Source organism: Vigna unguiculata, chromosome 4 (genome assembly GCF_037176805.1).
Source record: "Vigna unguiculata cultivar grain cowpea cultivar isolate G323 ecotype 2 chromosome 4, ASM3717680v1, whole genome shotgun sequence".
In the NCBI taxonomy this organism is placed as follows: domain Eukaryota; kingdom Viridiplantae; phylum Streptophyta; class Magnoliopsida; order Fabales; family Fabaceae; genus Vigna; species Vigna unguiculata.
Genome location: NC_140795.1, coordinates 42,365,058 through 42,437,146, shown reverse-complemented (window position 1 = coordinate 42,437,146; position 72,089 = coordinate 42,365,058). Strand labels below are relative to the sequence as shown.

At 30.0% G+C, this 72,089-nt stretch overlaps 5 protein-coding genes and 2 long non-coding RNA genes across 15 annotated transcripts in view; 4 read left to right on the top strand and 3 right to left on the bottom strand.

The window, feature by feature from the left end:
• LOC114181749 (SPX domain-containing membrane protein At4g22990-like) overlaps positions 1 to 499 on the top strand; it is a 7,498-nt gene extending 6,999 nt beyond the window's left edge. For both annotated transcript variants that reach the window (XM_028068294.2, XM_028068293.2), the window contains exon 12: positions 1 to 499. This exon is cut by the window's left edge and continues 49 nt beyond it. In XM_028068294.2, coding sequence (XP_027924095.2) covers positions 1 to 190 — 190 coding nt within the window. In that variant the 3' untranslated portion in view covers positions 191 to 499.
• A 16,475-nt stretch (positions 500 to 16,974) lies between these two features.
• Positions 16,975 to 19,653, bottom strand: LOC146887234 (uncharacterized). Its single transcript, XM_085672069.1, has one exon. It carries the CDS (start codon positions 19,651 to 19,653, stop codon positions 16,975 to 16,977), a length of 2,679 nt encoding a protein of 892 aa, XP_085528195.1.
• Positions 19,654 to 37,268: 17,615 nt separating this feature from the next.
• On the top strand, positions 37,269 to 38,830 carry LOC114181452 (UDP-glycosyltransferase 2-like). The gene has a single exon (XM_028067916.2). It carries the CDS (start codon positions 37,324 to 37,326, stop codon positions 38,734 to 38,736), a length of 1,413 nt encoding a protein of 470 aa, XP_027923717.2. The 5' UTR covers positions 37,269 to 37,323; the 3' UTR covers positions 38,737 to 38,830.
• A 3,038-nt stretch (positions 38,831 to 41,868) lies between these two features.
• Positions 41,869 to 44,527, bottom strand: LOC146887233 (uncharacterized). Of its 2 annotated transcripts, none has more exons than XR_014994242.1 (5): positions 43,982 to 44,527; positions 43,804 to 43,878; positions 43,337 to 43,506; positions 42,752 to 42,802; positions 41,869 to 42,045 (listed from the first exon to the last, which is right to left on the bottom strand). It is a non-coding gene; the product is annotated as an uncharacterized LOC146887233 (long non-coding RNA). The 2 variants fall into 2 exon arrangements; XR_014994241.1 differs by having other exon boundaries at positions 43,804 to 43,859.
• Positions 44,528 to 53,907: 9,380 nt separating this feature from the next.
• Positions 53,908 to 55,455, top strand: LOC114181375 (isoflavone 7-O-glucosyltransferase 1-like). The gene has a single exon (XM_028067813.2). The coding sequence runs from the start codon at positions 53,956 to 53,958 to the stop codon at positions 55,363 to 55,365; it is 1,410 nt and encodes a 469-aa protein (XP_027923614.2). The 5' UTR covers positions 53,908 to 53,955; the 3' UTR covers positions 55,366 to 55,455.
• Positions 55,456 to 61,236: 5,781 nt separating this feature from the next.
• LOC114181342 (uncharacterized) lies at positions 61,237 to 63,925 on the top strand. Of its 7 annotated transcripts, none has more exons than XR_003603799.2 (7): positions 61,237 to 61,441; positions 61,548 to 61,805; positions 62,517 to 62,575; positions 62,698 to 62,772; positions 62,922 to 62,984; positions 63,078 to 63,187; positions 63,362 to 63,925. It is a non-coding gene; the product is annotated as an uncharacterized LOC114181342 (long non-coding RNA). The 7 variants fall into 7 exon arrangements; XR_014994374.1 differs by adding an exon at positions 62,325 to 62,435 and having other exon boundaries at positions 63,078 to 63,430; XR_014994375.1 differs by adding an exon at positions 62,325 to 62,435 and having other exon boundaries at positions 61,548 to 61,833; positions 63,078 to 63,430.
• A 7,113-nt stretch (positions 63,926 to 71,038) lies between these two features.
• The window catches only part of LOC114182105 (UDP-glycosyltransferase 1), a 1,699-nt gene continuing 648 nt past the window's right edge, over positions 71,039 to 72,089 (bottom strand). Inside the window, exon 1 of the mRNA XM_028068862.2 lies at positions 71,039 to 72,089. This exon is cut by the window's right edge and continues 648 nt beyond it. Within this exon, the coding sequence (XP_027924663.2) occupies positions 71,234 to 72,089 (856 nt within the window). The 3' untranslated portion in view covers positions 71,039 to 71,233.

Genomic DNA, 72,089 nt, shown 5'->3' with positions numbered 1-72,089 from the left:
TGGAACCTATAATGGTGGACTTTTGTCTACAGAGGCTGGAACACTTGCTAGGGTGGTTGCTGATGCAACTATTACCTTAGCAGGGTATGTGCGTCAGAGTTTGCTCCTTAATGTGACCCTCATTCCTTCACTCTTCATCTGCATAACTTCCATCCTTGCAACCTGCTTTACCTACAATTCTTTATATTGAGTTCTGTCTCTGATGCTGATATTGAGATGAAAAGAGGAGAATGTTCTTCAGCAAAACCTCAGCCTCCTCACCAATTGGCCCTGCATTCTTTCCCACATTCAATATTTTTTATCAATAAAGTCTTCAGTGGCTCCATAAAGTTGGAAAAGTAGCTAAGGCTCATTTTCTGTAGATTGTTCAGATGTGTATTCTTCTTAGTATGGATTTCTGTGTTGTCATCTTATCATTTTGCTGTAGAGATGAATTGCTTTGTTGTCTTTTGATAATAGATCTCTGAATGGTAGAAATGAAATGAAATGCTTGTTATTATCTCTTGGCATGCCTTTTGTTTTCACTTGGTATATGATGAGTAGTAACATGAATGATTTGAGTTATTTATATTAATTACTGGATCAAGTTAGATTTATTTATAAATATTGGTTAAGATAATATTTTTATTTGATTATACAAAAGGATTATGCTTAGAACCCTTCTTTACGAGAAATTCTAGAAGATAAATATAGAAAGGCATCATTATTCTCTCTATTAATTTGTTTTGTCGATTATTAGTTCCAATAAAAGAATACTCTTTCTTAGTCATTTTAATGGAAATTATCGTTCTGATAAATTTTATCTATTCACAAAATGAACTTAAGATTTTACCTAATAAATTATAATTTTACTCGAACTAATTAATCATCGATTATTCTTTATCGCTTATGCTTGTGCAAGTGGTAAAGTAGTGCAGGAAATTGCTTTGAGCTCAACTTTTAGTCTACCGTGTAAAATTTTTATTGTATAAAACTTAACAAGTGTTGTTGAGCAATTTTTGTATACAAAATGAACCTTTTCAGAAGGTAATTTTAATGTGATTGATTTTTCCTCTTTTTTATTTAGTTTTCTTTCTAGTTAATTGTCTACCTTTTCGAGTGTGATTTTATGTTATGTATGATCGTGCACCTGTTCTAACTAGTGTACCTGCTCTACTTAATTATCCATCCTTTTCAAGTATGATTTTATGTTATGTATAACCGTATTTAAGGACATGGTTGAAGTAAATTCTTTTTTTTGACTAAAGAAAACTTCTTTTCAAATTGTACAAACTTTTTATAAAACATGCGGCTGCATGTAAATAATGATATTTATATACAGAGATCTTATTTATATGGCACGAGTGGATATATAAAAATCTCGATCTGTCGTTCATGTTGATTTTTTACATCCTTGACTTTCTCGTTCTTTTATCTGAACTTATGTTATTCATGTAACATTCAAATTGAATAATTCTATGAACACTGCAAAAAAACAAATGTTTATAAACGTTTGAATGTTTAATAAGTTAGATTACAATATTTTAATATTAAATATTTCAATTTATTTTAAACTATTGGTCTTAACAAAGAAATTAATATTTTAATAGAAATATTAATTTATAAAAACAATAAATTAATTATTCAAAATATTATATATATATATATATATATAATAAATACTTCTACCATTTATGTTTTCTTTATGGTGCTAAAGAATCATAAAGAATAAATGGTAGATTCCTTTGTCACCAATAGTGTTAACTTAAGAAATATATCTATTGGTATCCTAATATAATATCATTTTTTTAAAATTGACATTGATTGGGTAAAGTAACTTAAGTAAAAAATAAAATAAAATTCATGGTACTAGAGATGACAATAGTCGGATCGAATAATCCACAATAAAAAAAATTATTTGTTATTTTTTCTTTTATTCGTTGGATACTCGTTTAAAAGTAATTATAGATTTTAAAAATTTTGCAAATATATGTGAATATTCATAAATATTTAAAAAAAATATATTTTATAAATTTTTAAAATAAAATATATATTAAATTAGATACAAATTAAAATTAAAATTTTAATTAAGTTTAACTTAATAACATAAATTAAATTTTAATTTTAATTAAATTTAACTTAATAAAATATAAATTAAATTTTAATTTTAATTTTTTGCAAGTAATAATTACTCGCATGCATACAAGTAATGTAATACTACACCTGATCTATTTATAAACAAGTATTAAAATATCCGTTATCCACATATACCAATTATCTGCCATTAATTTTATCTATGGATATTCTCAAGTATGGGTAATAAGATGTGTAATAAGATGTCTTGGGGTACCTTTACTATCATAAAAAATATTATATCTTATTAACTATTTTTTTCACCTTTTTTCTTTATCCCTTTCACATTACTATTCTATTTATGATGAAAAAAAATTCTTAAAAACTCTTTCATGAATACATTCGCAATCGTAATTAACACTACAAACACGATTACACTTATGGATACGACCCCAACGATGAATATATGAATCACACATTTATCTTAAGCAATGGATTATACTAATTGGGGTTGGGGGTCATGATTTTTATCAGGCCATTACTTATTGCACCCCTGTATATATGAAAGTTCATATTTTGTTCTTAAAAAAAAAAAAAAATTTAGATTGTGTAATCTATTACATAAAAAAACTTTAAAATTGTACAATTTAAAATTCATTTTTTATTATTAGGTAATCTGAGTGTTTTTCAACTTTCAGATTATATAATCTGAAAAAAATAATAATAAAAGAAATTCTAAATTCTACAATCCAAAGCGATATTTTTATTTCTAAATTATGTAATCTATTGTGATCCATAAGTTGTTTCCGGATCACACATTAAAAAACAAAATTGTGAAATGCGAAACTTATAGCATTTTCTTCCTTCATTCTATTCTATCCATCACTAACAATGGTGACACCAGGACAAGGTGATGAAAATCATAATGGATGATGAGGTAAGAGGGTAGTTTGGTCTTTTGACCACCCACATGGGTGCACATGAAAATTATGGGAATGTAGAAACAAATAACCTTTTTATAAACTTTCAACCATTATTGGATCTTAGGCCTATGTGCCCAATCGTGCCAATCTCATATCAAGTTTGTAGGGCTTCTTCTTCCATCTCCAACCATTTTTTTACCACCCCAAAATTTTAAAAATATCCAATGCTCTAAACAGAATTTCAAATCTGGTCAATCTCACTTTTCAATTTTTATTTATTTATGTATTATATATATATATTTATTTATTTTTTTAATTATATTCTTATATAAGATATTAAAAAACTAAAATTAAATAAAATTAAAACATCACAATTCTATTTATTTTATTAATACTTTAAATAAAAACAAAATTAATATATATATATATATATATATATATATATATATATATATTTCCAAATTCTATTCTATCCATAAATTGTTAATTAAAAAATAACCGTTAATTAATAAAAAAATGTTAGAATAGTTTTATAGAAAATAAATAAATAATTATATTATAAAGTATAAATTAAGAATAACTAATGTTTGGCACAAAGAGGAAATCTCTTTATATATAGTTATAGATTATTATTATTATTATTTTTAATAATATTATTATTATTTTCATTATTATTACTGTATTATTTTCATTAGTATTGTTATTCTTATTCTTATTTTATTATTATTATTATTATTTTTATTTTTATTTTTATTAAGAAAATGCAACAAGGAAGAATGATTTGGGTTAATGACTCACAATCACCATAAATCTTTTCATTTTAGAGAGATGACAGGGAGTCTTTTTTTAAAGACATCATTGGAAATTTACTAAAATTTCTAAAAGCAAAAACACATGTCATTCTCTCATTCATCCTTACTAGGAAACACACTCTTAAAGTGTATTTGGATTAAAGAAACGAATTGAGGAAGAGTGAATAAATGAATTTGAGGGAGAATAAGCATATGAGGTTGAGAGGATGAAGATATGATTATGGTGTTGTTTGAATCACGGGAGAGATTATGTGATTTGAGATAACAATTTGTGTATAATGTGTATGCATGATAAAGTAAAAAAATATTTTAATACATAAAATTAGATGATTACCATTTTACCCTTGATAACAAATTTGACATAAATTTAAAACTAATTAGTGAAAATGATATTAAAATTAACTTGAATTGGTTATTTATTATTTAAATCCAATTAAATCATAATAAAACATGACAATGATAATATTATTATAAATATTTTTTATTATTATTGTTATTATTATGGTTATATTTATAATGAATGATTAATTTTTTTTTTTGGATTTTGATTTATTAATGTTAATTATAATAATAATTATAAATATTTAGATCTTATATCAATCTAAACAACTACCAACACCAACCAAAGACCAACGACCACCACACCCAATTTCCAATGATCTCACATACCTTATATCATCTAGAAGCACGTTTCAAGGTTTATAAAACATATAAGATAGTTTATCCAATAATCAAACAAAAAGCAATGGGTAATTTTCACTTTAAATCTCCTCAATTTGCAAGGATGTTGAAGACATGAGCGATTGAAAGTAAAAAAGAAGTTGAAGATGAATACATGGGTGGTTCTGGAAATGAATTTTAGTAGGGAAGATAAAGAAGAAACGGAGAAGGGGAAGGGAACCGATTCTATAATCAGTACTAGTGGGAAAATGTTTTAAGATTTTTTACTTTTACTTTTGTTTTTATTGTTATATCGTGTTATTGTTATATTGTCATATAGTTATATCATCTTATTGTTATATGTCATATTGTCATATCGTTATATCGTCATATTGTTATATCGTTATATCATATATTATCTTATCGTGTTATTGTTCGTCATATTGTTATATTATTTTATCGTCATATCGTCATATTATTATATCTTTATATCGTTATAACATAATATCGTTATATATCATTATATCGTTATATATCATTATATCGTCATATTGTTATATCTTCATATCGTTATATCGTTATTTCATCTTATCGTTATATCATTATATTGTCATATTGTTATATTATCATATCGTCACATCGCCATATTTATAGAATTTTAAAATTATTAAATTCAAAAAATTCAAAATTATTAAATTATTAAATTATAAAATCATAAATTTTAAATTTTAAATTTTAAAAAAATAAAAAATAATAAAATTATGTGTGGTGACAATCGAGTAAGGTGACATGATAAGATAATAACCACATCAACCACTCAACAATCACATCACTAAGTTAGTAAAAGAAGTTAATGGCGGGGATTCAATTGAAAAATATAAATTTATTGAATACTCAATAGACTATAAAAATTTTAGGGACTCAATTAAAAGTTTCTAAATTTATTAGAGATTTAAAACATAATTAATAAAGTATTTTGTCAAGAAAAATTAATAAAATTGGTTACGGAAGTTGAATTTCTCTTTGCATTTGCAGTGTTTTGTTTTTAGGAGGTATTCAAGTATCTTGGTGCAAAATATTGAAATACTGTGAAATGAAAAAAAAAATGTTTATTTGGAGGAGTTTCTTTCTCATCAGAGTTTATCTTACTACTAATACATAAACTTCGTCTCAAAATCAAGGATATATGTATTTGGAAGTCATTAATAATGATTGAAATTTGCATAAAAAGATTTTAAATTTTCATTTAATATAAGCCACACAAAAGAGTTAGACTATTTTCTCTTAAATAGTGTGCTTACTTATGACCACAACTTAATTTCTGAGTTGTTATGATTTACCACTGATTTTTTATTATAAGAAGTAAATAAATTTCTTCGATATATTTTTTTATTTGTGGCGTTGAATACCGGACATGAAAATGGAGACTTTTTTTTTTTTAATCTTTATAAGGATATTGAAACTTGTGGAGAGTATACAAATATCTCAGTAAAGTGGAAAATGATGTAGTCTTCCACTCCTCAAAATGCATGTCACAAGAAAATGATCATTATGTCTTCATATTTAAATGGTACTAGTTTTTTCTTGGTGAATATTATGTAAATATTTAGATGTCTTCAACTTTTTTTTCTTGGTAGATATTACATGGACAAGGTTCTATCTTTTTCTTGATAAATGAGTCCAAATTTAATTAAAATGTTATTGATTGGTATATCTTGTGTGTTAAAAATTTATATAATATAATATCTTTAATTTTTGGTATTATTCAATTATAATATTATTATTTTTTTAATATTTTATATATTATTTAAATTTTTTTGTATTAGATAAAATAGTTACTTTGTTTCTTGAAACTATGGACTTAAATTAAATTTGTATTTATAAAAAAACTAATTCTCTTAGAAAATATGGATTTGGAAATCCAATTCAAATTACTTTTATATAGAGAAAAAATGAATTCAAATTTAAAATCCTATCTAAAAATTTGAATTTGGATTTATAAAAATCCAAATATTATTAGATTTACATTTTTAAAAATTCAAATTATTTCCATAAAAGATATGGATTTGAATTTAAAACTAAATTTAAAAGTTTGGATTTGAATTAAATTTTCTAAAATTGAATTCATGATCAATGACTGTCCTTGTCCACTTAATATTAGGTTCCGCGCTGTGCCAACTTAAGAGCTTCTGTCCATGGATGATTACATCCATGACTAAAACATGTTGGGTCTCTTTTTTCCAATTGCATTTTTAGCCTCGTCTTCTCTTGTGTACCTGCACCATTGCTTTTGCTTTTTAGCAACACTATTAGTATATATATTGTTCCAACAAGATTAGGGATTGTAAAAATATATCTGAGAGATTAAATTTGTGATGGATAGTTGATATATGTGGGTGTCTATTACATGTGGATAGCGAATAACAGGTAATTTGATACCGATTTATAAACGGGTCAGGTATGAGTATCATACCACCCGTTTCGCGAGTATTTGTTACTTACAAAAAATTAAAATTAAAATTTAATATATATTGTATTAAGTTAAATTTAATTTAAATTTTAATCGGTTAAATTTAATTAAAATTAAATTTTATTTTATATTTTTTGTAATTTTATTTTAAAAATTTGTAAAATATCTTTTCATAAACATCCATGGTTATCCACAGATAAATTCGAATTTTAAAAAAATTGCGGGTATTTTTTAAATGGATATTTAGTCGATAATGGGGTTGGTAACATGTTGGATTTTTTTATAGTGAGTTGGGTATCAGATAGACATTATTTGTGTCCGATCCGACCTGTTGTCATCCCTCCCTATACAAGATCGAAAATACCTTACCAAGACTCCACCAGAAGCTCTTCAGAACACTTGTCAACCTTCAAACCGAGATGTTCCTAGATCTAGGTATTAGTCCAAACCGAGAGGGAGTGTGCTTGCAGAAAAAACACTTTGATATTTAAGTGAGGAGTGTGTGTCAACGAGTAATAAATGTTGTAATAATAAACATAATTAATTTACATCATGAACAACATTATTTATGTTATGTTTATAGACTTTTACCTTATTGAGCCTAATATACATGGATAATCACCTTGATTAATTTGTTTAATTTTATACCCAATATGCTTTTAACTATTAGCTTTAGTTAATCATAATTTACCTCCACTTTCGTAATGTCTTGGCCCATACAGTAAATTGTTGAAAATATAAGCTGAGATGGTTTCGGGTTGAGTATAAGCTGAGATGGTTTCGGGTTGAGTACTCAAAATGATCTCTGATATGTATAATATATATAATAGTTTTTTTAAATTTGACTAAATTTTATATATTTAGTCATCAAATTTTATACATCTATGGAAAAAATAACTTGAACATTTCAAAGTACGTTAAAAATGTATCATACGAGAATATATATATATATATATATATATATATATATATATATATATATATATATATATATATATATAAAATAAATATAACATCAATTTTATTTAGAAGTACTATTACGATATGTAATGTTTTTTCCTTTCGTACTAATTACAGTAAATATTTATTTAAGTTCATATTTTGATCTTGAGAATTTAATACAGACTTAATTGGGATGTGGACTTATACAGTAGAAACTTGTTATTTTATTTTACTCATATACTTTCACTCTCTCTCTACATCTATCTCTCTCTCTCTCTATATATATATATATATATATGTATATATGTATGTATAAAAAAAAAGTAACAGAATATAAAAGCCAAAAAATTATTGATCCAAAAATTATTCATTTTCAAATAAGAATTTAAACGGAATGCAGATTTAAATGAGTACGAACTTGACTGAATGTTTACTGTAGTCACAACTTATCACATGAAAAAATAAGTTAACTTCAAAGAATTTATTACAACAACATCTCTCATTATAATTATCACATAAAACTTATTTCATTCATGATCAAATCAAACCAAATCTATTTTATACATTTCAAAGCATTTTGGTCTACACACAAATCTCATATCCAATCAATAAAAAATAACAACTAAGTTCTATCTTGGAAGAATTGTAAGTATGTGTCGTACCAAAAATTAACATGTAGCCCTTTTCTAAGAATTTTAATGTATAAAAAAACCTCAATTCCATAAGTTAAGAACGTTCGTTAAACAAAAAATTGTACAACACTTTCAATTATGAGGTTCACGTTACGAATTTATTGTATTGCCTTACTCTTCTAGACCATTAGACGATTTGATACACAATGTTTATCTTTAATAAGTTGTTATTAAATGGTTGTTACATTAGGTAGTTTAAGATTTTATGGTATTTTTCTATAGAGTTAAGTTGCTACCAACCTATATAGTGTAGTCTTTCTAACATTTTGAGAGATCAAGAAATTAGATTTTGAAATCTATAATTTGTTCTTTTTTGTTTGAGCATGTCATACTCAAACTCTCTTTGGATCAATGCATTTTGTATATGTCAACAAAAAGTTATATATATATATATATATATATATATATATATATATATATATATATATATATATATATATATATATATATATATATGGTTAATCATACGAAAGGTCTCCGTTTTCATTACAAACTTTCAATTGGGTCTTCAACTTCTAAGTTATCCCAATTGGGTTCTATTTTTTAAAAATTTGTTCCAATTTGGTCATTTCCGTTAGAGCATCATTGACGACGTTAATTGTATGTCACGTGTCAGCTAGTTTTTTTTTTTTTTTTAAATACCTTTTTTTCACTTTTTTTTCTTGAAAAGTTAGTTGACACGTGTCAAATTTGGGTTTTTCCACGTGTCAGCTTGTGATTTTTTTAATTTTTTTAAAATTTTTTAATTTTTAAATTTAAAAAGAAAACCTGTCATGTGTCAAATATGGTTCTGCCACGTGTCAATTAGTTATGGAAAAAATATCGATTTGGTCCCTGTATTTGTTATTTTGTCTCAATTTAGTCCTAATATCTTTATAAATTGAAGTAATTTTATCCCTTTCAAATTGAGACCAAATTTAACTTTTATATCAATATTATAATGATATTTTTATTATAATATATATTTTTAACTAAATTAATTTTATTTAAATTTAAATTTTGCATTGAACTTTATTTAAAAAATTTGTTTTAATAATTTCTAAACAACTTTATAAATTCAAATGTAAAATTTTAAAATAGTTTTATAAGTTACAAAATTCAATGCAAAATTTAAATTTAAATAAACTTAATTTAGTTAAAAAATATCTATTATAATAAAAAATGTAATTATAATATTAATATAAAAGATAAACTTGGTCTCAATTTGGAAGGGATGAAATTATTCTCTCCACTTTAAAAAGAAATTAGGACTAAATTAAGACAAAATAATAAATATAGAAACCAATTAAGATTTTTCACATAAATAATTAACACGTGACAGAACCATATTTTGACACATGACAGTTTTTTGTTTAAATTTAAAAATTTTATAAAATTTTATAAAATTAAAAAATCACAAGCTGACACGTGGAAAAATCCTAATTTGACACATGTCAGCTGTTTTTTCAAGAAAAAAATAAAAAAAAAATAAAAAAAAAATCACGAGCTGACACGTGACACACAATTAATGTCGTCGAAAGGACCAAACTGAAACAAATTTTCAAAAAATAGGACCCAATTGGGATAACTTAGAAGTTGAGAACCCAATTGAGATTTTGTAATGAAAACAGAGACCTTTCGTATAATTAAACCTCTCTATATATATATATATATATAATAAAAATGACTCATTGCTCCGTGAATAAGATTTGCTAAGTGAAAATCTCATCCTTTAAGGAGATGATGCAAAATCATAAACTACAATATTCAATATTTTACTAAGAAAAAAAAGCCAAAATCACAACAAATGATATAAGTCTATTACTTTTTAAATTATATTCTATATATTTTACATAGTTTCCGATACATTCTAATATTAATTTATACACCAACATTACTAAACTAGTAACTTAGTCTCACTTTGAACTTTCAAACCAAAAATTTCAAGTTAAAAACACAACAACTACATTAATAGCAATCACAACATCCATTTAGACAATTAAATTATTTAATATATTTTGTATCACAATATCAAATTTTATATTCACAAATAGCTTTCAGAGATATTGTATTTTTCAAAGAAATTCATCAAAATTCTAAAACGTTAGTTTTAACTTATTACCAACAAATATAATTCATAAATAAAACACATCACCACATCATATTCAAAGATACATTCATTTGAATAATATGTTAAATGTATCCCAAAATTTATTTTGAATTATGTTTAACCACGTGTTTTAACTATTTTTTATGAGAATTTGAGATGAGCTTTCAAAAGGGTGACAAAATTTGGATGACTTTAATAGACTTTGATGAGATGCTTTCAAGAGTTGAAACACACGAGAATATCTATCTGTCAAAGACTCTCTGACATTTAAAGTCAATAAAAGGGTTAAGATCTTTTGTAAAAAAAATGAGTATGTGAAAGTGTGTATTCTTTAAGAAATACTAGATGTATTTATAGAACCTTTTGAGTCTTTACTTATAGTCTTATTAGACCACATTAATGGTAGGTGCATTTACTTATAGAGATCCACATACATAACAAAATCATATATTAAATCTTTAATGTTAATAAACTCATAATCTAATTCAAGAAAAGAATGTGGAAGCCTAACAGACAATGAGATTAACCTTGGGTACATGATTTTTCAGATGTAGAAGATCGTAAACACCGCTTTTGTTATCTTCCCTAATGTGGGTTAAAAATAAAACAAAATCATGATACAGTACATAATGTTATCTACTTTACAATATGAACCAGAATCCATTTTATATTTAATGTGAGTCATATTACATATTTTAATAATTCTAATTTGACCTTTCATTAAAATAAAATATTACTTTTGGATAACAAAATATGACAATTATGTTCTTAATTATAAATTTAATATTAACTTACCATTTTGTAATTTAAATTAATCAGAAAATGACACATCATAACACCTTTAAATAACATATATGATCCAGAAATTTTATTATATACCTAAAAAGCCATTAAAAGAAAATAAAATTCAAGGATTTGGGTGGAAAGAAAAAAATCTTTACTAAAAACAAATTTTATGATTTATATCACTTTATTCTTTGTTGTTTGTCCAAAATTCTGATTTGCTCATGAGAAGGATAAGATACTCTTCCGAAAAGAAAAAAAAAGAAGAAGAAAAAAAAACGCTATAGTTATGATTAAAAACTACAAAAAAACATATAAAAGTTTACCTGTCTGACATGATACTTGTGCTTCTGGTTTGTCAATTTTTTATGTTAATTTTAAATACTTATCTCCATTGTCTTTTTCCTTTAATTGTCTTTTATGTATTTTTTAATTTATTAATTCAAATAATTTAATTTACTTTTGCATTTCCAATGCTCAATGTTCAGGATGTTAATTTGTTCCATGTCCTGCCATTACCAAGTTTCATATTATTTATAAATATGATAGTGGCATTCATTTCCTTTGTCCTTTGCAACTGGCTCACATGATGTACCTATTTTTTTCATATATATATATATATATATATATATATATATATATATATATATATATATATATATATATCCTATTAATATATAAATAAAATTAATATAAAGAAACAAAAATATAAATTTATATATATATAGTCACTAATATCCACCCCTTAGATTATTTCAGACGATGTGAGACTTTTCAAGATGTGTTACTTTTATTGAACCAACATTCTCCATCTTGATTAAAATAAACACATCTTCATTGTCTATACCAATAATCATACTCCACCATATAAAAAGTATCACTTGAAATTAGATCATCCTAAGAATTTCCACTTGGAATCAAACTATCCCGAGAATTTCAATTTCCACTTAGAATCAAACTATCCCAAGAATTTCAATTTCATCTTGGAATCAAACTATTCCAAGAATTTTCACTCGGAATCAAACTATCCCAAGAATTTCCACTCGGAAACAAACCAACCCAAGAATTTTCACTCGGAAATAAACCATCCGAAGAATTTCCACTTCAAATTAAGTCATCCCAATAATTTTCATGGACACTGCATCAATGCTAACCAATGTCCGTGTATAATCACCACACACCTTGCATAAATATTAGCCAATGCCTCCGCATAAATACCATACACCCTTCATCGGAACCATGTTGCAACCCATAACACAAAATCACGAACCTTGTGAAAAGCCACAAATCAAATGTCCTCACTTCGCAACCACCATGTCATCTAACTCCCTTGCCGGACACGCAACACCTGTCGACGTAGCACCACCATGGCACCACGACATCATGCCGCCAACAAAGCACCGACCATGATCCTTCCATCAAATTTCTAAATTTTTTATTGCAACTTCAACAACCAGAGATGATTCTCCAACAATAAGGAATTAATATTTTCTCATGTGGAAGATTAGACTGAGCTGCAACCACAAAACATATTAAAGTACACCCACACCTTCCAGAACAAGAGAAATACCAAAGGATCACCAATAAAGAATATTATCGTCTTTACACCAAAGGATCACGCTATTAACAGAGAAATAAGATTAACACAAGAATAATCATTATGGGTAAATTTGTACGGCACACAAACAACACTCTCAACCCTTTGACCTCAAGTACACCCACATCTTCCAGAACAAGAATTTAACTACACCTCAAAACATTTTATTACAAAAAAATAAAAAAAATCAAACAATAACTCAAAGTATCTTTAATTTAAAACAAAAAATATCATTAACCTATAACCAATTATTTAGTCAGTGACACTCACCCTAAATTTTATATTATTATTTATAAATATGAAATGGCATTCATTTCTTTTGTCTTTTGCAACCGGTTCACATGTTGTAGTAGCCTATTTTTTCTCGCGCGCGCGCGCACACACATATATATATATATATATATATATATATATATATATATATATATATATATATATATATATATATATATATATATATATATATATATATATATATAATTATTTTTCTTTCTTTTAATGTGACAATCTTATCTATCGTGAAAATAATTTGCTTATTTGATAAGATACGTAACGGCACAATATAGTATTATAGTATTTAGAAATGGCTAAATCATTTTTAAAATTAAAATTAAGTATCACAAACGTCTTTTATAAATTTTCTTATAAATTAAAATCACGTTTTTTCAAATTAAATTATTCTAATGTAATAAAAAATCATATACGCAGAAACATAACTATATGTGTTTTTACCAGTAATGTATAATCATTTTAATATATTTAACAGGATTATATCATCCTTTTAATATTTTTAGTAACCTTAATTATTATTATTATTATTATGTGACTATAAAATAATAAAAATAATGGAGATAAATTACTTATCCACTTAAAATAACTACAAAAAACGTTATTTCATAATATAATTATATTTTTCCTTTTTTTCCTTCTTGCAAATCTGCTATCCATATTATTTTTTAACATTATTTTCATTTAAATTATATAAAATATAAAAACTAAAATGCATACATTTTATTCAAATAAACATATAAAACAAAAATAATATATATTAAATTTTAATTTATTAAAATAATATAGTATAATAAAAAATACAAACACATACTGTTATGCGTGATTCCACTACTAGTTGATAATAAAAAAATTAAATTAAATTAAAAGCTGTTTCTATGAAGTCTCGTACATTGACACCACTGTGTATTTTTACTTGTAAATGCATGTATAGGAAATCAAATTATTTATAGCCTGGGCTTTAATAAAATCGATATAATAATAGTAACATAAAATATAATAAAAATAACCTTAACTTTTTTTCTCATATCATTTTCTGATTCTAACTTTTTGTTCTTATTTCATATTCATGATTTTTTTTTTTTTTATCAAAGTACCCTATATTTTTAATTCTTATTTTGTTATAACTATAGTTTGCACACTTTATGTAACATTTTAATTTTTAATTCTTATATATATATATATATATATATATATATATATATATATATATATATATATAAATGTAAGATTTGAATCAGAAAAACCTCATTTGTCCTAATTTTTTTAATATCGTTTGATAAGTAGAACTACATCCATTTATAAATAAATTTGAAGATAAAAATATTCAAAATTTAGATTAAAAATACAATACAAGTTCACATAAAAAGGTTGAAAACATATACATATTTAATATTATAAGGAAGTTAAAAATGTTTTACTTTTTAATATATATATATATATATATATATATATATATATATATATATATATATATATATATATATATATATATATATATAATAAGAAGTAACATATCTTATTATTTTTAAAATGATAAAATGATTATATCTCAATTGAAATAATTAAGTTTAAATATTTAATGTAATTTTTAAAATAATTATATATAAATTGTTCCAATTAACTTAATTTAAGTTTAAATATTTCAAATACAATTAAAATTCAAATAAAATGATATATATATATATATATATATATATATATATATATATATATATATATATATATATATATATATATATTAACAGATGAGTTTGCATCTGTTAATTTTATAAAATAAAGTATTAATATATATATGTTTATGTTAAATAATTATAGAATAACATTTAATATTAATATTATAAATATAATTAACTTTCTTGAATAAATATTCTTGCGTACAGCAATTTAAAATTAATTTTCCCCTCAAAATATTTTAAAGGTGTAATTATGTAAAACCACTTCTTTAATTTTTAACTTGCATATAAATTGCACCGGCGTGTTCGTGGCTAAAATCTTGTCCACGCGTTTATAAAGCTCTTGTGAGGTAATATTGATAAGTCGTTTTTAAAAGCTATATTTCTAGAAGCTCATTCTAGAAGCTAATTATTAAAGATTCTCCTCAATGATGCATTATATATTTGGGATTATCCCCACATCAATGATTGTTTCCAGCTATGGTGCAGTATTAGACGTCGGGAGACTAGTGGTGGAAATTGAAGTATCGTATACGTATTTTACACATATTTGAAGAAAATATTTGGATATGGTTCTGATAGGGTTTAGAATACGTAAATTTTTTATATAAATTTAATATTGATCGATCATATCGTAAGTAATTTATTTTGACTTATAATTAATGAGTTATTAAAAAAAGAAAAATAAAAAATTCATGAATTTTGATAATTTTACGATAATTTTTTGAAGAACTAAAAATGATGTAATTGAGTCTCAAAATATATGATTGAACTCTAGTAAGACAGTCAAGAAAGAATCTAGAATATGACTTTTGGAGCTGAACCACAACAAAATGGTGCTCAATACTTAAGGAAGTCCATGACTGAGCCACAAAAGGATGTGCTCAACATTTAAGATGATGCATGACCGAGCCACGAGATATGTGCTCAACACTTAAGGTGGTGCATGACTAAGCCACAAGAGAATATGATCAACGCTTAAGGCGGTACATGGCTGAGCCACAAGAGGATGTGTTCAACGAGTGGCGGATCTTGACCTATATCTTTGGGGAAACCAAAATAATACATTCAAAAATTGTATTATTAATACAATAAAAACATTAGTATAATTATAACTATAAAAGAATTCACACACATACATAAAATATATAAGTATATAAATGATTGTCCTTAGTTCTTCAAAATCCTTAACCAATAATGAAGTTTCTTAAGATCTTTCATAAATAATTAAAACAAAATTAAAAGTAATTGAATTAGAGCTAAATTTGTCTATAAAAAATTCATCTTTCATTTTATTTTACAATATATATATATATATATATATATATATATATATATATATATATATATATATATAGGTTTAATTAATCGGAAGGTACCCAGTTTGGTACTAGAGTGTCAAATTGGTACCCGCTTTTAAAAAAGTGTCAATTGCATACCCAAATACGTTTAAGTGCATCAATTGGGTCCAATAATTTAGACGCCGTTACTGTGGTTAACGTTGACTGATTTAAGTTGGTCTGAGAAGCAAGAAAATAATACGTGGCCATCAGAGAATTAGTGACGTGGATATTGTTGGTGGGAGAAGTAATTTAACGTTATGGTGAAAATTAAGTGTAGAAGGCAAATAATTAAAAACGAATTTTGGTAAAGTTACTGGTGTAGTTCGAAGATGCTAAACTCAATTCAAAGGCTAAACTCAATTCAAAATGCAACAACAAGCACATGCTATCCCATCCTATAATTAACTATGCATGACAACACTCCAAGTTAAGCTACCACAAGTTCACAAATGCATGCAACAAAATTAGCACAAAGTTCAAACATTAAATCAAACACAACAATCTATGCTAACACACTTCACACATGCATAAAAACACAAAGCTATATAAAAAAAAAAACGAAAATTAAAAGCTAGAATGAGTTTAGAGCACTGGGTTGCCTCCCAGGAAGCGCTTGTTTAACGTCACGAGCTTGACGGGTAAGACGCTTAAGCTTGGTTGGTGCTTTTGGTGTGCTCCTTCCCAACCTCACACCTATACAACTTCAATTGAGGACTAGTCACCAATTTAGTCCTTCTAGAATAAGGAGCTTCAATTTCAATTCTTCCATCAACTTTGATGTCTCTAATAACCCATAGCCTTGCCCAATTTGACTTGAATCTTCTAGGAGAAATCTTCAAACTTTCCTTTCTTATCACAATTGGTTGGCCGGGTCTAAGCGCATTAGTCCCCATCAAAGAGTGGTGGTGAACTAGAGCATCTTTCTCTTCCCTCTCTTCATTCACCTTCGTAGAGAAGCAATTGGAGCAGTTTTCAAGCAACTTTGAAGCTTGCCAAGGTCTACTAGTCACAGATAAGACCTCATTGATACCCTTAAGACTAGTTTGTTCATCAGTCGGTTCTTGCACAGCTTCAAGAACATTGAACGTCACCTCCTCATCTTGGTCTTTCAATTTTAGCGTTCCATCATCCACATTGATAACAACCTTGGCTGTCTTCATGAATGGCCTCCCAAGAATGAGTGGTACTCCTTCATCTTTCTCCATCTCCATCACCACAAAATCAACTGGGAATTTAAGATTATCAATTTGCACCACCACATCTTCCACCACACCATAGGGGTATTTGACGGAGCTGTCTGCTAGCTGCAAGGTCATCCTTGTTGGCTTGGCTTCGAGACCACCAATCTTTTTAAGCATAGATAGGGGCATCAGATTAATGCTAGCCCCTAAGTCAACAAGAGCTTTCCCCATATCTTGATTTCCAATGGTGCAGGGGATGGTGAAGCTACCCGGATCCTTGAATTTTGGAGGAAGATTTTTCTGAATAATGGCACTACAATTCCCTTGCACTTCAATGGTTTCCTCTTCTATGTATTTCTTCTTTTTGCCAAGGAATTCCTTCATGAACTTTGCATAAGAGGGTATTTGTTGCAGTGCTTCAGAAAAGGGAATCTTGATCTCAAGCTGCTTGAATATGTCTTTGAACCGAGCTAACTGTCTCTCTTTCTCTTTTCTTGAAGGATTTTGAGGATAGGGAAGGGGTTTCACAACAACTTTCTCTTTTTTCTTTTTCTCTTTTTCATTTTCCTCTCTTTTATTAACTTCCTCCTCTGCTACAATTTCTTCATCAACTTCTTCCTCTTGAATCGCTTCTTCATTCTTTTTCTTTTCTCTAGCCTCCACCTTTTCTTTAGAACCTAGCCCAACCTCCTTTCCACTTCGAGTGAAGATGGCCTTACATTGCTCTTTGGGGTTGGCTTCGGTGTTGGCGGAAAAAGAACTTCCTCGTTGATCAGCCAATTGCTTGGCTAATTGCCCCACTTGCACCTCCAAGTTTTTTATTGATGCATCAGTGTTCTTTTGATTTTGAATTGACATTTGCAAGAACTGTTGCATCATGTCCTCAAGCTTTGAGGTTCTGTCAGTTAAAGAGGGATGTTGGTAAGTTTGATGATGTGGGGGCCTATGGGAAGGTCCTGCTTGGCCCATGTTTTGGTGAGGTCTCCATCCTTGGTTATAATTCCCTGGTCGGCCTTGATTGCCCATATAACTGACTTCCTCTTGAGATGTGCTTGGCATAGCACATTGCCCATTGGTATGGTTCCCTCCACATAACTCACAACTTTGTACTTGTTGGAGTTGAGCTACAGAGGCATTTTGAAGCTCTTGAGGAAGTTGTGACAATTTTTTCATCAGGGTCTCCAGTTGCTGAGTCATAATCTTGTTTTGAGCCAATAGAGCATCTTGAGATTGAAGCTCTAGAATACCCTTCTTTTGAGAATGAGCTCTCTCAGTATAGGCTTCATTATCATTAGCTGCCATATTCTCTATTAACTCATATGCTTCCTCTGGCATCTTCCACTTGATACTCCCACCGGCAGAGGCATCTAACATCAGCTTTGACTGGGATTTAAGTCCTGCCAAGAAAAGAGTGAGCTGTGTAGGTTGATCAAACCCATGAATGGGCGTCTTCCTCAGCAGTCCCTTGAATCTATCCCATGCTTGGCCCAAGGACTCATCCATATCTTGTTGAAATGCCGAGATTTCCTGTTTTCCCTTATTAACCTTGGACTGGGGGAAATATTTGCTCAAGAACTTTGCAACCACATCATCCCAGTTAGTGAGGCTATTTTCAGGAAAGGAATTCAACCAGGCTTTTGCAGGTCCTGCTAGTGAGAACGGGAAGAGACTCAGGCGTATGGCTTCATCAGGAACTTGATGGATCTTCACAGTATTGCATATCTCCAAGAATGTGGCCAGATGAGTGTAGGGATTCTCATGAGACAGGCCATTGAACTGATTACTCTGCACCAAATGAATAAGAGCTGGCTTCATCTCCATGTTGGTGGCATTGACGGTTGACCTAGCAATACTGTTGAAGTTGATATGGCCTGTGAACGCTGCATAATCTTCCAAAGTGCGTCTTTCACGACCCCTACCATCACCATGAGGATTTTCAGCCATTTCTTCTTCTGGTAAATAATCAAGATTCTGAGAAGTAGACGGAAGAGTGTCTGAATCAAAAGAGTGATGGGCAACTTGTTGTGCTTGAGCTCTTCTTCTCCTTGTGGCACTATTGTTTCTACGGGCAGTTTTCTCTATCTCGGGATCAACAAGGAGTGGTTCTGAAGATGCAGTCCTCCTTGTACGGATCCTACCCTGCATAAACTATAGAGCAACAACAAAAGCAAGCTCGAACTACAAGTTAGCCCAAAATTAATGTGCGTATAAAAGTAAACAAAAACAGTAAATATGCACAAAAGAATTTAAGTCTAAATAAGTCAGAAATCACACAAAAGTCTAGTATTAGACACGGGTCCCCGGCAACGGCGCCAAAAACTTGTTAAGACTTTGGCAAGTGTACCAAGTCGCGCAAGTAGTAACCGGTAAGACCGGGATATCGTTTCCCAAGAGACTCGTGTATACTAAATATTTGCGTAATTAGTGACTAATTTAAACTAATGAATAAATTCATAATTTGGGGTTTTTGTATGAAATTAAATTTTGCCTAAATAATTAAAATTGAACTTGGATATTTGAAGACTCTAGGAAATGGTAAAGACTAGAAATGCAGTGGATTGATATTGTTGGAGTTAGACTTCACCTACTTCACTCTCATGTATATTAAGCAATAAAACTCTTCTCCATTAATTACTAATGTCAACCCACAAGTTTACTCAAACTCTAATCCCTTAGTTGAATGAGCCTAGGTTTCCTTATTTAGAGTCAATTCCTTGAATCTCTAAATAAACAAACCCGCTTTACAAATTAGGGTTTAAGACAACTAATGGGTCAAGTTCCATTCCTAGATACAAGTTCCATTAGGTATCTTATTCCAATTCAAGGTTTCAAGAGATATTTTCCATTACCTAATGACCCAAATATCATGCAATGAATGGGTAAAACAAAGCAAGCTTTAAATGCATAAACAAAGATACTAGAAATCAATGGAAGAAGCATATATATATTCAAACCATTCGAAAATACATGAAAGTTCAGTGGCTACATCTAACCCCAACAAAATGGGTTTAGCTCTCCATTGTCATGGAGAGCTCAAGCTTACAAAATGGAAAATGGAAGAGAAAGAGATACAAAGAGGAAGATGGAGCTGTTCCCACAAGCCCTAGCACTCCTCCTAGCTCTCCAAATCGCGTTGCTCGAGCTCCAAAATGTCCAAGATAGGTTTCCCTTCGCGAAAACAGAAGAAAAAGAGCCAACTTGCCACATCAGCGAAAACGGGCGCCTGGCGGAAGGGTCTCACCGCCAGGCGCTAGCCATCAAACAGTGGGCAAATTCCTCATCTACCGCCCGGCGGTGGCCAGGTGCCGCCAGGCGGAGACCAGCAGTGGCGCCTGGCTGGCGCTTGTCTGGCGCCTGGCGCTGGCGGCCTGTTGCGCCTGGCGCTGTATTTCTGTCGCCGGGCGCTTCCTGTTGATATTTTTGCTCTTCTCCTTGCTATTCCGGGTCACTCATTTATCTGGACTTTTGGAGCAAAGCTTCCAATCTACAAAAAGGATACAAAAAATGGGGATTAGTGGTATATTTGGATCAATGCAACTCACAATGTATTTATTTACAAAAGTAAGGTAAAATTGAGGATTAAGTAGGTTAAAAGCTTTGGAAGAGATGATTTTGCTAATGAAATATAGCTTGGATAATGGTAAAAATTAACATTATCAATTTACAACAAGACCTGCGTCTGACACTGTTGTGAACAACATGTCTGAGGGTTTCAATAGCACTATAGTAGATTCCAGGAGTAAACCCATCATAACCATGATGGAAGAAATTCGAATGTATCTGATGCAGAGATGGGCTTCCAATAGAAAGAAGGTAAATGCATTTCATGGTTCTATTTGCCCAAAAATTCAAGACAGATTGGACAAGGAAGCACAAAAGACCAAATATTGGTTACCAAGGTAAATGTATTTGATGCACCTAATTGTAATAATGTTTCATTAAATATGAATGTCTTCTGGCTGTTTTTTAATTATATCTTGTATTCAATGCAGCTGGTCTGGACAACAACTATTTGAGGTCAGCCATACTGCTATGATTGGGGAGAAATATGTGGTGGATTTAGATAAACAGGACTGTAGCTGCAGGAAGTGGGCAATAACATCAATTCCCTGCTGTCACGCAATCACTGCCATCTGATTTCTCAATTTCAATGCAGAGGATTACCTCCCACACTGGTTTTTGAAGTCAACATACGAGGAGACCTATTTGTCCCTCATATATCCTGTTAATGGACCTCATCTGTGGGAGATGACATCTTATGCTGATGTGTTACCTCCTGCTAAAAGAGTGCTGCCTGGAAGACCAAAAAAGAAACGAAGGCTGGAGTCCTGGGAGCTGAGGAAGGATGACACCCAAGTCAGGCAAGGTGGAACCCGTAAAAGATGTGCCATTTGCAGAGCACTTGGACACAAAAGAAATACTTGTCCGCAGGCACCTCCACCACAGCAGGAACCAACTCCAACTGCTGAAGAAACACAAGCAAATCAGCCAACTCAGGCAACTGATATCAGTGGTGGTCAACAAATTCAGATTACTGCATCTGAACCAGTTATGCCAGCAGCAACAAATCAACCAACCCAAAATCCTTCATGCCAACAGAGTGAAGTGCCTCAAGCAACCCAAAATTCTGCATGCGAACAGACTCAAGTGCCTCAACCAACAACAACAACCACATTCAGAGAAAAACTATCATTTAGGAGGGGACCAATCACGGAGCCATGAAGAAATTATGGAACACCTGTTTTATTTTGGAAAATCAATATGTAGTGGCTTTTTTTTGACAAATTCAGTGCTGTTATCTTACAATGTAGTACTGTTATTTTGGAAACAGCTTGCTTTTGTGCTGTTATTTGCATATTCAGGTCTTTTGAAGAACAGTATTATGTACTGAAATGGCATTATGAACCACTTTAATATTATTTGCTTTCTCATCTCCAGATTATCTTCATTATCAAATGATGTTAAATGCAAATAAATAGAACACAGTCAGTTCACTCAAACTTGTAATTGGTTCATTAAGAATTCATTACAACATTACACCACTGATACTAACAACAGTTCAGCAACTCTTTTCAACTAACTTACAAACTAAAATTACATTAACGAAAAGCAAAAACACTATTATTACACTTAAAATTTTAATCCATCTATCAGAAATCGCAATTGCTTTTTCCAGAGTGTAAATCTTTCTCCTTTGTCTCCCAATGGTAGCATCTTTTTCATCTCCATTATCTTCATTCAGCCATTTGAAGTAATTGCACCCTTTAAATACCTCATTCCCACCACTCCGCTGTTTGCAAGAACAAAGAATCAAACATTAATCAAAAACAGAGAACATCAAAAACATTAATAAAGATTCAATCAAAATTAAATTAAAATCAAACATCTACTCCGACCTTATATTTAGGACACCCCCAAAATTGTTTGCCGGCATTCCTGACTGTTTTAGCGACTCTCAACACAGCGTTCTCCCCACAAAAGCAAAGAGGACATTCACCCAACACCCTATACGAACCACCAGTGGAGGACACACTTTGCTTCTGCGAACCCCACGAAGAGCACGAACAGCCTTCACTGCGAGACATTGCAGATTCACCAAAAATTACGTCTTCCAATCAAGAACGAAGACCAAAATCATTGAAGAAAGAAGAGAAGAGGAAGAACTGCAGAGGAAGAACTGCAGACGAAGAACCCCACCACAATGATAGCGAAAACCCAATTCTACAATTAGGGCACAACACAATCTGATTTTTAAATATACCACCACGTCACTGTACAATTATTTTTTCAGCCACAACTGCTCTTTAAATTGACACGTATCCGTTCACAAATGCCACATCATCTCATTTTTAACGCCGTTTCTCACAATTTAACGGTATGGACCCAATTGATACACTTAAACGTATTTGGGTACGCAATTGATACTTTTTTAAAAGCGGGTACCAATTTGACACTCTGGTACCAAACTGGGTACCTTGCGATTAATTAAACCTATATATATATATATATATATATATATATATATATATATATATATATATATATTGTGACGACAATTTTTTTTATTTAATTATTATTATTATTTCCTATAATATACTTATAAAATTTAAAGGCAAAATTATACTTAAAATATTCATATATATATATATATATATATATATATATATATATATTTACAATACTGTATGCATCTTATATCTACACCGTTTATTACATCTTATATTTCCTACACTATAAGAGGGAAAAAATTATTTATTTAAAGTTTTCCCCTCATATACTGGCTTTCAAACAGGTGGAGGGAAAAGGTTATGGATAGGGTTCACTTGGTGTGTTGGGGGTAAATAAAAAGGTAACTCCGATTTGTCCTTCGATGATAATTGGCGCATTCGGGGCAGAGAATAAAGTAATTGTAGAGTTTTCCGTTCCCTAAAATGTTACAGAATTATTCACTGCATTGGTTTGCCATGCATTCCCCGGAAAAACAACCCCAATGTCGGCGAAGAAGGGATCAGGCATGTTGGGAGCAACCATCTATGATATGGTTACAAAATTTTGTTTGTCACACACAATCATAAAATATAAAATAGGGAAGTGAGACAAATATCACATAAAAAAATACATCATATCATAATAAAATAAAATGAAATGAAATGAAAATTCTCCCAAATCCATAAAACTAGATTTTTATTATACTTTTGTAAAGATATTGATTAATTTTGTACTGACTAGTCAGAATAAATGAGCTCATGGCCAACAAAGTAACTCAAGAACATCTCATCTTGAGTAATACTAACTCGTTTAAATCCCCAAGGTCATACCTACAACTACAATAATCAAATCTTTATTTATCATAAATTTTATTTTAATATTAACCATATAATTATATAAATAAATAAATAAATAGGATCAAACATAATTAAAATAAATATAAATAAATAAAAAGGACTAGTATGTAACTGGAGATAAATGTAAATAAGAGTAAATATAAATTAAATAAATAAGATCACTGCAAAACTGGAGATGAATTATAAATAAATAAATAGGAACGAGAACTAAATAGAAATTAGAATGAGGTTAGGGACACCTCACTAACCTCACTTAAGGTAAATATAGAGATAAAAATAATTATGAACAGATAAAAAAAATAATCAAAGTAAAAAGATAAAATGATAGATGTCTTTTCCTCTTACCTTAATTATTGTGAAAGATATATCCCAAAGCTTTGTGAAGGTTTCAACTTTCTTCTTTTATTTTCTTCACTGCCAATTTATACTCACAAACTCCTCTTCTCCCTTTTTTTTTTCTTTGATCTTACTGTCTCATTTTCGTTTCACAATCACCACTCCTATTTATACTACATACATAATCATTACATTTAGTTCATTTGGTTTGAAACACTATTCAATTCTGTTTTCTTCTTTCAAATTCTCGTTACTGTGGTTTGTCATGTATTAAGCTCTCATTTTTTTAACTTGTACTTTTACATGCATTTATTAGCATCTTATCTCACTCCATTACGTGGAGCAATGAGCAGATAATTGTGAAGGGTTTCTTTTTCTCTTCTCCTCTCTCTCTTTTTTTTTATTACCTAACAATATGTCTAGTTTACCTATACATGTAGGTAAGTTTATCCTTTATATATATATATATATATATATATATATATATATATATATATATATATATATATATATATATATATATATATATATATAAACGTAACTTAACTTATTTATTTTACGTTTCTTCTTTTATTATAGTAAAAATATTCTTTCTTATTAACATTCTAAAATATTTAATATATTTCTTATAAAATCATCAATTATTTGTATATTTTGGATATTTATAATCTTTACATTCATATGTTCATAATTTATTATAATAATAATATGTATATTATATATATATATATATATATATATATATATATATATATATATATTCATATATATATATATATATATATATATATATATATTTGTAATAATAATAATATATAATAAAATGTTTATAAATAAAGTAATACATTATTTGTTGATTTATGGATGTTACAATTCTTCCCTCTAAAAGAGATTTCGTTCTCGAAATTATTTATTTATTTATTTTTGGAATAAATAAGGGTAAATGTTTGTTATTTTCTCTTCTAATTCCCATGTAATATCTCCATTAGCTTCATTCCACATGACCTTCACTAGAGGGATCTGTCTGCCTCTCAATTCTTTGACCTTATTGTCCATAATCTGTACAGGTATTGCGTCAAATGTAAGGTTATTCTTTAATTGTACTGTATTAGGTCTTATCACATGAGTTGGATCAAAAATATATTTTCTTAATTGAGACACATGAAAGACATTATGAAGGTTGGAAAGGAACGGAGGTAAGCAAATTTGATAAGCAACATGACCTATTTTTCTAAGAATTTGGTAAGGGCCAATAAATCGATGAGTGAGTTTCTTTGATTTCATCACTTTACCAATTCCAGTGGTTGGAGTTACTTTCAAGAATACATGATCACCTTCTTGAAATTCAAGAGGTCGTCTTTTCTTGTCAGCATAACTTTTTTGTCTACTTTGAGTTGCTCTCAAGTTGTCCCTGATCATTTTGATTTTCTCTGTTGTTTGTTGAATCATGTCAGGATCTAATACTAAATTCTCACTTGTCTCAAACCAGCACAAAGGTGTTCTACATTTCCTTCCATATAATGCCTCATAGGGTGCCATACCTATGTTGGAATGGAAACTATTGTTATAGGTGAACTCAATCAAAGGCAGGCATCGATCCCAACTATCAGAATTTTCTAACACACAAGCTCTCAGCAAATCTTCCAAAGATTGAATGGTTCTTTCAAATTGTCCATCAGTTTGGGGATGATAAGCTGAGCTAAGGTGAAGCTTGGTACCTAAAGCTTGAAGTAAATCTAGGGTCCCTATCAGATATAATACTTATTGGAACTCCATCTAACATGACAATTTCTCTTATGTATAATTCAGTCAAATTTTCCAATTAATACCTAATGTTAATGGGTAAGAAATGAGCAGACTTTGCATTGTAATATTCTATGAGTAGTTGAACTCCTTTGTGCCCAGGTTTGATGTAATCAATTTTATTCATTTCTACTTCTTGGGTATTTATCTTTGCTTTCATTCAATTGTTTGTGGTTTGATTTATGCTTAATGACTTGATCACTCTTCTTATTTCATGGGTTTGATTTGAGTTGGAAGATTGGTCTCAACTTATGTGGATGAATTGACGACTTATCCTATTTCACTGATTGGGATTGAGTTGAAAGACTCATATCAAACTAAGGTCCAATCAAATCATCACACATGTACTGGATGCTCCATGGCATACCAGAATGGATGTTGGAGGAGAGAGTCTTGCACATTAAAGCAAGGACTCATTCTACCAAGAGTTGAGAAATCACACTGGGTTTGGAGTCCTTAGGTTCTAGTGTATCAAGGATGAACCTAGATCTACATAAAAAGAGTACTCCCAAGACATTGAATGATTTGAAAAGTAAGTAAACTAGATGGTAGTGGTGTGGTAGAAGAAGATAAGATGAAATCAATTCATAGCCCCTACTCCACTCAATCTATCTAATAACTACTATTTATTTTTACTTGCACTCTTTCTAACAAACATAAAATCGAAAAATCAAAGTACTAATATGTTTGCTAAATCCTTATGGATACGATACTTGTTCATACTACATATGAGTACACTTGATGGGAAATGGTTGTTGGGAAAATAATCATGAGGTACTCTTTAAAAATAGGAAAATTATCTTTTGACAAAATTTTTTAACAAACTTTTGACAAAGTTTCTATAAATAGAATTAAATAGATTAATTTTTTATTTTTTAATCCAAATAAAGTAATAATTGTAATATTTTTTTTACTTAAAAAGGTAATTTGTCAAAAATTTGTCAAATTTTTTTGTTAAACTATCATCTTCCAAATTTTTTACTTAAGGATCTTTCTTACGACACTAGTTAAGGATAATTAATATGTTTTGAATTTTACAAAAGTGTATAGTTAATTATAATATTAAATGAATTTTGACCTACGTACTATAAATGCCTGCTTATGACACTGTTAAAGATAATAAATAACTTTTGAATTTTACAAAAATATATAGTTAATTATAATATTAAGTGAATTTTGACCTATTTATTACAAATACAATTTTATTTTATTTAAAAAATAAATATGTCTATAAATAAATATAACTCTAATTAATAATTTATTTAATACACATATATAAAAAATATAAAATAATAAAATAATTATATTTTAATATTGTTAAAAATTAAAATATAATTATAATAATTAGGTCAAGATTTATTTAATATTATCGTTAATTATGCCGTTCTATAAAATTTAAGACAAATTAATTATCCTTAAAGTCACCTAAAAATGAAATAAACTTTTTACTTTGATAATAGCGATTGTGCTTTAATTATTAATGTCTACGTTTAATTATTTATTTTATTGCTCTAATATACTCAAAGAGATGCAAAGATTAAACAGATACACATAAATTAAGATTTTCCGATCAAATTAATAAACGTATGTTCTTCAAAAATGAAATTAAGATTATGGAAAAAGTTTTATATATAGTTAAAATTAGTTAAAATTGAAATTATGATTAGAATTTTGAAAGATACACAAAATCATAAATTATAAATATTAAAAAGAAGGAAGGTATAAGCGCTATAGTTGAAAAGTACAGCGACCTATAATGCATAATAGATAACCGTAGCCTCAAACCATTAAAAATATATTTAAAAAGAATAAATAGATAGGCAACTATTGTAGGAAATAACCGTAACATCCAAAAGTTTTACAATGTAATCCTTTTAATATACAATATATTAAAGTTATTGTTATTTTTATTTTAAGAAATAAATAAATATATATTTGGTAATCAATTAAAAAAATTTTCTTTTATAAATAATAGAAATAATAATTTATGGTATAAATTATAAATCTATATATATATATATATATATATATATATATTAAATATTTAAATTTTACTAATAATAAATATATATTTTTTATAATATTAATAATAATAGAATGATAGAATTACATATAAATATATTATTAAAACAATAAAATAGTTACGTCTGAACTTTTCATTATATATATATATATATATATATATATATATATATATATATATATATATAAACAAATATTATAATTTTTGTAAATATAAATATTAGATATGATAAATATATGAAATATAAAAGTAATGCTATAAAACAAAAATTACATATAAGAGATAAGTTCCTGCTTAATTTTGCAGGATAAGATGCATTGAATGAGAAAATTTGTTGCATAAGTCTTTGGCTCAAATCTTAATATGCATTAAATGAGAAGAATATTTACTCCACATGGGCTATTAAAAGGGGCTTGTGTTGTGATGCAGTGATAAAAGAAAAAACAAAACAAGAATAAAGGAAAAAGATAAGGAACAACTCGACAGAGAGGAAAAAAAACAAAGAGAAGGAAACAAGAAAAAGAGCAAGAAACAGAGTCAGAAAGAAGAATACACCATACTATGATAAGAAGGAGAAGACATTACCATTTTTATTATATTTGTCTTATTTATTTATTTATTCTATACTATTTTATTGTGTGAGATATTCTTAACCCATCTTTTTATACTATCGTATATTGTTTCCAAATTTATTATTTTTAAAGTTATATACATACATATATATATATATATATATATATATATATATATATATATATATATATATATATATATATATATATATATTAATATCAATTTAAACATAGCAAAATTATAATATTATTTAAATATTATTATTTGTAAATTACATATATTTATGAATTTAAGTATGTTAATAATATAATATTATACTACTTATACGTACATATAATATATGGTTTCATTATACTTTGTATGCATATAAAATATATATATATATATATATATATATATATATATATATATATTATTGTACTAATATAATATAAATTAATCCCTGTTATACACATAAATAAGTAACATATAAATTTACGTAACCTCAATAAGTATTTATATTTATTATCAATTTATATATAAATATATAACATATAAATTCTGTACAAATTTATTATTATATGATGTGTAATTTTATATGTTTTCACTTATTCATTTAACATGTGTTTTACCGCATATTTTAGAAGTAGAATGTAATATTATTGGTACATGTATTTGAAGAAGATGGAACACTGAATGTTGATTTCTTTTTATTTATTTATTTTTAAATGAAACAAATGTAGATAATAATAATAATTATTATTATAATATTAATAATAATTAATAATAGAGTTATTCAAATTTAAATTAAATTATAGTTGGAATTTCTATCGTGAGAATTTAAATAAGTAAATTTTATTCAAGGTAAGATATTGAATTATTGTTATTAGTCATATTGAACAACCAAAAACAGTGATTGTGATTCTTAGTTTTCTAGGTTTGGTAGGATATTATAGAAAGTTCTTGGCGTTTTTCAAAATAGTCATGTCTTTAAATGAACTCACAAAAAAGGGTCAAGTTTTTGTGTGGATAGAAAAAATGTGAAAATAGTTTTCAAGAGCTCAAGAAAATATTAACCACTTCTCCTGTTTAGTATTGTCTGATCCTACCAGACACTTTGTGATATTTTGTGATATTTTATGATGCTTTCAACATGGGATTAAGATGTATTCTTATGTAAGATAGAAGAGCACTGACATATGCTTCTAGGCAAGCTAAGAGCACACGAGAAAAATTACCCAAACCATAATCTAGAACTCTAGCTGCCATTATTTTTGCACTTAAAATATGGAGACATTATGTCTATGGTGGTAAGTTCGACGCTTTTAGTGATTATAAGAGTCTCAAATACTTGTTTGATAAAAAAGAGTTAAATAAGGGACAAAGGAGATAGATGAAATTTTTTAAAAATTATGATTTTGAATTACATTACCAAGGGAAAATGTAGTGGCACACTTTAAGCAAGAAATCTTTACATGTCTCCTCACCGATGATTCAAGAAATGAGTTTGTTAGAAAAAAAAAATACAAACATGATTTTTTTTCGTCACACTAAGTGTTACAAGATTGGCAAGTGTATCAAATCATACAAGTAATAAAGTGGAACGTCCAAGTATCGTTTCCTAAAAGACTTGTGAAAACACTTGACAACTCTTGCAATTCACAACTCAATTAGACAACAAATTTCACAAAAACAAGAATAAAACTCTGTTTGTATTTTTATCAAACATATGGTGTGCATCAATATATGATAAAGGATTCACTACGATTGGGCTTCATGATCCAATTCAAAGAAAAAACACCAAAACGATATTCTTCTAATTCCTACTCTAGCATTCACATCTTATGTAAGAAGCCCTAATGTCTTAGGATAAGTCTAAACTTGGATAATAAAACCCTAGATGTCTTAGAAATTCTTATTATAAGTTCGCATTAATGATCAAAATTCTCATGTTATGAATGATCAATTATGTACTCTATGTCTAGATGCACAATCAATTATTTTTTTACTCTAGTGTTGATTTTGACTTCTGCTAAGCCCTTATTTATATATTTTTCAGAACTAGATTGAGCTTGAAATTTGTACTTGAATAACCAACTCTATTGATAATTAATTTTCTTGATAATTGAATTATCCATCTTTGTTGATAATCTTCTTAAATCTCTGAGATCTCCACTTGAATAATAATCTTGAAAATATTCTTTAATCTTCAAAGATTTCTCTTTATCTAATAATATTGACATATTCTTCAAATCTTTAGGGATTTTCTCCTAATTTGCAAAATATAAACTAAATACTTATCTTTTCCAATTTTATTAAATAAAACCAAAAATATCTAAAAAGATAATAATAGAATAATAATAAAAGATAAAAATAAACAAAAAAAATAAAATATGATAATGCCAATTATCACTAAGCCATGATAGAATGAAATTAAACTCCATTCAAATCAATAACAACTTACACAAGCAAATCCTTAAGACTCATGTAAGTGATGAATTCATTCAAATGTAAAAGAAGTTGATAGGACAAAATAATGGAGAACATTTTGGCATAAATACGACATGCATTTGGAAATTTAATAATAGGATGTGTATGCCTAATAATGGAAAATTAAAATGAAGATTTTAGAAAAAGAACATAAAAGCAAATTAAGCATAAATTCGGACACGAAAAAAATGTATCAAGATGTTAAGAAAATGTTTTGGTGGCCCAAGATGAAGAAGAAAGTAGCACAACATGTAACAACATGTTTAATTTGTTAAAAGGCTAAGATAGAACACCAAAAACCAGCAGGGATGGTATAATTCTTAAATATACCTGAATGGAAATGGGACATTATAGAAATGGATTTTGTAGTTGGCTTTACACAATTTGTTCAAAAATTTAATTCCATATGGATTATCATGGATAGGTTAATGAAGTTTGCTCACTTCTTACCCATTAACATTAGGTATTCATTGGAAAAATTGATTGAATTGTACATAAGAGAAATTGTGAGGTTGTATGGAGTTCCAACAAATATTGTATCTTATGGGGACCCTAGATTTACTTCTAAGTTATGGGGAGTTTACATAAGGCCTTAGGGACTAAACTCCATCTTAGCTTAACTTATCATCTCAAAATTGATGGACAATCAACAAGAACAATCCAATCTTTGAAGATTCACTAAGAGCTTGCGTGCTAGAGGATTGTGATAGTTGGGATCGATGTCTACCTCTGATAAAATTCACATATAACAATAGTTTTCATTCTAGCATAGGCATGGCACTCTATGATGCATTGTATGAGAGAATATGTAGAACACCCTTGTGTTGGTTTGGGATAGGAGAAAACTTAGTCTTAGGTCCTGATATGATTCAACAAACAACTGAGAAAATCAAAATGATTAGGGACCAATCGAGAGCAACTCAAAGTAGACAGAAAAGTTATGCTGACAAGAGAAGACAACCTCTTGAATTTCGAGAAGGTGATAATGTATTCTTGAAAGTCACACCAAAAACTGGAATTGGAAGAGCGATGAAATCAAAGAAACTCACTCCCTAGTTCATTGGTCCTTATCAAATTCTCATAATAGTTGGTTTTGTTGCTTATCAAATTTCTTTACCTGCTTTTCTTTCTAACTTTCACAATTTCTTTAATGCGTTTCAATTAAGAAAATATATTTCTGACTTATCTCATATAATAAGACCTGATACAGTACAATTAAAGGGTCACCTTACATTTGACATAATGTTTGTACACATTATAGACAAGAAAATCAAGGATTAGCCTTCAACCATTGTCACTATCACAAAAATCCTTTAATGTGTTTTTCAGTTTAAAACTTTCACTTTCATAAACTTTGATTGTATAGTATATTGTAAAAAAACAAAAAAAGTTTGATGACCCAACGCATAGATGACCTCTGTAATTTATAGAGCTGCACATCACAAACTAATTGTTATAATAATTTGTTCAAAATTTATGAGATCACAGTATCAAAATCCATGCAACAATTCTAAAAATTGATTTATAAATGGACTATATTTATGAAAATAATTTATTCAATTTGAATATATCATATCATCCCACATATTTGAGAAATTATCAACAAAATGGGAGAGACTAGTCACACAAGTTAAAATATTAACTTTTAGACAATTTTTTTTTTAATTTTAGTAAGTATTATATATATATATAAATATATATATATATATATATATATATATATATATTATAAATATTTTTTAAATTTTAATTAATTAAATAATATCTCTAACCGGTAAATTTAAATGATTATTATATTTATTTATTAAGTTAATTTATCATATAATCAATCATTAAAATTTAATTTGTAACGATTAATGATTTAAATAATAATATTATTATATATAATACAAAAGATTAATATTTTAAATTATTTTTTATTTTAATTTAAAATAACGAGTCAGGAAAGTGGATCAATTTGATATGTGATATGAGAACAAATTATACTCTTTAATAAATATTAACACTCAATTTAACAATAAAAAAATTATAAATTTAAATATAAGAATTAAATTACTAATTACATTTAAATTTAATTAAAAACATAATTCAATATAACATATTAAAATTTGATGAACGTTTGGCAAGTGAACCAATCATTAATGTAGTAATAAAATATCGTTAGTTGGGATTGACTCGTTAAATACTAGATTTATAATTTACGTAATTTTGAGGAGATGAGATTCAATAGAATTACAAGCATAAAATTTATAACAAAAGCTTCAATCAATATAAGAACGGTTAGAGGATTGATTTTGTACCCTTTCCTCTAGAATTATACTCATTTTCAATTGATGCAAGCTATGTAATCATCCACCTGAGTTTATTACTCAGAGTTGTTTTACCCCTAATCCCTTAGTAGGTAAAATCTATTCATTGAATTCGAATCTCCCAATCCCTTAAGCCAGTTTACAAAAATTCAATAGAATCATGAAAAATCAATAATCATCTCTATTCCAAACTAATTAGGTATGCCCAATTTTCCAATTGTGACATGACATACCATGTCTTCTTTATAATCACAAGCAATCTCCAATTTTCCAATTGTGAAATTGCTCATAGAATAAATTATAAAACCATACACGGAGCACTGAGATGAATAACAATAACAAAACATCAATTGTAAAGAGTTGAACCTATAATCCAAGTCTTACATCAATCCTCCAACAAAAATAAAATTAATTTTGTATAATGAAAAGAAAAACTAAAACTGACGAAAGAAGAAAATGATGAAGATCAAGAAGAATAAACTTTTCATGAACGATCCCCTCCTCTTATCTTTACCACATTCTCTCCCTTTGCTAAGGCAAGTTTCTCTCTCCTCTAACCGTTTCCCCTCTTTCTCTTTCTTTTATTTTCTTTTTTCTTTAAATCATTATCAGTCCACATCATATGTAGATTTCTTGCTGAAAAATCAACAGGTTGTGGAAAAATCCACAGGCCACCTGTGGAACTTGCTCTGTTTTGCACTTGATATTCTAAAGCAAAATCTACAGGTCGTGAAAAAATCCACCAGGCAGGCACATGTGGGATACACTGTTTTGAATCCTGCAATTTGAAGTCAAATCCACAGGTCGTGGAAAAAATTCACCAGGCACTTGTAGAACACACTGTTTTGAATCTAACTAACTCCCTCCAAACTTATTTACACAAACAATGCATAAACTCAAATGTATGATCCAAAATAAGATAATGCATGATGAAATTGGTCCAAGAATGCCCAAATAAATAAAAATGGCCTAAACTAATGCATGAATACACATATATTTTATTAGCTCATCAAATTCTCTGAAGCTTAGACTTTTCCTTGTCCTTAAGCAAAGAAAATGTAATGAAAGAGAATAGTAAATGCAAACAGAATGATGAGTTAGCATCTAATCTCAATTCCAAATTCACCCAATGATATTTTAGAAGCACACATTCCACATTTGTTAGGTCCTAAGTGCAATTGAGTAAATGACGTAAGACACGAGACATTAAGAAAGATAATCTTTGAACTTTAATTTCTCTTAATAAAAGATTTCTTCTTATATTTCTAGCCTAAAAGACATTTACCTACCAACTAACATGGATCTTTCACTCCAATGCTTTTCACTTGCCACACCCAATCTCAAAAGAGTGCCTCTTTTCTTAGTAACACAACCTCAAAACATGTCCATTTCACTTATTGTCATTATTATTATTATTATTCCATTTTTTTTTCTTTTTTATATGAAATTGACATACATTTCATGCGAACATGCCGTAAGGGATGAATCAATGAATACTATTCATAATTATATTTGTAAACATTATCTATCCTAAAAAGTTTAGAACACTCATTATATTTATTATACTTTCTTTAGTGTTAAAAGAAAGTAAACAACATCATATCTTTAGATACAATAATTGATGCTAATTACTTTCTGCACGCAAATGTTGCACTCTGGGTCATGTTACAATAAAATAACCACATAAACCGAGACCCTCTTACGGAGAATCTACAAAATAGTTCATGTACCCCACCGTGATTTTGATTTAATATAAGATAAATTATACTTTTACATTCATAAATTTTTTTTCTTGCTTTCTTTTTACAATCCTTTTAATAAAAAAGTATGATTTATAACAAATAAAATAAACATAAATAAAATTTTAAAATAAAATAATAACATTTATAGTTTGTTAAAACAAATGATGATAATGTAAAACTATGATCTTCCTTAAAATAACATAATTCTGATTGATGCTTACTCTCAAACTATAGGACCACAAAGAGAGACTCGAGTAATTCTAATAGAATTTACATATAAATCTAAATTAAAAGGATAAAGAAGTTAAAAATAAGTTAAAAGGAAAGAAATCACCGAGTGGTATAGTATTAATATATTTTTTTCTGATAAAAAAATCACCAATTATTAAATAAAAGAACGTCATGTTTATTTTTTATATTTGCTTGAGTAACTTAATTTCTTTTTTCTTTTTTATATTTTTAGCCGAATTCCAACTTATGTAAACTATGTACCTAAGATGTTTGTTGGATAATCAAGATATGCTGCCTGTCATGAATTCTATTAATGGAAATCTTTGTACTAAGTTTCTTTGTAAACTACTTATACTTTTTATTGTGTTGTTTAACTAAATGCAAGCTTAGACTGTTGTGTAATGCAAAAATATCTATTTTCTTTCATCAATCCAACTTTTGTTGAAAAATTAGCCACTAGAAGGAAAAAAACCATTTATAAAAAATTAAAAAGAATCAAATATATGTACATTTAATGATAAAAGTGGTATTTTATTTTAATAAATTATAATATCCTTATTCCTTACCTCAATCTACTTATATCTATACTACTAAAAAATCAAATTTTAATAATTTATAATTTATTTAAAAACCATTATAAGTCATTGTTTTGAAAATAGTATGTACAATTTTTTGTCAAAATTAATTAGATTAATTGCCAACTTTTATAAGATTATTAGTACAAATCAAACATATAAAATATTATAGTTTGTTGAATAACTTATCTAGTACACTTTCTAATAAATTATACTTTATATTTATTAACATTTAAAAAGTGATAAAAATAAAATAATTAACTAAATTATTTATTATTTATTAGTTAAAATCGGGATTGTGCTTCCAAAGTCATATCATTAAGCATACACGTTGTTTTTTTTAGATATTTTAATATAAATGAATAAATTAAAATACATTTTTAATTAAAAGTCTTAAAATTATAAATGCTAACTTTGGAGAGCAGAATTAGTGATAATCTATCATTTATCGAATAAACAATAATATATATATATATATATATATATATATATATATATATACCTTACTCATTTTATATTTATGTTTTCTTTCTATCATTTTTTTATAATATCATATAATTTATACATCTATTACTTTTATTCTTTCTCTGAATAAATATTAATCATTGGATGTTTGGTGTACATCAATTATTTTTCTTTACTAAAAGGGGAAAGAGTCACGGGTGTGTACAATAATTTTTGTGAAGGACACTTCTCTTACAGGAAAAGTATTATAACTATATAGTTCTTGATTGGTAAAAGAAAATGATAGATGAGCAATGACAGTAAAATTATTAACCCATGATTATTGAAGTGAAAAAAATGGGACAAAACAAACGAAGGCATGTCTCATTGTCCATAAATAGAACCATAAGAATCTCCCTTAGAACTCCATAACAGAAAAAACTGAACTCACCCTTCTTCTCCAATATGAAAGACACCATTGTTCTGTACCCTAACATTGGTAGGGGTCACCTAGTATCCATGGTGGAGCTAGGCAAGCTCATTCTATCCCACCACCCTTCTCTTTCCATCACCATCCTCGTCCTCACTCCATCACCCAACGCAACTTTCACCCTAGCCTGCAACTCCAACGCCCAATACATCGCCGCCGTCTCCGCCACCATCCCCGCCATCACCTTCCACAGCGTTCCCATGGCCCAACTCCCCCCCGACACCCCTTCCGTCCCCCCTCACCTCATCTCCCTTGAACTCTCCCGACACAGCACCCAAAATGTTGCCTTTGCACTCCAAAGCCTCGCCAAAGCCTCCAACATCAAAGCCCTAGTCATGGACTTCTTAAACTTCAGCAACCCCAAAACTCTCACTCAAAATCTCACCACAAACTTCCCCACTTTCTTCTACTATACTTCCGCAGCCTCGAGCCTCGTTGTGCTTTTTCATTTGCCCACCACTCTCCCAAAGCAAATCCAAGACCAACAATTTCAACTTCACTTCCCAGGGTTACCTGCAATATCCATGGACATCTTTCCAAACGAAAGCCTCGACCCTTTGAGCTACATTAACCAGATTTTCGGTCGGATTGCGGAAGCCATGAAGGGTAGTTCTGGGATTATAATAAACACGTATGAAGCGATGGAAGAGAAAGCCATTGCAGTGTTGAACGACGATGGGATCCTGCCACCGCTGTTTTGCGTGGGCCCTGTTATTTCTGCACCATACGGGGAAGAAGACAAAGGTTGTCTGAGTTGGCTCGAGTCGCAACCGAGTCAGAGCGTGGTGTTGCTGTGTTTCGGAAGCATGGGGTGGTTCTCGAGGAGGCAGTTGATGGAGATGGCTATTGGGTTAGAGAAGAGCGAGCAAAGGTTCTTGTGGGTGGTGAGGACTGAGTTGGAGGATGGTAACTCGGTGGAAGAGAAACCCAATCTGGACGAGTTGTTGCCGGAAGGGTTTCTGGATCGGACGAAGGAGAAGGGGTTGGTGGTGCGGGACTGGGCCCCACAGAGGGAGATTCTGAGTCATGACTCAGTGGGGGGCTTTGTGACTCACTGCGGGTGGAACTCGGTGCTGGAAGCGGTGTGCGAAGGGGTGCCAATGGTGGCGTGGCCATTGTACGCGGAGCAGAAGCTGAATAGGGTGTTAATGGTTGAGGAAATGAAGGTGGCTTTGGCGTTGAAGGAGGAGAAAGATGGGTTGGTGAGTGGGAGTGAGTTGGGGGAGCGAGTGAGGGAACTCATGGAATCGGACACGGGGAAAGAGATTCGTCAGAGGGTTTTCAAGATGAAACTCAGTGCTGCAGAAGCATTGGTTGAAGGTGGAACCTCACGTGTTGCCTTGGATAGGTTGGCTGCATTTTGTAAAACGAGTTCTTTCACTATTTAACTTGACGTGTTCACTATTTCACTCTTCTTCAGTTTATGTTGTTCTTCTTCCTTCATAATTGTTATAAAATTATATTATAATTTTACTTAAACAAGTTTTTTCTTTTCCAATGAAAAATTCTTTAGAAAAACTTATTAAAATTTTCACGTAGATGTCTCAACGTGTTTGATGACAACGTACATGTGAAAACTATAGAATAACATTGCTGACAACCAAGGGTAGTATCTTTATCTTTAGCACACTGTTATTGGATTTTTCAAGATATGATTTAAATTCAATAAAGTAGAGCAAATTTTAATTCGGTTTGACGTAAACCCAGGCTAAATCATATCAATTTGAGCTTAGTTCCCTTCGTTTGATTTGGGTTTGGGTCGCCTTCCTTCAACACCGGTTAGAGCTAACTTGAGTGAATTTAGGTCTAGATTAGTGGTGTAATTTGGATGTGGACAAAAATTTTAGGATAGTCAAAGTTTTTTTTTATATATATAAATTATATTTTTTAATTAAAAAAAAAAAGTTTTCATTTCATAATATTATTTTTTTTATTCAAAATAAGCACACATGATAATATAATCCAAAATATATGACAAATATATATATATATATATATATATATATATATATATATATATATATATATATATATATATATATATATATAACATAAAGTTTATCATCAACAATAATATTAAAAAAAACAAAAGTTGTCTTTAGTTATGTTTCTCTACACTCTTTCAATAACTTAAAATCTTCAATAATTTAATAAGAACTAAAACTTGTTGCAATATCCTTTTCAATATAGATGATCATAGTGCTTGCTAAAAATTCAGCCTCTTATATAGGAAAAGATAAAATTATGAATACCCTATATTAAATCTCAAAACCAAAACTCGATATTTTAAGAAAATTAACATTTTCTAAATGATTAACTTCCTTTACCTTAAAATATATTCTTAATATTGTTCTTCTCTTACCCAACTTCAAAGCCTAGAATAGTTCTATTTACACGAAAAGAGTTTGATAAACAATTAGAGCATGATTTTATAATCTCTAACAAATAGAGATATGCCTAGAGCATAGAAAAGCCACATACAATAGTAAAACATATTGCTTCGGAAAAAAAGGGTAAAAAATGAACTTACTCAAAAGAAAAACTTATTTAGTCCAAAATGTTTCTTAACTCCTCAATCTTGTCGTTGTGCAATTTGCTTTTGAAAATAATAAGAGATTGATGATGAAAATTAAGGTAGAAAGAGGAGGAGAGTAGGAGATGGAGGTACGAAAGAGAGAGATATCAAATAAAGAAGTAAAAAAACTTACAACAAAGAGACAAAATTTGATTTTTAAATTTTTAATTTTTTTAAACTAAATTTATATAAATAATATAAAAATAATTTTTTAAAATATATATAAAAAAAACTTTGGGGGAGTCATGGCTCTCCCCTGTCATAACAAAGGTCCGCCTTTGGTCCAGACTAACTTAACTTGGCTTTGTGTTGACTCAGATCGACTTGGGTTTGGGCTTACTCAACTAGACTTGAGCTTTGTTCAACTTAGATCGACCTAGGGCCATGCTAACTCAATTCGATTTGGGACCGTGTCGACTTGGCTCAACATGGGTTTGTGGCGACTAGGCTTGACCTTAGGTTGGGGATGACTCAACTAGACATTGGCCTAGGATGACTAAGCTCAATATTGACTAGAATCGACTTGGCTCGTCCTTCAGCTCGGACCAACTCGACTTGAAGTTTGATTTGGGATGACTCGTCCCAATTCTTCGGCCTGGTTCGAGTTATCTTAACCCTCATATTAGACTAAGTTGACTCGATTCGTCTACATGGACTGACTTAGTTTGAGCTTCAACCCATTTCAACTGGGCTTGACTTTGATCCGAGTTCGACTCAACACATACCAATAACGCTACAATCACCCAAACTCAACCCAACATCCAATAGGCCAATACCATAGCAACTTCATCTAATCTACCCATTTCTCGTTCAAACCAATTAAGCTAAACCTTCCAACTAAACCTTTGGGACAAGCTTCCTTCCCCACCCCGTGGTATTGATAACACTCTTCAACCCAAGTCCATGAAAATCATCTCTAAGTCCAAAATGTTCAAGGACTATATTTTATAGGTTTAACTGATCTAATCTACAACTATATCATCTTTGTCCTAAGAAATAATTGTGTTAGAATTGAGAGGCCAAGTATCACGCTACAACATATATTTGTTGTATACAATATCTTTATGAAAAGAAATTGTGTAATAAAATAGGCAGAAAAATAGTTTTTTTTTTCTTGATTTGTTCTCTCTTTCAGGTTTTCTGAAAATAAGAATGAAGTTTCAACTTATGTTTTTGTGAATGGGAATAATGATAAATTTTTCAAAAAAACCATTAGCAATTGAAATGAACATTATTAGTGTGTTTGTACGTGCACATGTTACAAATCCTATTAGTGTGCTTGTATGTGAACCTCTTAAACATGTTAGTATGTCTACAATTGGAAATATAGATGAGGCGATGAATGGATTCTTTAATGATGAAGTATATGCAGGTAATGAAGATACATTAACACATCGAAGACCTTTTATGTCTGTTATTTTAGGTGTTTTACATTTGTTTTAGGTCTCACTACTAAAAAATGTGTAAGTAGCGACAATTATTTTTGTATTTTACGTCATTTTTAACTGTCGTTATTTACTTGAACGACGTTTTCCAGAAACGTCGTAATTCTTGCCGTCACAAAGTATAATGTGACAGTTTAAGATGAACCGCCGTAACAACCGTCATTTTATACCATGTATACAATGACAATTTAAAGAAGTAAATAACGTCAATTAAAACTGACATAATATTTTTAATAGAAAACAAAATTCAATGAAAAATGACATTTAAAATTAATATTATTATCATTATATCATGATATTTTTAATTGTCACTATTATAATTAATTTTTAGAAAAATTACGTCATTATGAAGTGTCATGATTTTAATATTTGATTATTTATTATTTTCCACCTGCATTGATACTTTCATAATTTAATAAAATTTATTTTTGCTTATAATTTAAAATATATAAAAAATTATAATACTATAAAAATAGAAATTAATAGACCAAATTATTTTATTATCAACATAACATAATTACATCAAATTACCAAAAATATTTCATCATCCAAAAAAAATATTAAAATTTCATAAGACAATTATAAAACTTGCGGTGCTAATTCTAAGTTGTTTTGCTCCCACCACTTGATCTTCATATATCGTGTGGAGATGACACACCACTTCCAACATTTGGTACCTACAATGAAAAAAGAATACAATTACATATGAATAAGTGAAATTCAAATAAATTAGAATATCCATACAATTAAATGCCAAAATAATTAAATTAAGATGTTCTATCTTCAAACAAGGGAAAATGTGTTCTATCCTCAAAACAATTAAATGAAATAGTTAACTAAAACAATTAGTTAACCAAAATATTCATTCGCAAATATAGAATAACAGTTCATATATTTTGCACATATATAAAATAAATGTCAAAAATGTATTTTATAAGTTTTAAGCATTTTATCTTCTTAAACATCATACTTGACTAAAAAAACAGAACTAACATTCAACATATTAAATCCTTTAAAATATAACTTTTGATAAGAGTATAAAACAAATTATAAGAATGGTGTGTGCATAGAAAGAATATATTCACTTTCCCACCATCAAAGTTATCGTTATTTAACTAAGAGTATCAGGTCTTCCAAATATTAAAACTAAACCCAACTCAAAAAACTGCATTTTTAGACATTCCTATTTTTTATCTTTCCTATATCAATTTGCTTAACTTCTTTTTATATAATTTAATTGTTTATAACAGTTTGGATAAGACCTTGAAATGATATAGTTCTATTAATCTTTCTGATAAAGTATCATCAACCACACTCAAACATTAGGAAATGAATACAACAATTGTTTATGTTTAATACACATTCTGAACATGATGAACTAACCTTGGAAATAAATGAACATGCTTCTGGATTTTTTTCCTCCTTGTCCCTTACCTGTTTTGAGAAGACAAATGAATCAACCAGATTTTCAAATCAAAACATATTAGATTAATGATAAGGGACACTTGAAAGTAAACCATCTAATGTGATTGGTCCAATCCAATGAACCAAGTAATAACAATACCACACTATGATCAGATCCATATTCTAAATATTCTAAAGGGGTTATGAATTTTAGGTTTGGCTCTGTTAGATTAATGGGTCAAGTGTCATTTGACATGCTTTAAGAAAATAATATAAGTTAACCCATAAAAGACATTTGACATGTTATAGATTATAATTATTCTAAATAGACATATTAAGTCTTTGTCAAAGACATTTCATAATATTAGTAAGCAATCGTACTGATGTTATTGTTAATAATAATTTAGAAGAAATCCAATAAATAAAGGTCCAAAATGTTTCACTTCTAATCAAACCTTGGTTTGGGGTTCTATACAAATGGAAACATAATCATATTTATTGTAAATACAATGTTAATAAGAATGATAAATACTGCAACATTTGATAGAATTACAAAATTCTCACCTCCAGGATATTTAGAGCAAAGTCCCTCTACGTGTTTTCAACAGTCTCATTAAATACCCATTCTCTTAAAGCATGATCCCTTGTGACTTCAACCCATGAAATTTTATAAAGGAGACCGGTGCAAAGAATTTCTCTTTCATTCTTCATTTCTACTGTTGATATAACACATTCTGCAGAACGAGGGTCAATAATATTAGCCATTTTAAAATTTAAGAAAGAAACATTTTGTCTTAAACTAAGAATTCCTTTGCCAAGCTAAAATCACAGCAATGCAAAACCCAAAACTAGTCTCAAATGCTTCTCATTCTAACGAGCCAAAGCCAAAAATCGGTCTCAATTTCTTCTCATTCTAATGTACCAAATCACTGGTAAGTAAACACAATTGAGTCAACATTTCTGTCATGAGAGCATAGCCAGGGCCAATTAACGAACAAAGCTAACACAATTATTCAACCCTCTGTTATTACCTCTGCTGTCATGAGAGCACAACCAAAGCCAATGAAAATGAAGAACTTTTCCCTAGCTGCACAAGAAAAACAAAACTGAAACGATTATCCAGAAGGCTTGATTATAAATTGGTATCATCATTGCTTCACAAATGCTTCCTAATTCATATATTCATAAGTGATGGAGAGGGAAGCTCACCAGAAAAAGCAGTGTCGATGTGTACTAACAACCCACCACGATCCCCTTCATGAAAAATTGTGAATCCAAGCCCTCCTTCCTTTTCGCCATCTCATTTAGCTTATCAACCTCGCTATCGCTGCTATCACCGTGGCGAGGCGTTCGGGACTATAGGGAGAACAATCTGACGATGATGATGACCGCTCCCTCTTCGGCTCCATCCACAAACCCCCTGCCAACGCCACCCTTCTCATCTTCTTACCCTTAACCAACCTCCACCTTCTCTGATCTCTTCATCTCCTCATTGATGATGACGAGGTTAGGGTTTGTCAATTCATCTGCTCATAAGAACCAAATAATATTCCTTAGAAACTAATATAGATAAGTCAATGTTTAGGGTTTCGACGTGAGTGAGATGGAGAAAGGGGTAGTATCAGTGGTGGCGGTGGAGGAGTGGTCCTAGGAAAGTGAGAGTAAACTGAATGTGAAAGTTAGTGACTAAGTCTCCAAAATGGGAATTTGGAAATCCAAGGTTTTGGAGAGAAGCGTCCTGGAGGGTTGGGTGAGAAGGAGTGTTTGAAAACGAGAAGGGGGAAAAATGTGGAGGCAATGTTAAAAGTTGAAAAAATTCCAAGCATGACAAGTGAGATGGAAGTAAAAAGAAAACTATTGACATTTATCAAAAAAATGACAAATAAAAACGTCATGTTTTACCGATAAAATATGACAGTTTAAAAAATGACAGTTAAAGACGTCGTATTTTATATATAAAATGTGACCGTTTTATTATTATCGTATTATATTGCAAAAAACGACGGTTTTAAATGACTGTCATATTAAAATTGTCACAATATACATGATTTTTTGTAGTGTCTTACATTTAAATTTATGACATGTTAAAAACATCCAACTCAAATTTATGTCAAACTATCCCTCGTTTGACATAGAAGTGATAATTTAGGTTGGACTATACTAGGTCCGGCGTAAAAAGGTATGCTACCAATAAAAAAAAAAAAAACTACAATGAAATGATATTTATGAGCTTGTTTCAATTGTGTGTTCCGTATCAAATGAAGGATTTTGATAAAGTTGAATATTAGTTGATAAACAAATAAGCCAAACTTAAGACAAAGATTGGACCACACAAGAAGAAGATTGAGTTGTATAGGCATTAAAGTCGAACAAAGGCTAAAATCTCTACTATAGCCAATATCTAATGATAAAAGTCATATTTTGTTCAATAATATTATAATATATTTATTCATTACCCAATCTACTATTATATATATATATATATATATATATATATATATATATATATATATATATATATATATATATATATATATATATATATATATATATATATATATATATATATATATATATATATATATCAGCTAAGAGGGTGGCAAAGATGTGGGTCCAGTTATTCAAATGAATAACTTACCAAAACATGAGAAGCCCCCAAATATGTTAATACCCTAAATGATACATCTGTAGGTAGAAATCCCATTTTTTTTCAAAGTAGAAACCCTAAATTAAATTTGTTGAAGAAATGAACCAAAACCGTAAAAGATAAACACAAAAGATCATAATGCCATGTTTTTTATATATCCGTAGGAAAGCTCATAATTTTTTTCTGCAAAGAAACATATTAGTAGTAAACTTGAAATCAAAGCACTTGTTATCGAAAGAAATCAAGATCTAGTAAGGCAAAAAAAGTAGTAGGTTTTCATAACGATATGAAAGAAAATAAAAAACACAAAAGTCAAAAACAATAAAAGCAACTCTTGAGTAGAAGAGAGATATAAGAGAATGAGAGATGAGATCATCAAGATAAAAAAAAAAAATGAGAGATAAAAGATGACTTGATGAACAAATAAGAGATGAGAGCTTAAGAGAATAATGATGAAAGAATGACAGAAGAGGAAGCCAAAGTAGAGGAGGAATTCACTTGTCTGCGGGCGGTCCTTTTAAGGGATTAAGGGAGTCACGTCTCCCCAATGTTTTATTTTTTAATTTTTATATATTTTAAATTTATATTTTTATATTATTTTATTATTTATATTAATTTAGTTTAAAGAAGCTTTTCCAAAATTTGAAAATTACGTTTTTTTTCCTTTTGTTATTTGTTATTTTTTATTTGGTTTTTCTCTTTGTAACTCTCTTTCTTGTATTTTTTTTATCTCAATTTTCATTTTCAATCTCTTATTATTTTCAAAATCAAATTGAACCAACACGAAATTAAGGAGGTAAGGAACATTTGGACTAAACAATTTCTTTTTTTTCAAAACAATATGTTTTTCTCTTGTACGTGATTTTTCTACATTATAGGCATACTTCTATTTGTTACAAATAATAAAATCATGATCTAATTATTGATCAAACTCTTTTTTGTGTAAATGGAGATATTTTAGGCCTTGAAGTTGTGTAAGGGAAGAACTTGTGTAAGGAAAGAACAATATTAGGAATCTATTTAAGGTTGGGAAAGTTAGTCATTTAGAAGTTGTTAATTTTCTTAAAAAATTGAGTTTTGGTTTTGAGATTTGGGTTGGGGTATTCATAATTTTTTCTTTTTTCTAAATAGGTGAGGTGACAAATTCATATTAGAAAAATTATGATAAAGATAAAAAAAATTCTTTTATTTTTCAAGAGGAAATTTTTTGATGAAGATGAAAAAAATGTATCTACGTCAACTAAATTTGAGAAACTTCGTGAGAATCTAATAATTGGAGAAAATGAAAAAAACTCTCTAAAGTTGCTAGAGCTATATATAATAAATTTGAAAATTCTTTAGAATGTGATTCGTGATTCAGGGAAGCGTCATCAAATTTGACAATATTCATCAAACAAATTGACAAGGTACGAATGACTTATATAAAATGGGATCCATATCATGACTCTTCATGCTTCTATAGCTGTAACTAAGAGATATTTTTCTGTAATGAAAATAATCCAAAACACGGTAAGTAATAAGATGGAGACTGAATTCTTAACCAGTAGTATGATAATCTATATTGAAAGAGATATTGCAACAAATTTTAGTTATAATTCAATTATTGAAGATTTTAAATTATTAAAATAATGTAGAGTAGCACCATGACTAAAGGTGATTTTTTCTTTTTTTTTTTAATATTATTATTGATGATAAACTTTATATTTTACTTTCATATATATAATATTATCATATTTTGTTGAATTTTATTATCATATATATTTGTTTTTAGTAAAAAATTAAAAAATAATAAAAACTTTTTTAATTAAAAATAATAATTTATAAATAAAAAATATAATTTGACTCCTTAAATTTTTGTTCAAATATCAAAAACTCAAGTTGTCTTCTTTCTTTTCTATTTAAGATAAATTTGAATTTTCTTTTCGATTTTTCTGCTTGCGACACATGTATTGGTTTTTGTATTTAGCTACTACTTTGTATTGTTTACAGTGCATAGCACAAAATTCTTTTAATATATTTGAATTTAGTTTATTTTTTTTAATTTTTTAATTTTTAAGTTTGAGTGTATAATTGTTTTTTAACAATATAATTATGTGAAATTAAATTAATGTTTTTATAGCGTATAATAATTTCAATAGAAAGTATTATATTATTGTTGCTTTTGATAATATAGAAGTATTATTATGAAAAAAATAATTAAAAAAAGAGAAATTTTTAGAAAAAATATTACTAGAAAGGAACATAGTTGAATAATTTGAAAAAAATAAAATAAAATGTTTGTAATAAATTTATTTATAAATCCATTCTAAGTTGATAATTAACGTTTTAAATGTATTTTGAAGTTAATTATAATTTTTTAATAATATTATTAATTTGAACGAAACAATCTTTAAATATTATCTTTATTACTCTGTATAAAAAAACTAAGAAATCAAAGAATCAATTAATATAATCATTTAAAAGATAAGTAAACATTTTGTATATAATAAATAATTAAATTTTCATCAAAGATAATATAAAATAATAATTAAAAATAATGAATATAATAAATAATGATTTATTAAAACATAATACGATTAATAATTAATAATTTATATTGATGTTTTAAATAATAATTAATATTATAAAATAATTTTAGATTTTGATTCACAAATTAATTTTAATTTTTTATTTATAATAGAATTTTTTTTACATGATTTAATTTTAAAATTAATTGTTTTTTAATAATTATTTTTTATAATAGTCGTGCTTTTCATTTTCATATCATTAATACATTAAGAAAAAGGCATCAAACATTTATGTTTCATTTTTTTAGATATTTTAATATAAATTAATAAATTAAATTATATATTTTATTAAAAATCTGACTTAGCGAGGGTTCATAAATTATATTTTTTCAGGGGTTGTTAAAAATTTTGAATAATCTGTCAGTCACATTAGTTTTTTCAAAAAAAAATTACAAATTTTGAGTAAAGTCAGTGAGAGTTAAAAGCATCACAAACGACAAATATAAATTTCATTATAAATAATTATATTTGTAATGATATAATGATACTCTATAATTTAATTAAAATTGGAAAGAGTGACCGGAGTATACAATAATTTTTGTCAAGGACACTTTTCCTATGAAAAAACAATTATAACAACTAGTTTTTTTGTGGGAGAAAGAGATTGATAGATATGGAATGATGAGTTTAATTTACTCAAATTTAAATTATGAACCATAATAGTTTGAGTAAAAAATTTATGTATATAAAAATGTTGATCGATCAATAATATACATTTTAAAAATAAATTTAATGAATTTATAAAATATATAACATAACAATAAAAAAATTAGAATTTAAATACTTGCATAACATTTATCCAAATAATGAATTTGGTTCCGGTTTAAAGAAAGGATAATGTTATATATTAAAAAAAGTAGACTACATTAAATAAAAAGAATATATATAAATATTAAATTGAATTCAAAAATTATAACACTTGACAATAACATATAATATTGTCATGTGTAACATTGTATGTCATACTGTCACTGGAACACTTGAACAACAAAAAATGTTACAATGAAATATTACAAATCTCAGTCAAGAAAGAAAGAGTTGATATTTGGAGAAGTACAAACGAACAAATTTCAGTCAAGAAAAAAAGAGTTAATATTTGGAGGAGTACAGACGAACAAATCTCAGCCAAGAAGAAAAGAGTTAATATTTGGAGAAGTACATATGAACAAATCTCAGCAAAGAAAGAAAGAGTTGATATTTGGAGAAGTACAGACGAACAAATCTCAAACGAACAAATCTCAGAATGGAAAGAGCTAATCTTTGACAAAAGTACAGACGAACAAATCTCAAAATGGAAAGAGCTGATCTTTAACAAAGGCGTAGACGAACAATCTCGTTCAAAAGGAAAGAGTTGATCTCTGACAAAATGCAGACACACAATCTTAGTCAATAAGGAAAGAACCGACGCGTGCAACCTTAGTCAGAAAGGTATGCTTATTCTCACTTTACTACATACACCATATATCGAATCACTATTTGACTTGAGCATCAGAGTGCTTGCAGGTACCCCCACCCTCGGAGTTCATACCACAAGCAGATCTAGGAGGAGTCCGGAGAGGATCAGAAGGAGGTTCGACATAGAGGGTTCTTGAGATCACCTGGTTCCGCACTAAAATAGTATCGATCAGGTACAATTGGCACCAATCGTGGGGCCAGACTATTCTCAAGAAGGATGGTGTCGATAAGAGCAGTAGTCGATCGAAGTACAGTAGCAGCGGAGATGCAACGAGAGATGAACCGTCAGTTGGAGGAATTGAGACGCAAGAACAAAGAAGAGATAAATGTCCTGAGAGAGGAGAACCAGCCGATGCGAAGGCAAATTGAGCAAATTCCCAACAAAGGGAAGAATATCATAGTAATGGAGAAGGAGAGGGCGGCACAGGACGAGACGAATCCAGGGTGCAAACCACCACCAACCAAATAGGCCCGAGACCAAGAACAATCAGACGTCACCCCTTCGTGGACAGGATCATGGAGGTAGAACTTCCCGCACGCTGAAAGGGATTGACTATGAGCCAGTATGATGACACTACTGATTCAGAGGAGCATGTGGACGTATTCACCACCCAAGTAGGATTATATACCTCAGACGATGCAATTCTTTATCGTGTGTTTCCAACGTCCCTAAAGGGGCTTGCACTCAACTGGTTCACACGATTACCACCTAACTCTATCAATTGTTTCGATACATTGGTCACCCATTTAGGCATTTAGTTCGCCACCAGTAAGCCATACCATCTCACTTCTCTAGCGTTAGTAAATATACGACAGGAGAAGAAAGAATCTTTGCAGGAGTTTATGGAGCACTTCAGGAAGATATCGTTGAATATCTCTAATCTAAATCCTGAGGTCGCCATGCATCACATTGTAAGAAGCCTGGCCCATTCGTTGACAGTTTATGCAAGAAGCACGTGAGCAATCTGGACGAGCTTCGAGCCAGGGCAACCAAATTCATGCAGATGGAAGAATTAAAAGAGTTTCGCAATACAACCTGATTAGACACTCAAGAAAAGAAATACATTGACAGAGAAAGGGTGCTAGCGCCGCGACCTGAGAGTAGGTTCAAGGACTCTAGACAACCAAAGTACAACAAGTACACACCCCTTGTGTCTAACAGAGCGAGAATTTTGGAGGAGGCCCTGAATGCCGACCTAATAACCCCTCAAAGGGTCCCGACTCACCCAAACGCGAACACCACTAAGCATTGTCGGTATCATCGAAATTATGGACACACGACGTAGGATTGTTTTACCCTGAAAGATAAAATCGAAGAGCTTATACAAACAGGACACATGAGAAGATTTGTCAAACGGGAGGAAGGGGGATTCTCTTCTAGAGAAGAGAGAGAAGGTAGATATGAGGAGCGACCACGAAGAACGTTAAGGTACCAGGAGAGGCGAGAAGAAGGCACCAAAAGGAGGGTTGAGCCCGAGAAAGATGATGAGGAGGATGTGAGGGAACCATTGAGAGGGGTGATCAACTATATATCAGTAGGCTTCACAGGATGCGAAATCACTATGTCCGGGAGGAAAAAGTACGTCCGAGCAATCCAAAATGTCAATGTCATATCTACATGTCCCCGGCGGCACATGCCACCCCTCACATTCTGTGATGATGATTTCCAAGCCATTGACCCCCAACACGATGACCCAATGGTGATCTCAATAGAGATTGAAGACTTTGCAATAAGGAAAACCTTGGTAGACCAGGGTAGTTCAGTGGATATCCTGTACTGGGGTACTTTCAAAAATTTAAGAATTTCGAAAGCAGAAATCCAGCAATACCCAGAGCTGATCATGGGCTTCTCAGGAGAGCGAGTGAATACAAAGGGCTTCATTGATTTGTTCATCAAATTCGGAGCAGGGAGAACGACGCGAACGGTAAAAATTCGATACCTTATTGTTGACGCTCACACCTCTTTTAATATTTTGCTAGGGAGACCTTCGTTGAACATGCTTGGTGCGGTGATATCCACATATCACCTAGCTATGAAATTTCTGTCAACTTTGGGAGACATAATCAATGTACATGTAGACCAGCTAACTGCACGCAGATGCTACGCAGACAGGCTGAGAGAAAGACCCATACACCAAGTTGAGAGCCCAATGCCGCTACAATACCAAAATCAAACCTAAGTCTTTTCATCAGGGAAATCTAGTGTGGCGAATGGCAAGTCCTGCCCGGAAACTCGAGGGGAAATTCTCACCCAATTGGGAAGAGGGCCATTCCGTGTCAAGGAAGTTGTGGGTAAGGGTGCATACAGATGGAAACACCTATCAGGTGTCCCTATTCCAGCAACTTGGATCGCCTCACATCTGAAGTATTACAGTTAGTTTGTTAAATGCTTATTTTTAATTTTCAGACTTCTTACGAATGATTTGTGGATTGATTGCATAATAAGTGGTGTACTCTTTCCTACTTTGGTCTTTTTTCCCTAAGGAGGGTTTTGGTCAAGAAGGTTTTAACGAGACATCGTAGTAATAAATAAAGCATAATTTTTCATCATTATTACTCTACGCTTACATTTTCCATCGTTGAAGCACACATACATTTAAATCAAGTGCATCAATCAAATACTTTTTTAGCATTTTCTCTATGGGAAAGGAAGCTTCATCTAACCAGATGATCCCCCATATATGTATCAATGAGAAAGGAAGTTTCATTTCCCTAGATGATCCCCCCATATCTGTATCAATGAGAAAGGAAGTTTCATCGTCCTAGATGATCCCCCCACATTGATAAAATAAATATGACAAAGATAACAGACAACAACACACAAAGGCGAACTTACTAACCTAGGAGGGCAAGAGGCCAACCACATCCAGGCCAGGAATGGCCGGGTACATCTCGGCCAAGACAAATGTTGGCAGCGTCACAGCCACATCCCAGCCAGGAATGGCCGGGTACATCTCGGCCAACCACACTTTTTCTTTCCTTCATACTCAATTTTACACATTTCAGCCTCTTATTTCACTTCGTTCACTACGAGACTGGGGGCTGGTGTAGGTGTAGCCGAGTACAACCTGGCCCAACCATGAAGGGTAGGTGGTCAGGTTTATCCCGGCCCAAGCAGGGTCAGGTTTCTTACCGGCCAATCTCTAGGGTGCCCCACTTTTTTAGGTCCAGCAAAACACAATGCAGAGGGCATGGCCAGGGAAAGAAGGTCGGGTACATCTCGACCCTTTTGGTCATGTATATCTCGACCCAATGATGTGACAAATGGAAAATGGGATTACGACGCAGAGGTACAAAGGAGTAGTGCGCAATCTCAGCCAAGAAAGAAAGAGTTGATATTTGGAGGAGTACAGACGAACAAATCTCAGCCAAGAAGGAAAGAGTTGATATTTGAAGAAGTACAGACGAACAAATCTCAATCATGAAAGAAAGAGTTAATATTTGGAAGAGTACAGACGAGCAAATCTCAGCCAAGAAGGAAATAGTTTATATTTGGAGAAGTATAGACGAACAAATCTCAGCCAAGAAAGAAAGAGTTGATATTTGGAGGAGTACAAACGAACAAATCTCGGAATGGAAAGAGTTGATCTTTGACAAAAGTACAGACGAACAAATCTCAGAATGGAAAGAGCTGATCTTTGACAAAAGTATAGACGAACAAATCTCAGAATGGAAAGAGTTTATCTTTAACAAAGGCGTAGAAGAACAATCTCATTCAAAAGGGAAGAGTTGATCTATGACAAATTGCAGACACACAATCTTAGTCAATAAGGAAAGATCGACGCGTACAACCTTAGTCGGAAAGGGAAATAATTGATTCTCGAATACAAACGACCCGCAAATAATAATAACAGGTCCGTTAAGAAATTAGTATAAATTAAGACCTAGTGAACACGTAAAGGTATGTTTTTCTCACTTTACTACATACACCACATATCGAATCACTATTTGACTTGAGCGTCGGAGTGCCTGCAGGTACCCCCAGCCTCGGGGTTCACACGGCAAGAAGATCCAAGAAGAGGTCGGAGGGGAACAGAAGGAGATTCGACACAAAGAGTTCTTGAAATCGTCTGATTCCGTACTAAAATAGTATCGATAAGGTACACCTCTTACAACTCTTCAATCAAAATTGAAATAAAAGAAATAATCAAAGCGAAAATAAATTATAATAACAAGTATTGATGGAAAAGGAAGTTAATAGATGTGCAACGATGAGTTTGTTTTACTAAAACTTGAATTAGGAACAAAAATAGTTTGAATGAAAATAAATAAAAGAATAATTTATGTATAATAAAAGGTTGATCGATCATTAACATACGTTTAAAAAAATTTATAAATTTATAAAGTATGTAATATAATAAAGAAAAATAATAAAAATGTAATAATTACACAAAATAAAGGATGAATCATTGCTAAATAGACAAAAGAATGAAAACATGACTCTTTGTCCATAAATAGAGCCAGAAGCATCTTTCCTAAGACTCCATACTACACAACTCACGCACTTGTCCAACATGAAAGACACCATTGTTCTGTATCCTAACATAGGTAGGGGTCACCTAGTGTCCATGGTGGAGCTAGGCAAGCTCATCCTATCCCATCACCCTTCATTTTCCATCACCATCCTCATCCTCACCCCATCCTCCAACGCCACTTTCACCCAAGCCTGCAACTCCAACGCTCGATACATCGCCGCCGTCTCCGCCACCATCCCCGCCATCACCTTCCACAGCGTCCCCATGGCCCAACTCCCCCTCGACACCCCTTCCATCCCCCCTCACCTCATCTCCCTCGAACTCTCCCGACACAGCACCCAAAACGTTGCCCTTGCACTCCAAAGCCTCGCCAAAGCCTCCAACATCAAAGCCCTAGTCATGGACTTCTTAAACTTCAGCAACCCCAAAACTCTCACTCAAAATCTCACCACAAACTTTCCCACTTTCTTCTACTACACTTCCGCAGCCTCCAGCCTCATTGTGCTTTTTTATTTCTCCTCCGTTTTCCCAAAACAAGTCCAAGATCAACGGTTTCTACTTCGCTTCCCAGGGTTGCCTGCAATGTCCATGGATGACTTTCCAAACGAATCCTCCGACCCTTTGAGCCACACTAACCAGATTTTCGATCAGGTAGGGGAAGCCATGAAGGGTAGTTCTGGGATTATAATAAATACGTGGGAAGCGATTGAAGAGAAAGCCATTGCAGTGTTGAACGAGGATGCGACCGTGCCACCGTTGTTTTGTGTGGGCCCCTTGATTTCTGCACCATACGGGGAAGAAGACAAAGGATGTCTGAGTTGGCTCGAGTCCCAACCGAGTCAGAGCGTGGTGTTGTTGTGTTTCGGAAGCATGGGGTGGTTCTCGAGGGGGCAGTTGAAGGAGATTGCTATTGGGTTAGAGAAGAGCGAGCAAAGGTTCTTGTGGGTGGTGAGGACCGAGTTGGAGGGTGGTGACTCGGAGGAGGAGAAACCGAGTCTGGACGAGTTGTTGCCGGAAGGGTTTTTGGATAGGACGAAGGAGAAGGGGTTGGTGGTGCGGGACTGGGCGCCACAGAGGGAGATTCTGAGTCATGACTCAGTGGGGGGGTTTGTGACTCACTGCGGGTGGAACTCGGTGCTGGAAGCCGTGTGCGAAGGGGTGCCGATGGTGGCGTGGCCATTGTACGCGGAGCAGAAGCTGAATAGGGTGTTTATGGTTGAGGAAATGAAGGTGGCTTTGGCGTTGAAGGAGGAAAAAGATGGGTTGGTGAGTGGGAGTGAGTTGGGGGAGCGAGTGAGGGAACTCATGGAATCGGACACGGGGAAAGAGATTCGTCAGAGGATTTTCAAGATGAAACTCAGTGCTGCAGAAGCATTGGGTGAAGGTGGAACTTCACGTGTTGCGTTGGATAAGTTGGCCATGTTATGTAAAAGTTCTTTCACCATTTGATTCTGTTTCTATGTACGAAAAAAATTAGTGTGACACATTTTTACATATTATTTTCACTTTTCTCTTATAAAACATGTCAATCTAGGATTATCCTTCTGAGTTTTATGTTCCATTGCTTCTTCTATTCCTAATTGTTTTAAAATTATATCATAATTTTACGTAAATAAGTTTTTTTTTTCTTTTCGGATGAGAAATTGCGTAGAAAAAGTTTTATGAAAATGTTATTGTGTTCTATCACCATCATTCTACCATCATATCTGAAGGAGTTTGATGAGAACCACAGAAAACCGGTAGATTAACATTGCTGACAACCCAATGGTTGGTATCTCTCACACAGGGTTCTAATCTAATTAGATTCTTTTTTTTTTCTTTAACATAGCACCGTTCAGAACTTTGTTTACACAGATAACACAAATTTTCATAACTCAAATTGATCAAATCTTAATCAATCCAATCTTGATTAAGCGAATTAGATTTAAAATCCAAAAATATGAATTTATATTTAAGATAAATTCATAATATAGATTTGGATTATTATGAATTAGTTTACCCAATTTCAATTTTTTTCCACTCTTACTCTTATCCCTTTCGAATTAAATTTTTTAATGAATAATTTATATTCATATAGTTAATATATATTTTGGAAATTGTAATAACATTGTATTGTATAAATAAATTTCTGTCTCTGCATAAATTAAGAGAGACAAGTAAATATTTGGTATGCGTTAATATTTAATATACTTGTTTAGAGCTTAAATCTGTATGTAATCACTGAATGAAACATTAAGATGTCAGAATGATTTATTGAGTTAATATTTCACAATTGTACACGAACAAAAAAGTTTATTTTGGAAAATGAAAAACTTTTATTAGTATTTTGTTTTGATATATTTTCTTTCGGTTCTCAATTTTAAATTAATAGAAACTATATTGATTTTTACTAATAAGATGGAATATATTATTTACTTTCATTCATTTTAAGTGTTTTTTACGATTTATATAACGGTCAAGAAATAAACAAATGTTATCTGCTATACAATAAGTAGACATAAGTTTTTCTTTTCACTTTTATGATAAATGTTTAAATTAATTAAGCTTAAATGACAAGTAAAAAGTATACTTGATAAAATTATTTAATATCAGCTTGAATTTAAAAAATTGCAAATAAATATGAATGATTTTTCTAAAAAGAAAAACTAAACAATATGGAAACATATTAACGTGGTATTTTATATTAAGATAAAAATATAATATATAACTCTTTCCATTGTCACTCTCAAGCTCTTCTAGTGGAGTCACACAAGGAACGAATATCCTGTCTAGCATCCACATCATGGGAAGTAGTCCCTCTGAATTTGAGAATGCGTTTTATGGTATACTTAGTCTTAACAACAGTGATGTGAAAGCCTTTATTTTTGGCATTGCGTTTATGTGACCCCATGCTGGGTATGGAATCCCACAACGGATAAACGTAGTTTTCAGTTTTAATAAAATTATTATAAAATATATGTTCTGACCCTATCAAAGTTTATTCGGCCGTTATTGGTAGGAATCATCATCGTGTTGCTTTTCTTGAGGTATTTTATGTTTTGAAACGCGAAATTTCGATTTTATTTTTAAAAGACGTATATGAAAGAGAGAAGAAGTATTTAAATTAGATTTTACTTCTATTCTTAAACAATGTAAAATTTATTGAGTGTACTAGAATAATATATAAAAAAAGTTATTTTATCTTTTTAATCTTATATATTTATTTATCTTCTTTAGGATCTTAAATTTGTTACTGCATAAGACTTCTTCGATGTATACAAAAAGCCCATCTTTTCTATCTCTTCCTTTAACTATGCTTGTGATATGACAAAAAATATGAAAGTGGTAGTGACAATTATCTCGATTATCAAATGTTTGATTTTATAGAGGAAAGAGTGAATGGTGGTGGATGTTTTCTGATAACTATTGTTACTGATAGAGATATTTTTCCTATTTCTTTGCCATTGTACTGATATATGACCTTGAAGGTGAAGTGGGCTTTTGATGTTTTTAATGTCCACATAAACAAGCAAATAAATAAGCTCAAAAGAAAGAAAAAATCCAAAAATAAAATAAAATAAAAATAAAACAAAACATTTCCGAAAAAGTTGAAAAAAATGTTGGATAGTCGGTTTACCCGCGAATTCAACTTATGGCACGACAAATTATAAATTTTAGTTTTATAACAATGACAGACAAGATCATATCGAAAATTAAATAAATTTGACAAGATTAAAAATCTAATATTAAAAAATTAAATTAGATCAAAATTTTAAAAAGAGACTAATTCTAAAATTTTACAAAAATTAAAAAACATAAAATATACTTAACTATTTTATAATATGTTTGTAAATCCTCAGATCATATAGATTGTATCTTTTGAATTATTTTTTTACTTCATATGGAAACTGTATAATATATATAGATCTACGCATAATTTATTTGTTTGCTATTAAAAATAAAAGTAAATGATTAATGGTAATTGTATCTATTAATTAGGATTGTTAGATAAAGCGGTAAACTCCAAAAATGAAAAGATAGATGATTGGAAAATTAGCAGAACTGAATTCCTGGTCGGAGATTACTAATAAAATATCTAAGATTGATTTTACAAGTTTGGACACATGCATTTGTTCCAATCTATGTTGAGGTTATCTTCAAAGCGAGTGAACGTTAGAAGGACCTAAATGAAAGTGAGAGGGGAACAACAAATCTAAAGAGAAGAAAAAAGTAAGAAGGGATGAGATATGAAATATCTCTTGTCGAGGATTGGGAGGAAATGACATTATTTAACAGGATTACATGAAACTGTGGAGATGAATAGTTTGAGTGGGTAACATATTGTGCTAAAAATGGTAGTTAAGCCTAAATATGATAGGTTTGTAATATTCGGGCTAAGTGATTTGTTGTGGTTAATTGACTATACTCGGGCTTAATAGCATAGAGAATATCACCGCTGAAAGGACCGTGCAGAGAAATCTACAACTACGGGTAGCCAAAAAATATACTTTTCTTCGCTTCATGTGATCTACTTTTACTCAAATCCAATTTATTTACTCAAATCATTATTTGAATCTAGATTTTTAAATTTGAAAAATCTAAATATCTAATTCAAATTTTAAATATAAATTTTTAGTTAAATTAAACCGAAGATCGAGATGGACGGATCAAGACTGAAGGTCGAGACAGACCAGCTGAGACAAAGGTCGAGACGAGTATACCCTGGTTGAAAGTTGAGATGGACCAACCAGGGCCTAAGGTTGAGTTGGACCGGGTCAAGTTAAAGGTCAAGATAGGTTGATTGGAGCAGGAGGTCGAGTCGAGCTGAAATTCGGTTGAGTCGGACCTGTCAAAGTCAACCTCGATAGTATTCAGCCATAATTCAACTAAATTTTGTCGGGTCAGCCTCAACCAAAATTCGGTTGAATTGGGCCAAGTCGGCCTTTACCAAAATTTGGTTAAGTTGAACTCAACCAAATTCAGTTGCATTAGCTTCGATTGAAATTTGACGAGTCGATCCTAACATAAATTCGATTGAGTTAGCCCATTTGAATTCGACCAATTTGGTCCGATCGAAATTCAATCGAGTCGGCCCGACCAAAATTCAATAGAGTAGGTCCAAAACGAAATTCAACCGTATTCGACCGAGCCTTGCAAAATTCGATTGAAGTTTCCCAAGTCATTTATGCCAAAATTAGGCCTAATTTGGCTGCATCAACCTCGGTCAAAATTTTGTTGAGTCAACCCATCTAAAATTTGACTGAATCGATACCAACTGAAATTTGGTTTAATATGCCACAACCAAAATTTAGCCTATTCGACCAATTTAGCCCTTGACGAAATTCAACCTAATTCAATCAAGTCAGTCCCAACAATATAAGTTGTAGAAAATTCAATTTAATTTTTTTTTTATAAAAAAATGAATTTTAAATTTTAAACTTGACCTAAATATTTGAACTTAAATTTAAATCTCAACACAAATAACACAAATATTTGGATCAAAATTTAAAAATAAAATTCAAACTAGTTTTGAGAAAAAAAAAATGATTCAGATGCTAAATATGATCCAATTATTTAGATCAAGCATCGATATAAATTGGACCTATTCCTATCCATGATTACCCACCTATCTACGATGAAAAGATGTCAAAGTTGAATTTTATGTATATCGGAACTGGCAGCCATCAAGGTGGCTTTAAGAGATATTAAGAGATGCCTACACCAACACCGGATCAATATACAACCTAAATTTGTTTTATTCAGTTTGTTGTAATAGCGAAGTAAGATGAAACTTTAGCAAAAACTTTCCGCTCAAAGACTTAACAAAGGATATATATTGAATGATAGTTTCAAGAAAAAAATATATACATTGTTGAAGAATTAATAATTAAAATTTTAATAGCTAATATTAAAAACTAATTTATATTTTAATTTATAAACTAAATATAACCTTTTATTAATAAAAATATTTTAGATATTAATAATTTTTAATTTATAAAATAATATCTAATTTAGTTAATATAATAATTAATTACTTTTAGTTTGTAAATTCGATTTTTATTTAATAATGTTTTTTAATGATTGTCTTGCAAGATGATGAAGTTGGACTTTATAAGATCAAGATTACATTCCGTTACAATCAGGAGAGATGTATAAGGGAATTCAGTTTGCAGTTGGTGGTGTCGTAACTCCCAGTGGTTTAACTGATTAACTCCTCCCATTTTTTAGTGCACGTAAAAATGTTTAAGTGAGCAAATTTGGTTTACACTATTTAATTCAGTTAAAAAAATATCAGTTTAATCCAGTTCATTTTTTGGTAAGTCAAAAATTTTGTTACTTGATTCGATAGTGAATTAGTGGGTTGACCCACTTACAAATAATTTTTTTGTAATTTTTTATATATTTATTGCATTACAATGAAAATGAATTGACTTAATTTAATTTTTATAATAGTGAAATCAAAATCTTCACCTAATTCTTGAAATATGGTTAAATATGTTTTTGATTCAACTTTTAGTGAAAATTGAAATTAGTCACTCTTGAACCAATTTAGTCCTCAATTTTGTAAATACTTGGATTTAGTCCTTTAAACAAATTTTTATTGAGTTTATTTGATCTCAAACACATTTTATTATAATATTTTAGTCTGTTTATATTGTTTGACACATCTTCACTTCAATATTAATTGATAAACGCGTTTGAAACATCAAATAAACTTAAAAAAATTAGTTTAAATGACTAAATTTACGCATTTCTAAATATGAGGGACTAAATTTGTTCAAAGTTTCTAAAATGGACTAATTCCAATTTGGACTAAAAGTTGAAGAATCAAAAACATATTTAACCCTCTCGAAATATTATTATAAAGATAATAGTTAAAAATTAAAGTATCAACATAAATAACATGAGAAACAAATTAATTAAACATTGAAATTATTCAAATATTATTAAACAATATTCTAACATTTAAAAATATGAAATTGTGAAACTATATAATTAGAAGCATTTAATAATTATAACAAAAAACTTAAAAAAGAAATATTATAAAAAAGTATTGGTGAATTAAGTGGATCAATCCACCTTCAACATGATTCAAACCCGTTTAACCAATAGATTAAGTTAATTGAATTCAGTTTAACTCATTCTTGCAAAAATTAATTTTTTTTCGATCAAACCCGACTCAAATATGTGGTCAACTGAATTGTTTCAGAAGTTGAAACTCATTTTTTGATATTTTTAAGTGATTTTCACTTAAAAAAAACTTAATTTTATCGGAGGTTTATTAAGAGAGGTTTAATAACCTCTAGGAAAATAATATGTATAATGGAGGTTTTCTAAACCCCTGGAAAGTTTTTCAGGAAAACCAGTCAAAATTTCAATGCTACTTTATTTTTATCTTATCTCTTCTATTTTTGGTATATCATCGCGAAACCTAAACGTGATCGCGAAACCTAAACATCCATCTCCTTTGAATCTTCCTCTCTCGATCACGGAAGAAAATTTTCGCTATTTGGTTTCTGTAGCTCTCAATCACAGCTTTCAATTGGTAATTCGCTTTGCACTCTTTGATTTTTTGAAATTGCTTTTCACTCTTCCAATTTCTCATGCTCTAAATCACTGTTACTATCCGTGGGATTTTGATTTGTTATCAGGCGATGCCTTTTGCTTTCATGTCGACCGTGCATTTGAGACCTTGCTTTGGGGGTTCACGGCGGTTATGTCACGGGTTCAGTCCGTGTTTTGTGTGTTTAGATCGGTTGCTCTGCATTGTGGGTTCACAACAGCTGCTTCGGTGATTTTTGTTTGCTTGACTTGTTCACAGCAGGTGCATATGTTCATAACTGCTTTGCCGGTTCGTGGCTGCTTTAGGGGTTTGCGACTTCGGAGGTTCGCAACTGCTTCGGTTTAACGTGTGTGCGCTTTCCTTTCAGAATCACGGTTCATCTTTATCTTTTTCTCTCTTGTATAATTGTGGTTTGTTTGTTTTAATAGAGTAGGAAAACCAATAAGTCAAACTGTATTTTCTGATGAGGGAGATTTTAATGTGTTTTTGACTCAATGGATTGTTATTCACCAACCCAAGGGTCTACTCTGACAGAAACAAGAGTCGGGTTATGAGATTTGGGTGAAGGAGCTTGTGAGTGTGAAGAAAATGAGGGGAAATTTTTTGTAGGGGATGGGGTGGGATGATGGTTCTTCCCAGATTTGTTCTCAAGAGAATATTAAGATGAATTTTGATAGCTCATAAGTGAGATTTGGATTGTGAACTAGTGGTAATAAACTTCAAAGTTTGAACAATAAGATTTGGATTTGGGACTAATGGTGTCTAAAAGCCTTTTGAGTTTGAGTATATCCTTAAATTAGGTCCACTTTATGCGTAACAGAAAACGCATTCCCCACTTACAAAACTATGTTTGTGATTTCCTTAGGCGTGCCATTGTTATGGAGTTAGCAGTGTGTTAAACACCCTAGAGGATATCATGTATTGTGCTTAACCAAATTGATTTTGGGTTTCTCATTATGAAGTTGGTTTATACAAGGTACTTTTTTATAGAACAAAGTTGGTTTGTTGAACAATGAAGCACACTCAAAATGTTGAGACATTTTTATTTGATTTTCAGATAGAATAGCATACCACAGTAATGCGGATGTTGCCATTGATTTATACCACCACTACAAGGTACTTTCTTTCTCTTAATTTGAACTTAGATATCTAGTTCAAGAGGAATTTCCTTAGTTTTTTGAGATTTTATTTCATCTAGATTTATGATTTTGTGTTTTTACCCATGATTTGTTTTTCAGCGGGATGTGGCTATGATGAAGGATATTGGATTCAATGCCTATAGGTCTCCATTTCTTGGCCAAGAATACTACCTCGTGAGAAACTATAATAATCTCTTTTTATGTTTTGGTCCAACTTGAATCATGACTTTGCATGATTTTGAGGGATTTCTTAAGACTTTATCTAGTAGAACTTTGTCTACTTTGTCCATAATGCAATTAAGTTTAAACTACTTTGATTTTAGGTGGAGTTAACCGAGAAGGCATTGTATATTAAAACAATCTCATAAATGATCTGATAGCAAATGGTCAGTGGACATAATTTTCTTTCCTTTTCTATCTCTCTTTCTCATGATACTCTCCATATCAAACTAAACTAATGTACCTATTTTTGTTTACAGAACAACAACCTTTTATAACTCTATTTCACTCTAGTTTCCCTCAAGCTCTTGAAGATGAATAGGGTGGTTTTCTGAATCTCAAAATTGTGTTAACAATAGTGAGATTAAAGGTTAAACATGGCTTCTTCCTTTATTTTCCCCTCCCCAATATTGTCAGAAGTTGTATTTTATGTTTATAGACAATATTAGTACATTTTTTTAGTTTTTATATAAGCTTTCTTAAGCTTGTTATTAAGGTCATCATGAGAACCTTTACAAATTTCTTCGTGTGTTTTCTCATATAGGGGGTTCATCCCTACAACAAAGAAGAAGTATCAGGGAGTATCAATCTCTATTTCCTACAATTGATTTTTCACTGGCAAGTACCTAGATTTTTTCACGTTATGCTTCCTTGTGGTTTATGATTTCATAGAAGACAACTATCCTTTTTTTTCGTTGTACAATATTATGGCATATTATGGCATATCAAATACCTTTTTAGAAACATGCCATCAAATACGAAGTTGTATATTTTTTAATTATTGATAGTTATCTTTATGTATTTTTTCCTTAAGAAAAAACAATATATTCTTATTTTTTCTTAATCATTTTGATGAATTTTACCTAACTGGAAATTGCCATCCAGTATGATTTGTTCATATATGTAACTCCCACTTGAAAAGAGGAGATAGCAATTGTGATGCAAATAACATTTTTGTTTCATACTCTTTAAGTGCTTTTGGAAATTACAGCCATCACTTGGAGTAAATAATGTTATTTACTTTTACATTATGTCTATTTTATTAGTTAGAACAATGATATTGTAATGACTTATTAATTATAAATTTTACGCTTTGTCATTTATATTATTTGATCTTTTATGCAACTTATAAATGGTAAAAACCTAAATGTTTTGCCTTTTATAATTTATGTTATTAAAAGATATAAAACAAACAAAACAACAAATCTCAATTAAAAATATTTAAAGTTGTCATGGGAGAATTCGCTTGCAGCATGGTGGATTAAGAGTACCAGGATTTTTTTTTTCAAATCCTTGCCAATACCGGCGGTTTTCCGAAACCCCAGCGAATACCAATGGTTTTTCAAAACTCCAAACGGGGATTTGAAACCCCAGCCAATACCGAGGGTTTTATAAATCTTCCGTAATCTGCGTTAATTTCAGAGGTTGTTAAAAACGTCTTTCTGGTAATTCATTACCGACGTTAATTTTTCTCCATAAATATCAAATATAACTCCTGTTAAATATAATTATTTTTGTAGTGTTTGATGAATAGTAACCGTTAATATCTATATTTAATCTTATTGCTATATTTGATTTCCTACTGTAAGTGCAGAAATATAGTTTTTTTGCAATATTTGATTTTGTCAGGATGAAAGACAACTACTGTTACGTAAAAGTTATCATCTATATAGCAAAAAGTTATTGCATACATTTTTAATTTACTTTTTATAAATTTTATCGAGTCATTATTTTTATAATTTTGTTACAAATGTTTGAAATAACAAACTTTAATAATATTTTTAAATTTTGAAGAAATATTGAATATCAAATATCTAAAAAATCAGTTGAGAATTTGGCTTAAGTACATTTGTGGAAAATTGTGTTTTATTTTAGTGAGTCCATTTGAATATTTTTTTTTAAGAAAGTATTCTTTTGGGACAAATTTGAGGATGTTAATGTCGTAATACAATTTAGAATAAAATCTGCTATTATTATTATATGATTTATAAAAAATATGTAAAATAAAAGATAAATTTAAAATTTTATAACATTATTATCATGTTGTTATTATTATTATTGATTATAAATATTTTCTATTATAATATTTTTATTTTTAAAAACATCAATAATAACAAATTTAATTTCAAATTATATTAAAAAAATCATAAATTATTTTTTATTTTATTAATTAAAGAAATAAACCAAATATTTTTAATTAATTATTTTTAATTAATTTTCATAATTTGAATTTGAATTTTTTAATTTTTTCTTCCTATTTAAAAAAATCAAAAACAAAAAAAAGGTCTATTTGGAGATATAATATTTCAATAGATAAGAAAATAATGTTTTGACATGTCTATTTAATAATTTTTATTTTAATAAACTATTATTTTGAAAAGAAAAAGAAATCCTTCCATATTATTATATTTCTTTACCTAAATAGTACAAATATTATTTTTCATGCTCTTTTAACTTTTAATTTTGGGTTTATATGTAAGTCCTTTTTCTGTTTAAAAAAACGTTTTGGATTTGGTCTTCTCAGTTGGGCTCAAGTCAGCCCATCCTCTCTTTTCTCTCCTTTTAGAAGCTCTATTAGGGCTTGAACTCCATTCTTCTCCAAGTTAGCTGAGTTTGTTTTCTTCCATCTCCTTAAGTTGTTTTGGTTCTAGTTCTCCTCCACTAAGAGTCCCTTCAAGTTTAGCTCCACTCAAGATAAGAGAAGCTAGTTTTTTTTTTTTTTTTTATGTTTTCTTAGTATTTGCCTAGGCGAGAGTAGCATAAGCTCGCCCTGATTTTTTCTCGAACTCTCGCTCAGGCAACAAGCTTCCATTTTGAGCGACGAGTTATCTCACTTAGACGAGGAGGTCTCGCTTACTCGAGAACTCGCAAAAACCTGCAGTGCTCCCTGTTTGCAATCTCGCCCAAGCGAGAACTTTTAGCTTAAGCAAGATCAGTTTAGCTTAAGCGAGAACTTTTAACTTAAGCGAGATCAGTTTAGCTTAAGCGAGATCAGTTTAGCTTAAGCGAGATCAGTTTAGCTTAAGCGAGAACTTTTAATTTAAGCGAGATCAGTTTAGCTTAATCGAGAATTTTTAGCTTAAGTGAAATCAATTTAGCTTAAGCGAAAATTTCTAGCTTAAGCGAGAATTGCTGCAGAATTTTAATTCCTTACTTTAACTTGAACTTGTGGGTTGATTCAATTACTCTTAAAAGTATGAATCTGTGATTATGTATGTTTCATGTGATATTGACTTGCTTGGTATGAAATGAAATAAGAATGGGTTGGGTGGAAGGTGGTGCATTGACATGAGATTATGATGCTTGAGATAACATGTGGAATGTTGTTGGTAAAAGAATTTCAAGGGAAGCTCTTGGTGATGGTGTGGTTAGTGTATACCTTGATATAGGAGATGTCTAGATAAAAGAAGGTATCCTGAATTCTAATAATCGTTCACACTCACATAGAGTAAAATGATTTATGTGATGAGAGTGACAGGAGGTTCTAGTCTTGGAACGTATTGGGCCTAAGACATTATAGGATTAACCCTAGGGTGTGGTTGGGTGATAACCCCTTGTGTCTAGACTCTGCAAAGTTTAGAAACTAACACAGGTGCATACTTCCGTTATAATTCTATATCAAGAGTATAATCCGGATATTTGAGTTAGAAGGTCTTGCATTTGTTTGCTATCACATGGTTTGAGTGTTTACTGCTTTGTATGTTTATAACCTGATTTAACATTTACTTGCTCAATAATATGATTACAAATCTTTTACTTTAGCTTACCCTTTCTATTTGGTGTTTGTTTCTCTGTTTGACTTTTCCTTTTTGCGATGATTACCAAATCCTTGGTGTGAACAGATGTGGAAATTCTTGAAGATCATTCAGATGGTGGTGAGGCTGCTTTCCAATTTAGGAGTGGTAGTTAGGGCTCTCTTTTGAGCAACTTTTGAGGCGCTAATGTCTAGGTAGGTTCTTGTTCAGTGAACGATCCTTTTGCCAATTGTTTCTTTTAATTCCTGCTAGAGGTATTCTTGTTGTGCCTTTGGATATTCCTTTTCGTATACTATGAATAATTGTAATAGTTGATTCTTATATACTTTCCGTTGGTACTTATTTTATACTATAAACATATCACGTTTTATTTATTAAATTTATTCTACTAAATTGAGACGTTACATTATATAAAAAATATTATATAATAAAAAAATTTTCTAATATTAAAAAAATATAATTAATATCAACTGAAAATATTATATCAATACTTTATTAATATTTAGTCACTTTAACAAAAATCAAATTATAAAAATTACAAAAATTAAAAAATATGAAAAATTTTTGAAGGGAAATTTAAATTTTTTTGTTTAAAATAATTTAATTACTTTATTATAATTCTAATTTTTTACTCTCTTTTTTAATTTCGTATCTAATCAGTATATTCTCTTCTTCTTCTTCTTTTCTGAATCATTCTCGTGACAAACTCAGAACCCACGAGAGAAGCAAGGCAAGAACAGTATTTCCGAGGCATTTCTTTGTCTCCAGAAAAAAACATAAAAACATGAATGTGTAAATTGTAGCAAAGATTCCATTTACGTCGATGCTTGTTCCTTCTAGATGGTAGTTAAATAAAGGAATTCAGTATATCTCGGAAATGGTCACTTTCCAGGTACAGTCACTTGTCTCTTTCTCTTATGTCATCCACTACTGCTCTATCATTCTTAATTTGACTTCTGTAATCCACCGTCATAATCTTTATTTATAACACATAAACTTTGAGAAATTTCGGCGTGTCAGGTAAAAGTAAAGTAATATTAAAGGCAGATATTACTTTTCATACTCTCCTTTTTCTCTTATATTCAACTTACAACTTTATATCGTTTATATTTATTTTTATTACATTAAGTATAATAAGTTGTCAAGTGTTTGTAAATTTAAAGAGAGTCTCAAACTATACTTTTCCTAATAATATAATATTATTTGCTTTCTTTTATTTATATATATATATATATATTTATTGTTTGTGATGATAGACCTAAGATAAGATAAGTTGATGTTGGTTTTGGAAAAGAAAAAATTTAACATTACACTCTTCTATGTTAAAATTAAAAGAATTATGCGGTATTAATTTTACATTCTTAGAAAAAATCGATATTTTTAACTTAATACTTTCCACACTTAGAAATCCAAACAACGAACATCAAGATTCTGATAATGATATATATTTTTCGCATTATATTAGAAAAGCCATCACCATCTATAAATTCATATTTAATCCAATTTGTCACGCCAATGCATGGTAAGGCTGGGCAAAAAAAACTTAACTGCACTGAATTATAGTTAATTAAACTTTATTAAATTAAAACTAACTGAACTATTAATAGAAAAACTTAATTATACTATTTATTAGTTTAAGTTTTGGAAAACTAAACCCATAACAGTTAACTACTCACATAACTGCACCGAACTCTTCCTTAATCTTTGTAAGCGGAACTGATTCCTATTGCTGCCACTTGACTCCTGTAACAAAAGTTTTAGCATAAACTAAATATTTTTCTTTTTACAATATTATCCAAATTTATTATTTATATACCTAACTAAACCACCATCTCAATTACGATGGATTACCACCCGAATTTAGCTATTTAGTTCATTTCGATCAATTTAGAATTTGGTTTGGTAGACGTGAATTTTAAATGAATTTTTGTTTTTTCTAGTTTAATATTATTACATTTTAATTTTCATATTTTGTAAGAATAATACTTTTTGTTTTTAAAGAAATTGATATTTGGAAATTGTAATATTATTTCACAAATTGATTTTGTTTAATACATTATTTAATGTATATTTAATTTACTCTGTTGATGTTGTAAACAATTAATTAAGTTGTCAAAGAGTAGAATAATTATAGAAGAATATAAATACGAGTATACTTTAACTATAAATAAATAAATTCAGCAATAATAATAATAATAAACAAGTAATAGTAATATTTTTAAAAGAATGTTTATAAAATAATTATCACTATTAGCGAGAATTCAAATTTATTTGCAAAGTAAATATAATAAATAAAAATTAAATTTTATATATATGAAATTAATGATACACTTATAAATATATAAATATGTTATATTTAGAAACAAAATTGTAAATATATTATGTTTTTAAGAAAAAATGTAAAAATATAAATTTGTCATATTTTTATATTTAGTTTCCGACTTAATTTTAGTTACTTAAAATAAAAATATAGAAAATTATAAAAGTTAATATATTTTACTAATTTTTAGTTAAATAATTAATTTTAGTTACATAAATTGTGTAAGATATATTAATATTTTGACATTGGTGTATTGAAATATTATGTTTATTTTAAATAGAATTTCTAAAATACAAAATGTATCAAGTTGTGTATGATCTTGTAGTTTTTTAAACACTTTTAATTATTATTTCATAAAAACTTTTAAATTATAAAAGATAGATTGTTATAATCATATATAATAAAATTTGTGTAGTTTGGTTCAAAATAGTACAGTTCAGGTTAAAAATAGTATATTTCAATACAAAAGTAGTACAATTTAATTCAAAAATAGTATAGTTCGGATAAAAAATAGTGTAGTTTGATTCAAAATTAGTACAATTTAATTCAAAAACAATTCAAAAATAGTGCAATGTAGTTCAAAAGTAGTGCATTGCAGTTCAAAAATAGTGCAATTTGGAAAATAGTTCAGTTTATAACAGTTAAATTCAGTTCATATTATGGTACAATTTAGTGCAGTTCAGTTCAATTCATATGAGTCTTGGTGGTAACTACTATGCATTTCAGTTCAAGTCAACAGTAGTGCAACTCAGTTCAAAAATAGTGCAATTCAGTTCAAAATCAATGCAATTCGATTCAAAAATAGTATAATTCGATTCAAAAATAGTGAAGTTTATTCAAAATCAGTGCAATTTGATTCAAAAACGATTCAAAAATAGTGTAGTTAAGTTAAAAATTAGTGTAGTTCAGTTAAAAAATAGTGCAGTTAGTTCAAAAATAATGCAATTCAGTTCTTACGTAGTGCAGTTCATAAAACAATTCAGTTTATAACAGTTTAGTTCAGTTCATATTATAGTGCAGTACAGTTCAGTCCAGTTTATTTTTAAGAAAAACAATTCAGTTAAGTTCGTCTGAACTATTTTTTAGTTCAGTGCAGTTCATGCGAAATGTTTTTTAGTTCAGTGCAGTTTTTGGTAGTGCAGTACAGTTTAGTTTATTTTGCCCAGCCCTATGCATGGGTATGAGCCACCAAAGCCTTGCAAACACTCATCTAATATAAAATAAGTTATACTTCAAAGTGCTCATATTTCAGAATATCCCTTCACTCCAATATATATATATATATATATATATATATATATATATATATATATATATATATATATATATTCAATTAGTTTGCTGAATTTTCCCCTCTCCATATCATTAGAATTTGAATTTAAAAGACAAATATTGCACTTATCTAATTTACAGATGTTCATTAGGGTGGATCAAAACAAATTAATTATATAAATAAAACAGGTTCAAAAAGTATAACAGAGTATACGTAAAAGTTTAAAAGGAGATACACGCAAAATCAACAAAACTGCACAACTCAAATCCTATAAAACAGGCATGACCATATATAACAAAAGAAAATGAAATAGACTTATTTTTTAATATAAATAAATAGAATTAATATACATTTCTACGTTTTGCTCAAGCATTTTTCTTAAATATATGTCATTATTATAAACTAATCCGTAAGATTAAATCTACAAGAGTACCATATTAATTTGCATTTAGCCCTATTTGCTGATAAGAGAAAAATCTCTATATTCAGACAGATTTAATAATACACAAACTCCACCATCATCTCATCTACAGTTTCTTACGTTGCATTTTACCTGTTAGTTTACGGTTTTTTCCACACAAATGCCCAATTCTCGTGACGCGCATATAGCAGAAGAAAATGTTATAGTCTTCAATCAAGCACCGACTGATTGAAACTCTATCGAACGCAACACTGAATAAGTCAAAATTATAAATGTTCCAGAGATCCAAGCTTCATATATATTAAACTAGTTGCTATATGAACAGAAAGACTAATTATTAAGGAATAAATTAAATGAACACTATCTTAAGTTTGAGTTTCATGCTAGAAATAAAAAAAATTATTTTGTACAGAGAATGTTTTGTAGTAGTATACTCTGGTTTCGTAGATCGATTTCATTTAACTTGAAAACATGCCCCTGACACATCTATATTCATAATTAATCTTGAAAACATTGATAATTTACAGCAACTTCCACAACTACTCATTCTCTATTGAGAAAGATATTCAGCTTTTATGCTGCATCACACGTTTTTAAACTTAATATTATTCATTAATAAAGTTCATTCCTTCTCTAATTCTATACTACTAGTGCTGTTTCCACTGTTCCACTAACCTATTCAAAGCAATGATGGAAGATCCACCTTCTCCCACCGCTTCCGTGGCACTAATTTTCATTTTAAAAATATTCTGTCTAATTTCTTTCCCTTTGTCTGAGTCCATCACTTCCTTCACTCGGTTACCCAACTCGCTGGAGCTCACTAACCCTTCTTTGTTCCCTTTCACGGCCACACCCACCTTCATTTCCTCCACCAAAATCACCTTGTTAAGCTTTTGCTCTGCATAAAGAGGCCATGCCACCATGGGCACCCCTTCACACACAGACTCCAACACCGAGTTCCACCCGCAGTGAGTCACGAACCCACCCACTGAGTCATGACTCAGAATCGCAGCCTGTGGGGCCCAGTCTCTCACCACCATCCCCTTCCCTTTTGTCCTCTCCAAAAACCCCTCCGGCAGCAACTCCTCCAAACTGGTCGGCTCCCCCGAGTCACCATCTTCGAACTCGCTCCTCACAACCCACAGAAACCTTTGCTCACTCTCCTCCAACCCAGTGGCGATCTCTCTCAGCTGCGTCCTGGAGAACCTTCCCATGCTTCCAAAGCTCAAAAACACCACACTCTGACTCGGTTGCGAGTCGAGCCAACTCAAACACCCGTCATCGTCCCCTCTACAAGGGGCGGAAGAAATCACAGGCCCAATGCAGAACACGGGTGGTGTGGTTCCTTCCATCAACCCTTCGTTGAAGGCCTCTATAGCCCTCCATTCCATGGCTTCAGACGTGTTTACAATAACGCCATCGCTGTCCCTCATGCACGTGGCGATGTCGATAAAAACCTTGTAAGCCTCGCTTGCACGATCCTGCACCGTGTCCGGGAAGTCA

Bases quoted from the DNA above. Each gene is read 5' to 3' on its own strand.
- LOC146887234 (XM_085672069.1), bottom strand. From the start codon at position 19,653: ATGCAGGGTAGGATCCGTACAAGGAGGACTGCATCTTCAGAACCACTC.
- LOC114181452 (XM_028067916.2), top strand. From the start codon at position 37,324: ATGAAAGACACCATTGTTCTGTACCCTAACATTGGTAGGGGTCACCTA.
- LOC114181375 (XM_028067813.2), top strand. From the start codon at position 53,956: ATGAAAGACACCATTGTTCTGTATCCTAACATAGGTAGGGGTCACCTA.